General features: G+C 37.6%; 4 protein-coding genes across 10 annotated transcripts; 1 reads left to right on the top strand and 3 right to left on the bottom strand.

The window, feature by feature from the left end:
- Positions 1-28,580: 28,580 nt before the first annotated feature.
- On the bottom strand, positions 28,581-36,250 carry LOC113111665 (CMT1A duplicated region transcript 1 protein-like). 2 transcript variants are annotated; one of them, XM_026276636.1, is made up of 14 exons: positions 35,592-36,250; positions 35,053-35,232; positions 34,732-34,962; positions 33,944-34,071; positions 33,603-33,719; positions 33,388-33,500; positions 33,078-33,281; positions 32,877-32,998; positions 32,043-32,197; positions 31,708-31,850; positions 31,423-31,581; positions 31,091-31,314; positions 29,456-29,653; positions 28,581-29,335 (listed from the first exon to the last, which is right to left on the bottom strand). In XM_026276636.1, the coding sequence occupies exons 1-14, from the start codon at positions 36,118-36,120 to the stop codon at positions 28,662-28,664; spliced, it is 3,177 nt and encodes a 1,058-aa protein (XP_026132421.1). In that variant the 5' UTR covers positions 36,121-36,250; the 3' UTR covers positions 28,581-28,661. The 2 variants fall into 2 exon arrangements, with proteins under 2 accessions (XP_026132421.1, XP_026132422.1); XM_026276637.1 differs by having other exon boundaries at positions 35,053-35,220.
- A 2,345-nt stretch (positions 36,251-38,595) lies between these two features.
- On the top strand, positions 38,596-53,507 carry LOC113111663 (protein unc-13 homolog D-like). Its single transcript, XM_026276633.1, has 34 exons — positions 38,596-38,887; positions 39,906-39,950; positions 40,051-40,098; positions 40,190-40,246; positions 40,327-40,434; positions 40,562-40,621; positions 40,949-41,015; positions 41,220-41,397; positions 41,500-41,544; positions 41,647-41,718; positions 41,860-41,929; positions 42,029-42,133; positions 42,838-42,930; positions 43,124-43,224; positions 43,456-43,573; positions 44,409-44,530; positions 44,664-44,754; positions 44,951-45,007; positions 45,102-45,199; positions 45,886-45,937; positions 46,048-46,178; positions 46,814-46,934; positions 47,047-47,199; positions 47,277-47,372; positions 47,464-47,670; positions 48,167-48,241; positions 48,330-48,409; positions 48,511-48,616; positions 48,883-48,954; positions 49,043-49,126; positions 49,211-49,331; positions 49,529-49,652; positions 50,482-50,678; positions 53,271-53,507. Exons 1-34 carry the CDS (start codon positions 38,825-38,827, stop codon positions 53,372-53,374), a joined length of 3,321 nt encoding a protein of 1,106 aa, XP_026132418.1. The 5' UTR covers positions 38,596-38,824; the 3' UTR covers positions 53,375-53,507.
- Positions 53,508-53,528: 21 nt separating this feature from the next.
- On the bottom strand, positions 53,529-64,268 carry LOC113111664 (RING finger protein unkempt homolog). Its single transcript, XM_026276635.1, has 15 exons — positions 64,013-64,268; positions 63,260-63,469; positions 63,002-63,178; positions 62,239-62,369; positions 62,008-62,143; positions 61,717-61,834; positions 61,103-61,187; positions 60,723-60,946; positions 59,592-59,657; positions 59,331-59,499; positions 58,407-58,505; positions 58,092-58,277; positions 57,625-57,809; positions 56,962-57,222; positions 53,529-55,030 (listed from the first exon to the last, which is right to left on the bottom strand). The coding sequence occupies exons 1-15, from the start codon at positions 64,162-64,164 to the stop codon at positions 54,869-54,871; spliced, it is 2,361 nt and encodes a 786-aa protein (XP_026132420.1). The 5' UTR covers positions 64,165-64,268; the 3' UTR covers positions 53,529-54,868.
- Positions 64,269-65,372: 1,104 nt separating this feature from the next.
- LOC113111661 (uncharacterized) lies at positions 65,373-70,653 on the bottom strand. 6 transcript variants are annotated; one of them, XM_026276628.1, is made up of 16 exons: positions 70,401-70,653; positions 69,115-69,219; positions 68,689-68,764; positions 68,151-68,307; positions 68,034-68,079; positions 67,891-67,949; positions 67,752-67,787; positions 67,604-67,656; positions 67,289-67,421; positions 66,823-67,040; positions 66,677-66,722; positions 66,480-66,545; positions 66,314-66,373; positions 66,145-66,233; positions 65,751-65,845; positions 65,373-65,632 (listed from the first exon to the last, which is right to left on the bottom strand). In XM_026276628.1, exons 1-16 carry the CDS (start codon positions 70,435-70,437, stop codon positions 65,598-65,600), a joined length of 1,311 nt encoding a protein of 436 aa, XP_026132413.1. In that variant the 5' UTR covers positions 70,438-70,653; the 3' UTR covers positions 65,373-65,597. The 6 variants fall into 6 exon arrangements, 5 of the variants coding, with proteins under 5 accessions (XP_026132413.1, XP_026132414.1, XP_026132412.1 ...); XM_026276629.1 differs by having other exon boundaries at positions 69,115-69,192; XM_026276627.1 differs by lacking the exon at positions 70,401-70,653 and adding an exon at positions 69,304-70,394.
- Between the last annotated feature and the right edge of the window lie 1,436 nt (positions 70,654-72,089).

The following is a 72,089-nucleotide window of genomic DNA, read 5'->3' as shown; positions in this document are numbered from 1 at the left end:
ATTCTATTTATCAAAAGAATCGCAAAAAAAATGTATCGTGATTTTCACGAAAATATTCATAACAAAGCCGCACAACCCTTTAAACATTTATTATTAAAAAAAGTTTCAGCATATTAGAATGGTTTGTGACACTGACGACTGGATATTCAACTTTGGCGTTTTTTAATTGTAACAATATATCATGCCATTTTACTGTATTTAAGACATGAATTAATGTAGCCTTGGGGACTTAAATAAATATAAATAAAACAACAATTTTACACATTTCAAAATTTTAAATGGACTGTATATAAATTTTTTATACTTCTAAAAATTATCAATATAAAAAATATGTGTTATATATTACATTATAAGTTGCTAATACATTTATGCTTTTGTCAACAAAATGAAATAATTGTTGTTTTTTATGATTTTATGATTTGTGTGTGTGTGTGTGTGTGTTAATTCATTGATATATATATATATATATATATATATATATATATATATATATATATATATATATATATATATATATATACATACACACACACACACACAGACTTTGACTCTGAACATAAAAAAGAGGCAGATACTGTTTTTTTTTTTTTGGTGGCTCTATTAACAGATTAACTGCAGGCATAAAAAAGAGCATAGGTGCACGTGGGGTTAAATGGCTGAACAAAAAAGTTTGACTGTATTAATTATGAAAAGAAAGAATAGAGAAATAAAGAAAACCACTATGAAAGAAAATGAGAGACGGACCCAATTTCAAGACCCCCCCTCCTCCGGCGGAAAGATCAATCGTCTGAACCAGTCCTGAACCTTATCACTGTATGAACTGAAAGAGAATCACTTCATTAAGATTCCCAGCTCGTCTATCCCACTCGTCTCCTGCTGTTTATTAAGTCTAGCTCTATCGGCATGGCACTTATCTCTGTTTTCATGTCTGCAGAATGTTTATTGTCATTTCAAGCTTGTTTTCTGGGACTACAGGGAGATTGTATTGCCCTTGCTGTCATTATTAATCACAAGAGGAGGAACGCATGTGGAATTAAATCCACCAACACAATCACGGCAGCCATCCGTTCACAGTTCTTTTCAAAAGTGTGTTTTGCCTTTGTAATCAGACTGGTTCGTGAAACGCTTGACTTGTACAGTATGTGATTATTAACATGCTGTTCAGAAAACTATGATGTACCACCTTTGATAGGAATTTCACACATGAGTAAAACTGGCTCCAAACAATCTCATTTTTTCAAACTTTCGCACTGTTTATCCGTGTCTGGTTTATTTTCCAGATCCGTACACTGTGTGAAACCAATAATGAACTGACAAAACTGATGTCAACAGTTACACAATGCTGAACGCCTCACCTGTAGCTTGCAATGATATGAGACCTTGTGCTAAACCCAAATATTAGGGCTGAGCATTTCTCCCCCTTTTCCCATGATGTAGCCAGTGCTAACACCCTTTCCATCATTAGGCATGTTTACAAGTGCTATAGCTACAAGATCATCCCAAATCAGTTTGTACATGTCAAAAAAAATTAAAGACTAAATATTGTTTAAAGCAAAAAGCATTCTTTTTTTTCTCCATAGGGTTGTTTTTATGAATAAATGTAAACCTCTCTAGACAGACCTACATGAGCCCTAAGGTTAAGTGGTGATATATCCATGCTTTAAACATTGTATAACAATTGTTAAAAGAAAAAGAAGAATAAATTAAAACAGCAGCCCCATCCACTCCAATGAAACATTGTGAATCGCATAAACTTGCTAGTGTCACAAAAATATATTAGTACATATCTTTTTTGCATATATATATATAGACGCGCGCGCGGATATAAATGAGTGTGTGTAAAAAAAAAATTTAGGGACCGGAACATGAAAGACAGAAAGGAAGAATACGAACAGTAATTTAATCATTATTATATTATATCTCATATTTTAAATTTATTTATTTTAAAATTTTGAGGTCTGTATTTTTTTTTTCCTTTGCTTACCAAAGCTGCATTTATTTTATTTAAAATACAGTGATTTTACAGTATATATAGTATATTATAGTCAATATAAAGTGTTTATTTTTTTAATGTAATTTATTAGTGAGGTCTGGGGTTAAGAATTGTGCTATAGCCTAATACAACAATACCTAAATACAATATGCACTTAACACTTTAAAATATACATGGATGTAGATGTTTGTGAAAGATGTTTTCACAAACATCTGTTAAAGACTGTTAAAGTATACCATATTTATTGCAGCAACATTTGTTAATAACTTACTTAAGGTTAGGAGTATAAATGTGTCAGTTGTTTATTATTCATGTAACAATACATATTACTGTTCATTAATAAACATTGCTATATAGATGATAACTTTGTCTAGTCCTCTTATGAATGTTTTTAGTATGACGTTGTGAAAATGGAACTACTGAATGAAATAGAATAGACTTCTTCATGGCCAGTGTTTGCGTATTTAATTTCATTCTGTAACATAAAAACATATTTTATATAAATCATATATATTATATTCATTTACAAATAAAACAAATAAATAAACAAATAAACTGAAATTATTGCAAATAACATGAACATCGCTGATTCTAAACTGCAACTTCAAATTTAACTTTCTAAAGTGTCGAATTAGGTGGAAAGAACAAGTCCAAAAATGCTTAAAATAGCTGTATTTGGCAACATGAGGGAGGCTGCGTTCAGCATTATTAAGAGAACAAATATTTTTTTTCCGGACATGTGATGGCAAGAAAACGTTATAGAAAATAATTACTACCAGTATTCAGTGTCACATGACGTCACTTTCGATAAATACATTGAATAATTGAGAAATATAAGTATTAATTTCTTTAAAAAAAAAAGACTTGTTAAATACAAATATACTATAAATCAAATTTAAATATTAATATATAACCGGAAAACAATTATCTTCAAGCAACCAAACTTACAAAAGCATTTTGGGTAATAAACAATGGGGTCATTTCCACAGCGCAACTTTGTTCTGTCCACGAAACATGATGATAAAACTGTAATCATCAGTGACTTGCTATAGCTCTCTGCAGGTGAATGTCTATGAAATGTCTGCTATGTTGATCATGGAATGGATGGAGGATATTGGCAGCCACTACAATTCCTTCACAAAAGCTGTACAAATAAATGCAGACCTCTAGCTAATGTCAGCAGATATGAGAGGAAGTAGGCCTGGCAGGACATTCTGACACTCGTGGGGCATAAACAGAGAAAGAGCCTGAGAGGGGACATCAGACATGCTAACCGCTAGCCCATGGTATGTTATTGTTGCCTTGGGAGAAAAGGGCGTTAAAAAGTATGCAGAGAAATTTTACTCTCCCAACCAAGAAAAACATTCACGTTAGACCTTTACAGCTCCTGAGCATTGGGGTATTGTTATACTATAACAGTACGGCAGTGGGTTAGATATGTTAAAGCTACCATTGCCAAGAAACATGATTTTTGATAGATACTCTCCAGCTTGGGTAAATTCACACAACCGGAACAGCTGAAATATGAATATGGAGCATTAAAGATAGGCGAGTGGATGGAGGAACAGCCCTTGCGAATTCATTTCAACTGTATCATCTCGAATCTGATATCGAGCCAGTCATGCCAACTGTGCACATATGGAAAATATGTCTTTCTGAAAGGCTTTGGATTCATTCAAACGGCATTCGCAGCTCACTTACTGGAAAAGACTATTATTTAGGGCCCACTGACATGGCGCAATATCATCTGAGAAGGATCGGGCGAGAGTTTCCTTTTAAAGCGCACCGCTTGCCCTTGATGATGACAGATTTAATACAGGCATACAGACACAAGGCGGATCTGATATCAAACGTATCTCGTTATTTTATTCTTCTCCTCTGGAGTTATTTTCAGCCGCCCATGACAGTCGCGCAGGTCGCAAAATACCGACTGAAGCCTGACGTCGTGCAAAACCACAACGTTTTTGAGTTTTCGCTTCCAGAGGAGACCTGAATGTGGATGGCGAGTTGGAGCTGATTAGCCATGGAGATTATTCCCAGTTGGTTTTCATTTTCCCACCTTGTTTATAAAACATTACATTCCCCTAGAGTCCCAAAACAGCAGCTGAGGTTTCAGCAAGATTACACACTGTACACGGAGGGAACGGGGTATTTGTTACTTTAGACGAGGCTTTAGAGTACAATTGGGTAAGTCAAACATCCAATTAGTTTTACTGAAACATTTGCGGCCAGCCCGTACTGTAATGTTTTAATTGTGCAGTCTGTTGGCGACTGTTTCGTGCCCAAGCCCTCTCTGTGTTTTTACTGGCTGACAATAAGCTTGCAAAGTAGGTGATGAGTTAGAATGTAAACGTGTCACATATAAACCGCTCCTCTTTCCAATTCGATCGTGATGTATTGATGCCATTAGTGTGCTTGGTCTAAATGATAAGCAAACCTTGAAAGGTTAGTTTTGGCCCCCAGTGATGTCATTACACACATTATATCTGTATTGGTAGACCTCACTGTTTTATTCTGTCTGCTAAAGGTTATGCAAACATTTCCATAATGAGCAAATTAAATCATTTATCAACACATATTTTGAGGGTGATGCATTTCTTCTCTTGGCATCCATTAAGAACCTTTCAATTCCACCAAAGATTGTGTACAGTGAAAAGGTTCTTTAGAAGCTTCTAAAAACTACTTTACTCAAATATGCAAGAAAAAAAGAACTGTGTGTAAAGGTTCTTCGGGGAACCAAAATGTTTATTCTATGGCATTACTACGGAAACCCCCTTTTGGAACTTTTATGTTTAATAATGTAATATAATACACATTTTTACTTACTAGTATAGTACTATTTATTTATTTATTATTATTATTATTATTTCTTAAAGGCTTCTGTCTTTGACTACAATAGTAGTCTACTGCCCTACAAAGCAAAAAGGCAGTAACTGCATTTTTGGTCAAAAGCTAGTTATTGTAATTTTCATGGCATTCAAGGCATCCTTTGTTATGTGACAAAACATCTTATCTGAAATGTGTGACGTTTTGGAGAAAAATGGTAGCTGTTTGTACAGTAACTACTTAGGCTGGATGACAGGATAACTTTTAAGTAATTTTTTTCAGTTCTGCACTCTGCATAGTTACTGCCTTTTTGCTTTGTAGGGCAGTATAGACTACTAATAATTAAAAAAATTATTATGAAATTCCCAACAAGCTTATAAGCAAGTATGCAATACAGATGCATTATTTTATTTTGCTATATGCAATGATCCAGTATATCACTTAATGGCATGAAAAATCAAGGTGCAGTCTTAAAGTTAGAGTATCCAGTTACAGAGCACTGGCCCAGGATCTAAGGAACCTCAACAGGATGTGTTTTTATGATGCATCCTCAAATGTCTAACCCACTAGAGCTGTGGGTGACAGCCAGCAGTGTGCGTCATGCTGTAGCCACCAGAGGTTGGATGCTTTGCACTTTTTCCCCTTAAAGGGACATTTGCAAGAAGCCATAACCATTTGCTAACACTGTCCGCTTATACTTCTCTCACACACTGATTTTCATTTTTACAACTTGAAGAACTTGATGGAGGTTTGCTGCTTGCAAACATTCTCATAAAACAAGATATGATATCATTATGGCTTGACACATTAATGCAGTGTGGAAACCTGAGATATTGATTGTTTGTGATGTCATTTACATCTCAAAGTTGCACAAATGGAAATAAAACATTATTTGAGTATCATTGATATAACATTTTGTTATATTAGTTATTATTATTAATGTCGATGTAGTTTGTCCTAAGTTTTAGTTTTCAGTTTCAGCTTATCTATGTTTAATTATTTTAGTAAATCAACAAAAATGAGAAATGTGACCTTGGCACTGCAAGGTAACAGTTCATCTCCTCTAGATGGGAAAAAAAATGAATAAACAAAACTCCTAATTTTCTTAACATTTTCAGCAAATTTTCATTCCCCCAAACCTTTGAAAAAATTAAGGTAAAACTCTATTTTGATAGTCCACTTTAGACATTCTACTAGCAGTAAGTAACCTTCCAACTACATGTCAACTAGCAGTTAGTAGAGTATTAGTAGTCTGTCTGCTTAATATCTTCTAACACTTTCTTTGTCAACTTATTGTCAACTTATACTAAGCTTAAACCTACCCCTAACACTAACCCTAAACTTACCCTAACAGTCTACTCTGAGAGATAGAAGACATGTAGTTGAAAATTTCTGAGATTTAGTTGATATGTAGTTTTACATGTAGTTACAAAGTTACTTATAGTCAGTAGAATGTCTGAAGTGGACTATCGAAATAAAGTGTAACCAAAGTTAAAGATTAGGGGAATCCAGAATCCAGATCATGTCACATTTAATTTTGTCATTTATAAATAAATAAAACTCTTAATGTGCTCCAAAACATGTTGAGTTTTGTGTCCATCTGGAAAGTTAAACTGTGTGGCAATTTGTGGGCTTTTATGTGACCATGCAAAATTGGTCATTAAAGACTTTCATTACTTGCAGAATACAAATGGAAAAAAATACATATTTAACATGTAGACATATTTTCCAAGATAAGGATGCTAAACCCATATATCCTATGTCATAGTTTTCTTTTGAAATGAAAGGCTTAGTTTTATTTTGGAAGCTGGTTTAAGTTGTCATCTTAATGCTCTCACTCCTTCAAAAACACTTGCCATTCAAAGCCAACCAGAGCAATCAGACCATCAAACCACTCTTTCAAAAAAAAATAAAATAAAAAGAAATGTAATCATCCCCCGATATGCACAAATCCCAAGATATCCATTATTTCTGGAGGAATTCTGATATGGAATATATTGTCTTGGGCAGAAAACGGACTTTCAAAGATCATTTCTGACTTCTCCACATCAAATATGTCAGTGCACAAACCCCGACACATGTGGAAGTCTGACATATCTGACTTATCAAATCAGATCAGGTTACCGCTTCGGGGCACATTTTCTCAGGCTTCAACCGCATGACGCTCTTAGCAGAATTGTCAAGATCGAGGAACCCATTACCAGCCTATTCAGCAGATTGCAAGTGATATTTGTCAGCCGCTGTCGCTTTGCCCTCTATCGTGTTCCACTGGCAGTACTCCACTATTTGCCCTAGTTAACTTGTAGATAGGCTCTCTATCCATCTGGCAGTAAGTACTAAGATTAATGCCAAAAAGAGTTTGGTTAACACTTCAGTCACCCATTTATATGCCAAACGCAGCCAAGATGCTGAGGGATCAATTACTTTCCAATCTTGTGCAATTGTGGCCGCATAAACACTCCAAACAATGCTGTTTATATGAGCGCAAGGTGGCCAGCAATATTGTTTTATTATCTCTAGTTTTTCAGCCTCTTAATTAATTTCTGTGCAGCTGTTAACAGATGTTGCGAGGTGAAACCCTGAAATATGTTTCATTAGAATCGTTATAGGCGGCCGGGGAGAGTCCAATAAAACAGGCACGTCAGAGCAAACTGACAGCCAAACGGACGCAGCCGTGAAAACATTTGCTCAGGGCGAAGAAAACTGACGGAAAAGTCACAATTGATCTGTTGGTCCTGTGAAGGTTTTGCCCACTTCATGGCTTCAGAACCAAGATAAACAATGTTAAAGGAGATATGAATCTGTGAACAAGCTTTTAAAAGCATCAAGGGACAAAAATTGTGGTTTGTGTGTTTCTGAAATTTTCAAAGTGTAAAGAAAAAGACCGCATGAAATGTGTTGTTAAAAGTTTTAGAAACATCTTGAAGCTGTTTATCAGTCTAATCTATTGTATAAAATATGATTTTTTTTTTGTTAAAACAATTACATATTTCTATAAATATTCATAATCATTTTTATAATTATAATATGTATGTAGATTTTTTTATTAACCACATCTAAAGCTTAATTTCCTCCAATGAATACAGAAAAATCATATAATTTAACAAAGCAGTAGCAATAAAGAAAAGACTGCACATTGAAAATAACTCCACATAAACATAATATATAACTAAGATTAACAGCAGTTTGTGTTTATCGGCATTGCACATCAACTTTGAACAAAGCTCATTTAATCAGAATTTAGAGTCAGAAGTATCTAGATTTGTCCTTCGAGTGTATAGTCTGGAGCAGCTGTGGGAGACCTTAGCTGTAACTTACAAATGTGTCTGATATCTCCCTACATCTATGTTTTGTTGAAACAGGTAATGCTACAAAACAGGGCCAGTCCATATCAATGGAGAACGCAGGCATATACGAGCAACTGGAGTAGGAGTTTGTGTGTGAACACAAAGCAGGTGATGAGGCAGCGGGGAGTAAGAGGAGTTGAGCGAGGAGAGTTCATGATGCACTGCAGAATCTCTCTGGTGTCCCAGACACACCAAACTCTCACTAAACAAGAGTTAAAGAAGAAACGCCACAGAAAGAAATGGCCCACTTCCAATAGCCTCCAGAGCTGATTAAAAATTATAATAATATAAGTTAACAATCCAGATGATCAACTTATGTCTTGTGAAGCAAAGAGCTGTGTGTTTGTAAGAAACAAATCTATCAGTGAGGTGTTCTAACTTTAAATACAAATCACAAGCCATAATAAGCCTTACTGTTGTCCTCAAAATTCACCAACATATTTGTTTAGAACAGAATTTGATCAGTGATTTGATATTTTTCTCCTGATTCAGACGAGATGACTTTTTCACAAGTTTTAAATGGAAGAGTTTACAAATGCTTCATTTTTGGAGTAAACTATTCCTTTAAAACCTGAATAAAACATCATAATGTACTGGTTCTTTTTTACCATTCAATTATAATAAATGTGGAAAGGAGGTTTCAAGCTTCAAAAAAGGATAAAAAACACCAGGTAGTCTAAGTACAATAAAAGAAGTGCATATGACTGTTCAACATTTCTCTTATTTGTAAGTTGCATTCAATAAAAAAATGCTTATATGAGAAAAAGTAAATGTAAATTTTAAAGGAAAATGACAAGGTTCTCTAGATGTGCACAGCCAAAAACTTGAATGCACAAATGTGAACTCTCTTTCTCAAAGCTATAAATTAATGTCTTTTTGCTGCTATGGAATACAAAAAGTCCTTTCAAGGACCATATTTAAATCGTACTGTAGCAACTGACCTCCATTTTCTTTTCCAAACTATTTGGTTAGCACTGAGAAAATCAAAGCAACCTACATTCCATGTTTACCTTCCCACAGACTCCATTAAAAGAATTGTGTTCGCATGACACAAACACCCAAACTTACTGACATGAGTAACACGTACAAACTGCAGAATGAAGTGGATCTGGATGTTCCCACATCAAAGGCAGCTGGTTAACAAGGCTCCTCAGATGGTCAGAGATGAGTGGACTAAAGCACATTTTACAGAATGTCAAAAGACTAAGATGGCCGAGTGTGTGTTTGCAGCTGTGCAGAGTTGTGTTAAAAGTCTGGTCGGGCTCTATTGTATGGTCAACATGACAAATGCTGGTTGTTGTTATGTGTGGGAACATCATCATTCTGGTTTTGGCCTGCTCGTAGGACAGTTTACAATTTTTGTATTTTATTTTTACAACAATGGAGACCAGTTTTCTGGATCACGAGAATGAAAATGTCATGAACATCCAACAATCTCTTTAAATGATCCATCAAACCAGATCCCGCCCGTAAGGCTCCGTCTTAAAACGTTGTCAAATGTTTATTGCTAATTTAAAGTATCTGATTGAGAGGGAAATAAAATGAATAAATAATAGATGAACTTATGTGGCCCATTTTCAGATGAAGCAATATGTTTTTCATTAGAGTTGTCGCTTATGTTGTCTGATTTTACTTCACGAGCCAAAAGCATATTTTCTTTTAAATTCATTTATTTAAAAATGCATTTCTTTAAGCAGAACAGATTTTATTCTTGTTTAGGGGAAAAAAAAGTATCAGACTATATATAGTCTGATATATATATCTGATATGTATATATATATATATATATATATATATATATATATATATATATATATATATATATATATATATATATATATATATATCTGATATATATATATATATATATATATATATATATATATATATATATATATATATATATATATATATATATATGTATGTATGTATATATATATATATATATATATATATATATATATATATATATATATATATATATATATATATATATATATATATATATAGACTTCTTTGTAATTATAAAAATTACTAGCAAATTCTGAGTACATTTTTTACCTTAGCTTTTTTAGTTTTAGCTTTTTGTAGTTATGAACGTACTGTGGCATTATCAAATTGTTTAGTTTTTTTGTTTAAAAATGTGTATTTATTTATTTAGATTTTTTTTTATTAGTGTTAGAAAAAAAAATTGTTTCATCTGCAATAATTGCTGGAAATTTTACATAATTTTATTTTTAATGTTTTAGTGACCTGAATGTTTTAGTGACCTTCTTGAATATAAAAATACATAATTTTTAAAAAAATAAACAATAATAGCTCCAGGTCACTAAAACATAAAAAATATAAAAAAATGTAAAATTTCCAGCAATTATTGCAGATGAAACAATTTTTTTTTTCTAACACTAATAAAAAATACAAAAATCTAAATAAATAAATACACATTTTTAAACAAAAAACAATTTGATAATGTCAAAGTACTTTCATAACTACAAAAAGCTCAAACTAAAAAAGCTGAGGTAGAAAAAATTCCCTAGTAAATTTGCTAGTAATTTTTATAATTACAAAGAAATTGCAAATTTCTGAAATAGTACTTTTTTGGAAAAGTACTCTAATAATCTGTTTCATTTACTGTATTAATTATTGTATTCATAACCGATTTTCAACAGAGATAAGATACCATTACCTTGAAGACAATTACATCAACAGAACTTTGCAACAACACCATTCAAAACCCCACAGAAAACCAAATATATACATTTACAAGGCATAAAAACAATGTTAGCATACTTGAGCAGTTTTATGTTACTCTATCATGACGGTAACAAGGCCAAGGCAAGGGTTTGATTCCCCCCAAAAATGCATGAACTGGATAAACACCTTTAATTCAATGTCACTTTAGATAAAAGTGTCAGTATTTAGTAAGCACTGACCGTCTATCCTTTCCTATGCGGCTCATCAAGCCCACATTTTTGAACGGATTGGAAGCTTTATTCAATACCTATTCTGTCATCCACAAATCTCTACATCGTTAAGTTTTTATAAGACAGACTGTTTACATTTTTCACAAAGCTGCCACAAACGGTTTCAATGTGTTTCATGTAGTCACTCTCAAAGAATTTTCCAGAATTTCAGCAGGAGTATCTCAAAGCCTCAGCACCTAACGCGGCTCGGAGCGTGCTCTATTTTCAACCGCCCCAGTGGAGGTGTCTGTTACACGTCACTAGGGACGAACTGAAAACACCTGATGAACAGGGCGGATTATTACAGCGAAGGCTGTGAATACCGCAGCTGAGAGGAATGTCAGTAGTCGAAGAAATCCATGCCAGTCACCGCAGCTCCCTAACAGACCTGACTCATTCCACTTGGCACCTTTAGCTCCACACGGAAACAATCATCAGCCTAATTTTGAAAGTTTTAACAGCTGACTTGCTGAGTGCATCTGTATGTGTGCGCTTTAAGGGGTGTTTGTGACTGGGAAGATGACAAGCACAATACCCATCATGCCACATGTCAGTGCCCAGCTCTCGGAGCTGTCGACTCAGGGTCACTGCTCAGAGAACAGTGCCGGGGTTCATTTTCTCACACTTTAGCCTTAATAGTGGATTCAGCTTCACTGTGTGTGTGTGTGTGTGTGTGTCCAGGAGTTTAGTCCTGGGAAAATAAAACCTTTTGCTAACCGCATGTTTCTATCCACAATGAGAAAGCCAATGGATTTTTTAAAATTTCAAAACCGACTGCATTAAATTTGTTTATAAAAGTGCAGTAATGAAAAATGACTTATATGGTTCTCCTTCTCCTCAAGCCACATAACTAATGGACTTCATGGTGAGTGGCTGAGTTACTAAAGCAGGAAAACCTCAGGAAGCTTCTTAAATGCAAGGCAATAATGGACATTTTTCTGATCTGTGAGCACAACTATCACAAAAACTAGGTAACAATGCCAGGAACAATAACGTTGGCACTTAAGACCAAATGCTTTTGTTGTTGCAATTGACTCTTTAATAAAACCTTCCCTTAAATTGTTAGTTGTGTCTGCTTTTTCTCAAACAAAGTTTTTGTTCTATAAAATAATAATAATAAATAAATAAAAAGGTTTTTAACATGCATTTTGTCTAATTTTCCAGTTAAAATAATTGCAACTCTTTTAAACAAGATAAATTTACTTGACAAGCAATATTGAATACAATTTGTTTTTATTGAAAAACAACTTTTCTTTTTTCTTTTTTGGGAACAGTTACATTTCTGTAAAAGTTTGGGGTAGGTATGATTTTTTTTTTTTTTTCCATATTTTTGAAAGTCGTCTCTTATATTCATGAAGTCTCTATTTATTTGATCAGAAATAACTAAAAACAGTAACCGTGTAAAATAACCCTTTTGTATTTTAAAGTTTCAAATTATTTTATGTAATTTATTTCTGTGACGCAAAGCTGAATTATCAGCCGTCATTACTCCAGTCACACGATCCTTCACAAATCATCGTAGTATGCTGATTTGGTGGTCAAGAACCATTTCTTATTATTATCAACTACTTAATATATTTGTAGAAACCATAATACATTTATTTTAGGATTATCTAATGAAAATAAAGTTCAGAAGAACACCATTTATGGAATGTAATTATTTTGTAACATTATAAAATCGTCTTATCACATCAGTTCAATGCATTCTTACTCAATTAAAGTACAAAAAAATATATTATCACCATTTCCGAATCCTGCGCATTCTCTAAAATGTTTGGCTCCACAACCTCAATGCATTGGCTTACTTGACACCATTCTCTACATAAGAAACAGTACCCTCTACTTGAACTGTGACACCTTAAAATCTCTCAGATTGGTGGACGCGATCACAAAACGGGCTTTCGGACATCTGGTCCTGGAATATAGGTTGTTTCCTACATTGCAACAATCGACAATAGAGTTCTTGTAATAACTTAATTCAAAACACAAATCACTCTCATGGTCCATTTTTGATGTGGCGCTTGAGTTTATGTGAAAAGGATCGCTGGTGAACAGTGAAGTCAGTCAAAGAGAACAATGGGCGCCTGTGTGGAGAGGCCATTGAAGTTGTGACTTAACATTAAACAGTGTCACATCAGGGAACGGCGTCACGGACAGGGTAACCGATTCTGAAAAAATTAACAACAAGTTAACTGACATTTAGATTAAACGATGAAATCATTCATCAATGACTTCCTCGATCCAGCCAGAACATTAATAACCTCAACATAATTGATCTTCTGAACCGTGAAACATATTTGAGTAATGGAAAGAAATGTAATTGATATAACCATTATAGTGTGTTGAAGTTTCACTCAATGTTTATATGAAACTATAATGAAATATGTATCTATTTTAAGTTTGTTCTTAAAGCTGATTGCGTTTTAATGGGGTCAAGTTTCAGATTTTAGCACTTCATATATTTCAGCATTGACTATAGCTCTACTGAACTCAAGCCAAATCTTACAGCCTGCAATCCCTCTTGTACCAGGTTAAATCCAGTTAAACTCACAGCTTGAATTTAAATCTGACAGCCCCTGAGACAAAAAAGAAAAAAACAGTGAGCTAATGTAACTCGCTTTCCTGATGTAAATCACTAAAATTAGCTAAAATGATCATTTTGGAGCTCTGAAAACTGTGTATGTGCATTTATGAGTCTTTCTAAATGACATATCACATGTTGTTCTTCTGTTTCCTGTGCCTTTAAGGACCGAGAAAGAGTAACATCTCTGGCAAGCGTGCAGTAATGTCTAAGAGTTTGTTAAAGCAGGACGACGTTCTGGAGTCGGCCCTTAGGATGTCTCTAATAGCGTTCTTCATTAACTGATCTGGTTAGTGACTGCTTTGCCTGTGTTAGCGGACTAAACCCACCAATTACCAACACTTACAAAAACAGCCCTGATAGTGTAACGGGACAGAAAGTCAGGGCAACCTCCTGTTCTTAAGGTGCTCTCTCTCTCTCTCTCTCTCTCTCTCTCTCTCTCTCTATATATATATATATATATATATATATATATATATATATATATATATATATATATAGGCATTGTACAAACACACATTATGTACAGAATTCAACATTTGAAGGGAAAAAAGATTCAAGTTGTCCTGAGACAAGAATTCATTTTGTTTTTAGGTTTTTAAGACAACTTTGATGAATGGTTTTGATCAGCTTCAAATGTTGACTACTGTATTTATGAGCTAATTATTAACATTTTTCTTAAGTCCTATAGATATATTCACAATAAATCCCAATGTTACTGTTTAAGTCTAGGGGATACTGGTTCTGCTTGGACAGAGAGAGAAAGAGTGAAAACAAGGCACAGAATTCATACAGCAATAGAACCATACGGCTCTGAATAAAACATGCAGAATGATTCATATATCTATTTGTTTTTATAAAATTATAATATTTTTTCTAAATAAAATCAGTGAATTTAGGTATCCAGACTTTTTACAGAACTACTTTTATGCAAAGATTGTTTGTGAATATTTAATACTTTTGTCATTTAGTCACATTTTACACAAACCTAAAGAAAGAAAATTCTTTAATTATATATAAAAAAATAGATTTCTTTAATTTCTCCATTGTTTCTCCGCTAGAACAATGAGATACACTGCCTCTACACTAAACTACCTTTTTTTTTTAAGAAGTCTCTTATGCTAACCAAGGCTGTATTTTTCTAAATCTAAATGTAAGTAAAAATGTTAATATTGTAAAATATTGTTACAGTTTAAAACAGTAAAAAACCAACTAAATTTATAATATGCTGATTTGGTGCTCAACAAGCATTTTTTTTTCATTAACTAATAGTTTAATATTTTTGCGGAAACCATGATGCATTTTTTTTTCAGTATTCTTCACTAAATAGAAAGTTCAAAACAACAGCATTTATTTAAAACTTAATTTTTTCCTGGCACTTTTAATCCTTTAATGAATCTTTGCTAAATAGTTTTAGTACTTAAAAAAAAAAAACACTTTTGAATAGTAATGTGACACTTTTGAATAGTAAAGTTGAGACTTTTCTTAAGTCTTGTGCAATTTATATTTTTCTCCTGAGAAATGATCCCAGTGTGCCCTTTCACTGTGCTCAGATTTGCCACTATTAAAAGTTAGTTTTTAGTATGATCTCATCAGAAACTTTCAAACTGTATGACAACAATTGCCCAGTTTGTACTGTATCTGTTTCTAATTGTTCCACAGGAATGTAGAGAAACATCTAAAACAAACTTTGATAGTGTATTAAAATCTAATCATGGATTCACTGCCCAACATAGACCACATAAATAATCTCAAATCATCTCCACATGACAACAGCAATTCAAATACATTAAAAGAATAGCACAAGATCACATAGAGAACATAGAATCAAATCCTGAGCAACGAAAGACCATTCTTTCCTCTGCGTTGCTTGTGAGTAGGCCTTGATTGGTCAAACGAACCTAAATTCATGGAAGCTGTGCATAAACCTCTTAATGCAGCACTATTGGACTAAACATTTGGTAAATAACTGGAAATGTCCTGAATACACAAATTCCAGAACACTCATCAACTAACCTGTAGCTTAGACTGACAGACGGAGCCTGCTCGAATTAGGCTGCCATTCATTTCAGCTTGGCGGTAAAAGTCGGAAAAAACAGTAAAGCTCGCTTATGGAAATCTTTCCTGTGTGAATCGGCTACTTGTCTGAGGCTGCCTCCCTCCATTGCCCCCCTCTGATCAGGAAGTTTTACGCAGTTCACCTTTGACTTTCACGTCTCCGTATTTATGCCTTTGAAAACAGGCAAATTATAACAATCATCACTTTCGGCTCTACACGTCTGGGTCACTATGGTTGACCAGGACTGAGAGCCTTTTAAAACTCCAAAGTCTCCTTTGAGAATAAAACCAATAATATTATCTTCTTGAATAGGGCGCTTGTCTTAAACACATGGGCTGCTACAAACGTAGCCTTAGTATCTGCAGCTGCCATGAAATGTACTACTTAGTGTATTCTGACATTTTTTAAGATTTATTTTATTATATTTTTAATATGCTAATATTACATTATCATACTTTTAGGTGTAACCCAAACAATTACCGAACAACCCCCCAAAAAATGATTTCCGGTAGCCACTGACTTCTTTCATTTTGCTACTGGCAAATATTTAGTTACTGATAATATTATTCAACAAAAGAAATAAACTCCTGGAATAACTTGAGTGAGTAAATGATGACAGAAAATTCATTTTTAGGTGAACTATACCTTTTAGAGGAAACTGGAATTCAAATGGCAGAATAAATGTCAAGTGGCATAGTAGGGTTACTAAATTGACAGGGAGCTGCCAAAGTAAAATGCCGTATTTATGTGGAAATAATGACATGCTGTTGCATGAGGCTGGTAAATCATTTCTAACCAGCAGCAGCAGCAGCAATGCAATGTGTAGATCAACGGCACCATCTACAGGTGATTCCTTGCTTGCATATAAACACCAAACTTTCAGGTCTGTCATAAGTTGGTAACCTGAGCCCTGCAGGGAGGCATCACCGAAAACAACAACTGACACTTGAAAATAACAATCTGTCAACTTGAAGAAATCAGCACCCTATCCACCAGCACTCCACTCTTTGATCCACACTTTTCTTTCCACCAGGGTGACCTAATCAAGGTCTCTTTGAACCAGTTAAAGTTACCAAAACCACACAATGTCTGCTATTGATAAAAAACAATCAATGAGCAATCAGGTTCACTGTATGAATGAGCTGGAAGGGAATTAGTCCAATAGCACAGCTCGGAATTAGAAGCAATTGCCCACCCAAGTCCAGCTTATGTTTTCAATCCTTATCAGCAAAGCTAATTAATGCAGCTTCCATCTTCTATCTGCTTTTTCTAGAAACGTGACCTACTGTAAGAGAAAGTTCCCAGTTGGGTTGCTTCAGAGAACCCACAGATCTTCAGATATTATTGTACTCAGATACATTAAGGCTCTTTTTAAAAACCTAGTGAGCTGCCTGTATGCGTATGCAGCAATTTAAGTCATTATAGGGTATTTGTAGATGTATGCTGCTTTCTGAGATATGTGAGCTCGGTGACAGTATTATTTATAAATATTATTTTGAGTCTTTATTGAGGATTTTAGCTTTAGTTTTAACTATAAAAACACTACTCAAGTTTATTATTCTTACTTTTCTTTTTTTTCACCAAGATAAATCTTCACAAATGTATACAGCTTTTTTAGAATTCTGAAGCCTAAAAACAATCATCAGAAAAAGAAAACAGCAAAAATGAGGATAACACACTGCATCCCAATTGCATGACTACCACTAACTCTTTATTTTAAATCTGCGTAAATGTTGAGTCAACCTCTTGTGCACTTTGTGCTCGTGTAACTCCCGGATCACCCTCTTGTGAAGTTTCGATTCTTAAAAGACTGCATACGCAGCCAGTAGACAGCAAGGCAGTTCACTAGGCTTAATAAAAGAAAAGCTGTGGCTTCCACGTTCCACTGTTTTTGTATTTAAGTGATGTCATCAGGTTTAGATCGAGTTACAACATCACGCTCCTGACAGGATATTTAGTCAACGACTAAAGTATTTACTTCAGCCACTGGATATTTAGCTTCAGATTTCTCTCCATAGAAAATATTATTAGGAAATAAAGAGAAACACAGTTTTGACAAAGAAAACCAAACCATCTGTTTCTACTGTGTTTCCTTTCAAATCACATTCTGGTCAAGAATTACACACACTCTAGCTTAGCTGCTCGATATAATGCCGATTCTTTTGTTGTGACGCTGCGGCTTGACGTTATGGCACAAGCACTTCTGGATGGAGAACTAACATCGGACTGCACTATGAATCATTTCAAACTTTTTAAAGAAATCTTAACTATATGTCAATCTTCTTGGCAGAAATGTTCTTACCAAAGAGACTTGCTGGCAGTATATATATAAGCAGGCCCACACAGAATATGTGGTAACAGAACTGTCCAAATGCTTTATCCTATGATGAACTACACCTGACCTTTTCATATTTATCTAATATTTGCCAAATGATAATACTTTCATCAGCTGACAGCTCCTGTAGAATAAACACAATGGTGATTGATTGCAACAACATAATGGACTTAATTCCAAATTAACAAAATGTACACTTGATATGAGTTTTACATGGCAGCGTTAAATTGTTTCTTCAATTTAAGGATGCATTAAATTGATCAAAAGTGACATCAAATTCAAGATTTGTATTTCAAGTAAATGCTTTTCTTTTAAACTTTCTATGTATCAAAGAAAACCTGAAAAGAGTGTTTCCATGAAAATATCAAGCAGTACAACCATGTTCAACATTTCTTTTTTTTTTTAAGTAAATTAGCATATCAGAATGACCATTTGACACTCAAGACTGGAATAACTGCTGACTAAAATTTGCCATCACAGGAAATTTTACTTTTTAAAAAAATATTAAGAAAAAAAAAACATCTTTTAAATTGTGAAAATATTCCATACGGTTACAATTTTTACTGTATTTTTGATCAAACAAATGCAGCCTTGATGAAATTAAAAAAATCCTAGAAATCGACCTCAAACTGAATGGTATCGTTTGGTTTCGTTTTCCTCATTTAAAAGCTAAGCATAAACTAGTCATTCATATCTTTCCAAAATGAGGCCTAATTAAAGTAGTTCCTCTGTATACCCTCATTCTGTCATGTCTACCCAGCCTGGGGACAGTTCCGTCAAATGTCAACATGCCATGCAAATAAACTGTGGTTTAGAAATTAAAATATGAGCCAGAGGGACCGTTAACCAACAGCCTGCCATGTGCTTCCAACTGCCACCTCCATCTATGCAGCAATGTGATTTGACAGACCGTCATGACTAAATCCCTCTCGCTCCCAGTCAAATGGAGATCACAAGCCCTTCTGGCCATTCATATGCACCGATTCCGCTTTATTGTTCAGGTTTTCAACTCACATCTGAGCTGCTTTATGCAAAGCGGAGACTTTTTTTTAAGGAAACTCCTTTCCTACATTGCATCCAGCCCCCTCACCCCAACGAACAGCCTCAATACATCCCACCCCAGGTCTCAGAGAGGAACAGGAGGCTTGTGCGCACTCCTGCATGAAGCCTGTCTGTTGTTCACCTTTGCTTTGATTTCATGCTCGTTATTGTCGGAAAATACCCCTCTACACACTAACAGTATCCCAGGAACTAGAGCCAAACAGATATTTTAGAAACCTTAAAATCCAATTTATTCCTTATAATTCACACACTAAAACTAAGACAGATTTTGCCACAATGAATAAATACACAGTTTTCTACAAATAAAATAAGATCTGTTCCCAAACAACAGCTAGCCAGATTGCTCTTCAAGCTGGCCGTTTAAGTCAACCCGCGCCGGGGGAGGAGAAGGGAGGGCGTGGCGACAGCGAGACACAGGGGTTCCCTGGAGGCGTGGCCGAATGCAGACGCGTTAGAGCGGGGAATCCCGGAAACGTCTTCACCACCGGCAACGTATCTTCTCCGACCCAAACAAGGAGTAATATGGCAAATCAATAAAAGACAGAACCGCAACAGAGCTCAAACTCTCATTCCTGGACGAGTGCAGAAAAACTACTTTCCTGTCCAGGATGGGAATGACGCCTTCCACTCCTTTGCGCTGTCGAGCAGGCGGCCTGTCTCTAGTGTGGCTTGGCAACTTTCTGTCCTATAAAGAATCAGCAAAAAGGAAGTCCTCAGCAAAGCAACCACAGCGAGCGCTAGACCATCGGCATCAAGCAATGGATTTCGAAAGGAAAAAAAAGAACGTCCCTTTATAGGAATACTTGCGTGCGTTGTTTACTCGTATCTTCGATCAATCGTGTTGTCTGCCAGCCGAGGAGCACCCGCATAGGAAAGATAGATCAGCGTCCGGACTCCCCTGCTCCATCGTAAGTTTCCGTCCCTCTTATAGAGCTATAAGTTTATGATTATAATGATAAGGAGGTGTGGCAGCCATTCAGTCAATGGGGATCACCTGTAGTAGTCCATTACACACCCACAGTAGGCTTCCAACAAAACAACGTTAACACACGTGCTCATGATAAACACACATCACACGTGCTCAATATCTTTACACACTGACACTGCACACTACAATCAAATTAAAACACACCCATTACAAGGGAGCCATACTATCCCTCAACCCACTTTACATTTTCCCCATCTGACAGCTACCCCCCCACTTTAACATAAGTCGTCCCGACTATGTCACCACTTGGTACCTCAATGGCCGGGTGCCCTGTGTAGATCGCTGGGAGCGACGTGGCCCTAGAGACTCTTCTGCAGGGGCTTCTGATGGTGGACATTCCATCTCTGTGGGACCATCATGTACCTGAAGGGCTGTACTGGGCCTCCCTTGAGAGTCAGGGTCGCTGCTAGTGGCCTCCACCTCCTCTAATTGAGGTAATTCCAAGTGTGGTGGAGGGTCTGGAACAGTTACCTCCGGTGCTGGTGGGGGCCGAGTGCTCCAGAATACCAGGGGTCTGTATCCACGGTGGTTACTACCCCCCTGTGGCCAAGATATTCCTTCCTCCTGGATGGATTGCGCCGGTTCATTGGCTGGCAGCTGTGGAAAAGACACTGGGCACACTCGCAAGTTATTCCTATGAGCAGTACGAATAGGACCTTCCTCACCTTCTGGACGAATCAGGTATACCGGTCGGCCTGGGCGCAGTTGGGAAACTACCACAAAGGGTGTTGGTCGCCATCGAGGTGCCAGCTTTCCATGGGCTCGCCGACGGAAGTGCCTAAGGAGAACACGCTCCCCAACTAGGAGGTCCAATGCCCTGGCTCTCTGATCCCGGCAAGCTTTATCATTTTGCTGCCTCTGCCAGGTATGTTGTTGGACTACTTTGTACGCCTGGCTAAGTACCTGGTTGTGGGACTGGACCCACCCATTAAGGGTCTGTCGCTTGGTCACCGGCCCAGCCTCATGAATCCAATCTACTGGGAGCCTTGCATGTCTTCCAAAAACAACATAGTAAGGAGTGAGTCCAGTGGTACCATGTGGAGTGTTATTGTACGCCTGAAGAAGGGCAGGTAATCTCGATGGCCACTGGAACTGTGCCTCTTCTGTTAAGGTTCCCAGCAGCTTCAGGAGTGTCTGGTTAAATCTCTCACAGGCTCCGTTACCCTGCGGATGGTACGCCGTAGTACGCTTCATCCGGCATCCATACAAGAGACAAAGCTGCTGAAATAAATCTGAAGTAAAAGCCGCTCCGCGGTCCGAGAGGATATACTCCGGGCTCCCATACACCTGGAACAGGTTCTTCCATACTGCCTTAGCAGTAGTGGCAGCGGTTTGATCCTTTGTGGGCACTGCAAGAGCGTATTTTGAAAACAAATCGGTCATTACCAGAATATAGGGATGCGCGTCTCCTGGACGACCCAATGACAAAAAGTCAATGCCTACCATCTGAAATGGATATGAAGTCTCTATGGGCACCAAAGGTGCTCTTACCTCGGGGCCTGCTTTGTACACCACACACCTAGGGCATTCAGCAGCCCACCCAATCGAGTCCCGTCTCATCCCATGCCAGAAAAAGCGCTTCTTCAGCAGGGAGAGTGTTCTCTCCGCACTAGGATGGCCACCTTCTATGTGGTATTCCTGCCACAGAGTTTTCGTTTGGGCACTGGGAACCAAGATCTGGTTATAGGACTCACCCATATGCCCCTCGGTTCTGGTTATTCTCCGCAGGGCATCCTGGCCTACTTCAATCTGGTCCCACTCCCGTAAGAGCTGCTGGAGTCCCACACTTAGTCCAACCTGTTCTTCTACAGGAGGGGGTCGACCCTGTTGTTTCCAGGAGAGCAACTGACTTAAGTCAGGATCTTCACGTTGTCGTTTGTACCACACAGATTGTTCTGTAAAATCCCTCCCCTCAGTGGACTTTGCTCCCACCAGCCAGGTCATAACCTCTTGTTGTTCCCCTGGAAGTCTAGATAGCACATCAGCATTACGGTTAGCAGTCCCCGGACGGTATCGGATTGTATACTTAAAATTGGCTAGCTGGGCTGCCCACCGTTGTTCTACTGCGCCAAGCTTCGCTGTCTCCAAGTGCACGAGTGGATTATTGTCGGTAAAGACTTCTACCTCCATTCCCCACAAATAGTCTTTGAACTTGTCGGTCAGTGCCCACTTAAGGGCCAGTAGTTCTAACTTGAACGAGCTGTAATTCTGGTCATTCCTTTCCGTAGGGTGGAGACTTCGACTGGCATAGGCAATGACACGTTCTTTTCCATCCTGAACCTGGGCCAACACTGCACCCAGACCCTCCAGGCTCGCATCAGTATATAAACGGAAAGGTAGGTTGAAGTCGGCATAAGCTAAAATGGGAGGACTCACCAAAACTTCCTTCAGCTGTTGAAATGCCTGTTCACACTCTGTGGTCCAATGGATGGGTGCAGTCTTGTGGGCGGTTGCCATGCCGCGTAACAGGCCATGGAGGGGAGCAGCAATCTTTGCGAACCCAGGAATATACCGACGGTAATATCCCACCAATCCAAGAAAGGACCGGACCTGGCGGACATTCTGCGGGGCAGTCCAGGCCTGGATGACTGCAGTCTTCTCAGGGTCAGTGGCTACCCCTTCTGAGCTTACTATATGTCCCAAATAGGTCACTTGTTTCTTGAATAATCGACACTTTCTGGGCTGGAGTTTTAAGCCATGGCCACTGAGTCGCTCAAACACTCTGTCCAAGTCCTGAAGGTGCTGATTAAAGCTTGATGAATACACAATGACATCATCAAGGTATATTAATAGTGATTCATTCAAAAATTCACCAAGACAGCGCTGCATGAGTCTTTGGAACGTTGCTGGTGCGTTACAAAGCCCAAAGGGCATACGCTCAAACTCATATAGCCCTTGAGGGCTGGTAAAGGCAGTCTTCTCCCTGTCCCGCTCGTCCACCTCGACTTGCCAGTAGCCACTGGCCAGATCCAATGTCGAGTACCATTGGGCACCTTTGAGACTAGTCAGAGACTCCTCGATGCGGGGGAGGGGGTAAGCATCTTTATGCGTGGCAGAGTTCAACTTCCGGTAATCTACACAGAATCGCCAGGACCCATCCTTCTTTTTTACGAGTACGATGGGTGCAGCCCACGGGCTAGAACTCTCCCTGATGACCCCACCATCCAGCATATTCTTCAACAAGCTCTTTAATTCAGGATATAATGAGGGTGGGACTGGTCTGTATCGCTCACGGCTAGGAGGGGCAACCCCGGTGTTGATCTGGTGTTTCACAATATTAGTGTGGCCAAAGTCCTCATCATGCGCCGCAAAGATGGAACGCCATTTCACCAACAACTCCTGTAGGCGTTGGCGCTGCTCCTGGTTCAATGCAGCACCCTCTTGTTCCAGGCCAGATGGTAAGGTGGGGGGATCGGCACAGACAGTGCTGACCCCAACTTCAACCACTCCAGGGCTGCCCGGTGTCAGTATAAGCTCCCTCTGTCCTACGATGTGTTCGGGGGGCAGTGGGGTAATCTCTGCAAGTGGACGACGCTGGGGGACCTCTACAGGGAACATAGTTGGATTGCAGAGCCTCAAAGGTAGGCGGCCATCATGCACTACAGCAATAGTGCGTGCTGTACGCCAACTTGACTCCTCCTCTGCCATTGGTTCAATCAGCACTGTACAGTTGTCTCTAGGCACTTCATCACTCGTTCGACACCACAGCACCATCTCTGTCTGAGGAGGAATAACAACAGAAGGCTGCTTAGTTAGCTTTGCCACCCCCTGTCCCAATGCTGTTAACCCCTTCTGCTGTATTCGTCGACACACTGCAAAGGCCTTCTCCCATAAATTACCTTCAGTTGGCGCCACAGCAGCCCGGAAAGCCACCACCCCTGGATGGATACCCTGCATGAGTTCTTTCCAGCATTCGGTTATCACATTCATTCCCAAGACTGCCCTGTCACTGCCCAAACACTGGTCTTCAACAATTATCACACCCTTGTTAGTAATGTATACCCCTCCTACCTTAAAGTCCATCATGGCATAACCTATGTAAGGTATTTGTAGTCCATTGGCTGCCTTCAGTGTCAACAAGTTAGATTCATCTATCGTATTAAGGACGGTCTCCTGGAGTTGGCTCTTAAACAGGGTCTCACTAAAGAGGGTCACTTGAGAACCTGTATCCAAAAGACACTTAATTCGTTTACCATTAACTTCAACTTCTACTCCAGGACACGTACCTATTAAAGCAGGTTTTGACAACGGACCACCCTCTGTCGCATTCACCCCCGCCACTCCTTCCCCTGTGACGGGGGTCGCTAAAAACCCTTTGATTGTCCTCGCCTTGGGCAGTATCTTTGTGTATGACCTGCTTCACCACAATCCAGACAGATTGGCCGGCCATGTACGTCCCACTGATAATTCATGGTGGATGGAGGCGGACGTTGACGTCGCACTGGAGGAGGAGCCTGCCGGGTCCCAGGAATGGCTGATTGGCTAACTACCGGAGCCACATAGGGAGATTGATTCCGCAGTTCTTCTACCAATTTGCTACTAAGGGTTTTTAATTGTGCTGCCAGCTCATCCCGCAGCTCGGACCTCAGGGTCTCTCGGAGGTCATCCAGGTCAGACTTACGTCCACCCCTTGCATCAGAAGAAACTACTTGGGTACGAATAGTATGAGCCTCTGCTTCAGCAGGGGGGCTGTCTAACTCCCTTTCCAATACACGAGCTTCTTTCAGGACGGCCTGAAATGTTAGCCTCTCATCTCTTCGCAAAAGTCGCTGTAACTCATGTCTCACTGGTCCTGTCCGAAGGCCCAACACCAATTGGTCGCGTAATAGGGCATCTTCGTCCATGGCAGCATTTCGTTCGGTGGCGCACCACCTAGCATAGCATTCTCGTAGCCTCAAGCCAAATAGACTGACGCCTTCATCTGAACCCTGGTGACATTTATAGAACTCTGCACGTCGCTGTGCATGGGTGGCTGTATCCCCAAAAATTCTTCCTAAGGCCTCTATGACTTTCTCACCATCGGCACGGTCCGCATCCGGTAGAAGGGCTGCTTCCCGTCGGACTTCTCCATCCAGTGTACTAAAGACAAAATCTACCTGTTGTTGGCCATTCAGGGGTTGGGCACGCAGCATGGCTCTCATCTGGGTCTGCCATTCCCCAAACCTGTGTCGCTCCCCAGCGAACTTAGGGGCCCAGGACGCACTAAAAAACCAGGGCATAATTAGTGGCGACATAGGTGGAACTGTTATATTACTACCTGACTGCCCGTCATCATTCTGTTGGCTCATGTTGCTGGGACCCTGCCGACTACGCCAAAAATGTCGGAAAATACCCCTCTACACACTAACAGTATCCCAGGAACTAGAGCCAAACAGATATTTTAGAAACCTTAAAATCCAATTTATTCCTTATAATTCACACACTAAAACTAAGACAGATTTTGCCACAATGAATAAATACACAGTTTTCTACAAATAAAATAAGATCTGTTCCCAAACAACAGCTAGCCAGATTGCTCTTCAAGCTGGCCGTTTAAGTCAACCCGCGCCGGGGGAGGAGAAGGGAGGGCGTGGCGACAGCGAGACACAGGGGTTCCTTGGAGGCGTGGCCGAATGCAGACGCGTTAGAGCGGGGAATCCCGGAAACGTCTTCACCACCGGCAACGTATCTTCTCCGACCCAAACAAGGAGTAATATGGCAAATCAATAAAAGACAGAACCGCAACAGAGCTCAAACTCTCATTCCTGGACGAGTGCAGAAAAACTACTTTCCTGTCCAGGATGGGAATGACGCCTTCCACTCCTTTGCGCTGTCGAGCAGGCGGCCTGTCTCTAGTGTGGCTTGGCAACTTTCTGTCCTATAAAGAATCAGCAAAAAGGAAGTCCTCAGCAAAGCAACCACAGCGAGCGCTAGACCATCGGCATCAAGCAATGGATTTCGAAAGGAAAAAAAAGAACGTCCTTTTATAGGAATACTTGCGTGCGTTGTTTACTCGTATCTTCGATCAATCGTGTTGTCTGCCAGCCGAGGAGCACCCGCATAGGAAAGATAGATCAGCGTCCGGACTCCCCTGCTCCATCGTAAGTTTCCGTCCCTCTTATAGAGCTATAAGTTTATGATTATAATGATAAGGAGGTGTGGCAGCCATTCAGTCAATGGGGATCACCTGTAGTAGTCCATTACACACCCACAGTAGGCTTCCAACAAAACAACGTTAACACACGTGCTCATGATAAACACACATCACACGTGCTCAATATCTTTACACACTGACACTGCACACTACACTGCAATCAAATTAAAACACACCCATTACAAGGGAGCCATACTATCCCTCAACCCACTTTACATTTTCCCCATCTGACATTATCTCACCATGGAGCCGGTGACCCCAGACAACAAGGCCGCTACCTGGGGGAACAATGCTGGGTTTTCAGGTCTTCGGTGTCCACTGAGAAGGCTTTTAGGAGTGTGTTCTCCTCCCCCCGATTTCAGACACAGTCACTGGATGGAAAGAAAAGGGGGTTACGGTGAAGCTCAATTTTCTGCAGATTAAATCAAATTAGCACAAGAGAGCTCCTGAGAGAGTGGACGTCAGGGGTGAGGGGTGATTGCTCTTACTGCGGCCCACCCCTCACTCTCCACTGCTTTCACTTGCTTTCGTTTGCTTCCTCTGCTGCACCGCTGCACAGCTGTTGAATGCTTCAATGGACCCTCCCTATAACAGAACCTCATCCACATCCTTTAGTAATGCCTTGAAGGCAATGGCGGGCAGCAGGATGGGTCACCAACAGCTGGTGGACACAAAACCAATGGCATCAATGATCCAAATTTGAGAAGTATCATATGACTCATTTCTGTTCCAGATCACTTTGTAGTGAACACATTTGTTTTGAATAAGTGAATCAAAGAAAAAAACACTCACCAGCAAGTATTGTGCCCAGATGTATCCAATCCATGCTTACCAAAAAACACATTGTCTGTGTTGCAGTGGTGGCTAAACATGATTTCTGAAGCAATAGTTTTATGAAACCTTGAGATACCTGATCTTGATTTCCATGTTCAGTTCATTTTCTCAAGGGAGAGTGATAGTTAAACAGAGATGACAGAATGAAAGAAGCACTGAAAGCATCAACAGTATGACTGCTAACAGCACAAATTGTCTTTAACTTTATGGCTGCTGTATGTTTCCAATGACCAATCAGAAGTCATTTTATTTAAATTGGCTTTTAGCTTTTACGTTAAATTCAGAATGAAATGGCAGTGATGTTTTTTTTTCATATTGTGAGTTTAACTAATTATTGAAAATGGAAAAAAAATGAAAGGTGTTTCTATCCATTGGCTTTTAACTAGATGGAGACAATTGGCTGAATGTGAGGTTGCAGTCAATTGTAAGAAGGTGCAGTATTTAGTAAAAATGCAAAATGAAGATTACTGGATGCAACTCACATTAACATTCAAATGTTACAATCCTTTCTTTGGAATTAGAAGACCTCAACAGATGATGTGAAATTGGTGAACATCATTTAAAGCAGACAGCTTTACATTGCCTGCCACATAATCTACTTTCAGCAATAATAAAACCCCATCTCACAATAATTTTTCCATCTCAATCTTTAAATCAAAACAGCTCCCTAATAAGAATCAGAAGAGACATAAAATAACAGTTCTGACGGAGATATAAACAGTTTCTTCAAAGATCTCTTTACTCACAGTGTGTGGCAAATCTCATTTATTTTGTCTCTCTAACATCAGCAAAATATGTGTACACTTCTTGTCAGCATCTCTCATTAATTAGGTAAAAGTCACAGTGTTTGTATATGCATGCAGAACTGGTGATGAACTGTCTGAAATAACCAGACACACAATCTTAAATGAGCAAATGCATAAAGATTACAGTGTAATGCAAAATATACTTAAAAATGTAAAGATTTAAAACTACTTCAAATAATATCCATTAATAAATGTACCACCCTGACATTAATATTTACATGGGACGTTTGAATTACATGGGACATTTTAACTTGTACTTTGCTGCCCCCTAGCAAACATGTCCAAGCATACAAAAAGGCCACAAAAGAAAATGTCAATAAAAAGCTCAAATTGCATATATATATATATATTTATATATATATATAAAATGCTACATCCATTAATTTAGCTTTGTTTTCGGAACATGGTTTTTACCTGGTTATTAGTAGAACATCCACCATGTTTCAAAAAACAGCTTAAAAACCTGGTAGATGGTTTGTTGCTGGTTCCACATGGTCAAGCTAATAATGACCAGCTTGGACCAGTTGCTACTGTATGTTCTAAACCGAGTTAACCTCTTAAACTACATTTTCAACCAAATGCAACTGAAGTTAGCAAATGCAAAATACAATTTTAAATATTGTATTACGTTATTTTATATATTTATACCTATATAGAGTTTAAAAATTTTAACTGAGAAATCAGTATGGCTTGTTAGCTATGACAAAAGTGTCATGTCTTTAGATTTTAATACTTTACTGCTGACAATGACTGCGCTTCCAAATAGTTTTACCTTGGTCATCACCACTGCTATGTTTGTGAATCTGCTGAATGTAAGCCTCCAGTTGAGTGTCCGTCCTCAGCTGAAAGTCTCCACGCTCCCTGAAGGGGTTTAGTGGGACGTGATATGAACTGGACTTGTTGGTCGTTTCCAAATCTTCATTGCAATGTGTGGGCATGGAGGTGCGCCTCATAAACAATCGCTGTGGTGTGTTGCCATCTTCAGGGGATGTCGTATTCAGTAGGACAATCTTGTTTGTTCTAGGCCTAACTACTTTGAATGACCTCTGGGATTGTTTGGGAAAGGAGTGGGGTGTGAAGCAGGTCTGTCTGGACTGGGAGGAGCTCTGAGGGCTGAGGTCAACGCTATGGGTAGTGAATGGGGAATGGATTTCAGAGGTTTTTTTGGTGGTGATTTGAAACGATGGCTCTTTGGAGGAATCAGGTCCCCAGGCATCTCGTACCCTGGCATTCAGCTCCATGTTGGACCTTGCCAGGTCACTGCACTGGCCCTGCTGGGCGCTGCTGGTCCTTAGTAGAATTAGGTCTTGGGTGATTGGGTGGTGAGGACCTCGCTTTCTCACCCTGTCTCGGGCTGCCCTCTCACTCTGGCTGAGTACTGAGCGTTTGTTGTCAAAAGTCTTCTTATCTTTAAATATAGAATCTACTCTTACATTTCATGCATGAACATTCTACTTTAATGTCTAAATAATGTTCTATAAAGCTTTTAGAGACATATCAAATCATTTTAATTTGGTTGATTTCTTACCCAAGCTGCTGGTGGAAGTGCTTTGTGTCTGGCTGACTCTGTTTTGAAAGTCCTTGTATCCACTGACAGACCTGCCTGCTGAAAGAGCAGATCGAGGCCTGGCGTGGGACTCAGACTGCGGGCTGATGGAGGCCCTGCTGTGACGACAAGCCTGGAGTTGACTCCTGGTCGCCGCCCTTGTGGACTCCTGCTGAGCACCTAAAGGTACAAAACAGCAATGTTAAAGTCGGCATTAAAAAAAGGAAATCTATGTTCTAAATATATGTTAAGGGTTAAATGACACATGTATCATATCTTTTTGCAGTTTTGACCTGATAATGTTTAACAAAAATATTACTTTCTGATCATGTGATGAAATGACAGACTTCTCTCTGGTGACATACTGGAATTATACAAAACTTAACTTTTCTTACCGTAGAGTGTGAGCTACACATTGCATCCATCCAATAAAAAACGGTGGATTGAAACAAATCACCATCCAACATTTTTTCCTTTTCAATACTGAGAAAATCTATTTGGACCCCCACACACCCAGCCCCGCCCTTACGAAAGGAAAATATATTTACCAATATATTTCTTAAAATATATTGTGATATATTGTAATATATTATTTTCCCTTTTTATTTTTCTAATATTTTATATATTTGAATACATTTAATAATATATTGATGATACATATATAATACATTGGAAAATATACGAATGATTGCCACTTTCAATATATTGCAATATATTGGAAAAAAATAAATATATATAAGAATATATGCCTAATATATTACATGATATTTTCCAATATACTGCAATATATTTTTGTTTCATAAGGGCCCTCTCTTCGAACTGTTGACTTCTGGTCGGTGCTCCAGAACAGCCAGGCACAAAACGTTTTTTTTCTCTCAAATAGCATCTGCACACTTGTAAATAATATACAGTATCTGTACATTCAACAGTAGGGGAAGGAGTGTTAACAATACATCAGTATGTCAGCGAACTAACTTATAAACAGGAGTGTCTTGAAAACCTGTTTGAAAACAGTCATTATTTTTGTCATTAATTATTTTTGGTGATGTTAGTAGTGCAGAAATTACAAATTTCCACTGTAGGTATGAGGAATGTCAGCCACATTAGTTCATTCTGTAGCAAGACATGGCAAACTATTTAATAAACAATCATTAATATAATTATTGATTTTAATAGCATAAATAATTGTTGCTTATTGTAGTTCATAAACCACTGTAAGCAAAGATCATAAATAATGTTCTGTATATAGATTTGTTTATAATCTATTTAAAATAGGGGTGCTCCGATCATGATCGTCTGATCCTTAATGCGCATCTCGTCAGTAAAGCCGGTTCTCTAATCAGCGGTTAATTCCATCAGGTGCGTGATTTCACATAGAGCAGCTGTTACTACACAGAGCCGTTGTTAACTGAGAAGATGCGCCAAAAAAAACGCAGAAAATGAAGTGGATTTGCGCATCTTCTCTATTAACAACGGCTCTGTGTAGTAACAGCTGCTCTATGTGAAATCACGCACCTGATGGAATTAACCGCTGATTAGAGAACCGGCTTTACTGACGAGATGCGCATAACGATCGGCCGATCGTGATCGGAGCACCCCTAATTTCAAAGGTTGTACCTTGTGCACGCTGCAAACTGGGGGCTGAGAGGCTCTTAAAATGGTGGGACCGACTTTTTAGTCTGGATGAGCTCCCTCGAGTCAACCGTTCAGCACTCCGAAGCACATTTTCAGGGGAGACGTGGGACGGCTCGAGAAAATTTCTCACAGCACTGGCAGAGTAGTCCCAGTGAACCTCCGCAAACTGAAGCATCAGAACACTGCTTCTGTTGTTTACAACCACACTGAAAGCATGACAGAAAACAGCAATCAAACCTTATTACAATTACATAACATAAGAAAGAACAGCATTGCAAAATTGTGTTATACGTCCGGCTGTAGGGTACACTCACGTGTTGTGATGCGTGTACAGAGAAAGGACAGGGCATTGCTTCATGTTTGTCTTAATAACTCTCAGGCAGTGTCCAGTTAAGAAGTTGAAGATCCGGATCTTGCCATCCATGCAGCCGGTAATGATCCGCAGGAACAGGAAAGACATGGTCAACACCTCTCTAAAGATTATAATGGAAAATAGGCAAGAGAGCAAATCATTTATGACAGTGCACAGTTATGGCATTAAAGGTTATTAATGAGGATGTCCAACTGTAAGGTCACTGATGACAAAACTGTTTAGATACTTCGGATGCTGGAAGATTCTAAGGCACTTCTTGAAGCTAGAGTTGGTGCTCCATGCCTTGACCACCCCATCTGAACCCCCAGAGAGGATATGCCACTGATTGATGCACAGACACAGCACTGCCCCCTGGTGGCCACTGATTTGCTGTAATGAAAGAATTTACAAGTGAGGGAGAAGATCTAGCATTTAACTATTCAGTAGCAGTTTCATAAAGAACATGTTGCTGAGGTCAGGAACGCCAATGTTTTTATTCTTTTTATTTTTTCTAAATCAAAGCTTTTCTAAGGTTTAAAACACATGCTTCTGTGCTCTGGAAAAGATCATGAAGCATCTCACCCTTATAAGTGATGCTGTCTCCATGCTCCATATTCTGATCTGACCTCCAGCACAGCTGCTGATCACCAGTGTTTCATTAATCTTCACACACGTGATAGGTTTAAGGTGTTTAAACTTCAGACTCTCAACACATTTCCCCGTCAGTAGGTTCCACACTGTGATGATTGTACACAAACAGATATACATATTGTCAGTGCAGACATTATACTAATGACAGCACATTTGATCATTCCAGAATGGCAATTGTGCATCATTGTGGCCAGGACAACACACATTTACTAATAGGAGTACAAGAATGTAACGACATGGATTAAATGTATACTACTGTTCAAACAGTTTTGCAAAATCGCAGACAAATGCCCGAAATCAGAAGAATTTTGGTGCTCGTTCATGTGATTGCATCCATGCAGTGTAAATGACCAAAGGCGTGATATAAGAGAAATGCAGTGAAATATTGGGCTTGCTAAATATCTGGACCTGTCGGCAATTCAAAATCCTGCTTTGTGAAAGTAATTCTGGCTGAAAAATACATCAGTGATGAGCTACAGCCAATGAGGCAGTGGAAATTTCATGGAGTAATTATATGAAACAAAGTTTGTGGACCAGACAGAGTTGTCAGCGATTCTTTCTATTGTAAAGTTATGCAGTGTGTAACCTCCTGTCGCCAATCCATTCTGCAACGTGAACACAAGCATGACCAGATAGTCATGCAGTTTGAAGATAACAGTGATCTGATGACTTTGAAAAACGTGCAGTGTGAACTCGGCATTAATGGCATAGTGACATTATACAGAATTGTGTTGTTATAGTTATATACAGGTCACAACTGCCTACCTTTAACTCTACAGTCTTTGGCTCCAGACACCAATTTATCTTCATACAAATCCAGGCAGTTTATAGTGCCGAAATGTCCATGAAAAATTATCCTACATTCACCTGTCTTCAGATTCCAGCACCTTTGGGTGGAGTACAGAAATCAAGCACTGTTGTCTCTGTTCTTACTTTGTTTAACAACCACAGTAATGTTTGACTAACCTGATACTGAGGTCATAGCTGGCGCTGATAACTAGGTCTCTCTCTTCACAAACCAGGACTGCTCTTATACTACCTGCATGTCCTTGGATCACTGGAGGAATCTCTTTTAGTGATGGGACATGCAGCAACCTGATTATACGGTCCTTGGAGCCAACCGCCACTAACTGCCCCCCAGCATAATGCATCACTCTACTCGGATCTTCTCTAAAACGAGCAACAACAACAACAAAAAAGTGACAGAAAGTATTAAAACTATGATGCATCTACATATTTAACACGTTTCTTAAGTATATTCTTACATGTTTTCTACCTTTCGAACAGGACTGATATATTATACACTCCACAGTACACGTTGCGTTCTTCCAACTGGACTGTCTTGGTTTTAAAGCCTTTGTAGATAGAATCCAAATCTTGCTCTTGTAACTAAAAACACAGGAATTGTTAATAGTATACAACGTCTAAACTGAAGATATAAAAAAATGCGTTTAAGTTTTTATTCAGAGTACAAAAGGTGGCTTTTTGTACTGGCTTATGTTTGGGGAAAGATTCTCCATGCTGAAAGTGCTTGTCCTTCTCACTGACTGGCACTACAACTTCACAGATCTTTGCATAATCAGGGTTGACCTTAGACGCTGAGTTACCCTGAAAATGCATACAAAATTGGTGTGTTTTAAATTTATCCTAAGCAACACATTGTGCATTGAAGATAAGGATTAACAGTAGGTATGTTTCCTGGGAATCAAATCCATGAACTTGCTATTACTAACACAACGTTCTACTAACGTTGACCTGCAGGTTACATTGATACTGTATTTTTGATATCCATGAGATGTCACATAGATATTGTGCATTTTGTTATGTATTACCTGCAGAATCATGGCCTGTTTCTCAATACTCTTCTTTACTTCCAATTCGGTTAAGACCTCCTCCGTTAGCCATTGCCAGTGCATGGACACACGCTTGCAGCTGTACAGTGAGACTTTGTCCAAAAGCCCTGAGTGTCAATAGCAAAAAAAATATGAAAATATGTAAAAAAAAAAAACAAAAAAAAAAAAAAGGAGCAAACGATTAGATTGATATTATGTCTAAATAACTGCTATGTGATGCTTTACCTTTATCTTTAGGATGAAAGATTAATAATTGCATAAAGATCATTTAATAAAAATGCATAAATATAATTTAATATTATATGTTAAAATATATGGCATCTAAAGCTCAGATACAAGAATTTCTGATAATAGTCATTTCAGAAAAAAATAGTTCTCTTAGATTTAGAGCTCTTGGAAAAATATTTGACATTAGTGTGGTTTAAGTTTAGTTGCTAAGTATTTTACACTCTAGGTAAAAAGAGTAGCTTTAGAGTCAACCTAACCTTCTTGTCCACAGGCAATAGAATTGTTTCTATAGCAGCACACATCTAGACTAATTCATAGGTCTGAAAAGAACAATGTGACGAAAACAAAGGACATGCACTTAGCATGCACTCATATATCAACCCATTAAAATAAAGCATCTAAATTTATAACATCTGAGAATATGAAAAGTGACAGCATTATAGAGAATTAAAAATAAATCTGTTTATACTTAATTCTGACAGTGAGTCTGAAAAGTCAATCTCTAAATAGCTTCATGTGTGCAAAAAAACTAGACTAACCTAAAATCCTCTTTGCAATGTCGACTGGCAGGCTTCGAATAAAATCTCTATGACGGTTGACCCCCGACAGTGATTTTGATGACCTGGGGACAACAGTGAGGGCAGGATCTGGATCATCCCAACAGTCAGAATCTGAATCTTGGCCTTTCGTTCTTCTGTTCCAGGGATCAACATTCTGAACGTCGAGCTCAACCACATCACAGATACTCTTGAGAGATTTGGAGTCATTCACTGTATAATAAAAGGGGTAACTTGAATAGACCCACAACTTATAAATATACTTACTACTTACTAATTATACTTACTAATACTACTACTTACAGTGTTCTGAAAGCTCCTGTTTTAAGACTGTTTGACTGTCCTGGTGAACTTCCTGAGGGAGGTCAGCTGGCTCATATACAGTACATGCTTGGATGAGAAGATCTAGATCTGTGTGGTCAGATTCTGAATGGTAGGAGACTCGTGACTCTGTAGAGATCTCTGAGAGATCTGCATAAAAATCTATAATCAGACAAGATACTCTCTTAAGCTATATAAAACAACCATGTTTAAAAGCTTTCAATGTATATGTAAAAAAAAAAAAAAAAAATGCTTATAGAAGAACTGGAGTATTGTGGCACTTCAAGCATTGATATATATGGATATACTTTGGTGAAACATGCTGAACTTATACTATATTTACATATTGTATATTTCAAGATCTACCTTTTGATTTTGGCACTTACAATTTACTAGAAATCATATAGTCTCATGCCATTTCCTAAAATCATTTTTGTGAATTTCTATTTGCTAATATGTAATGCTTTTTTATTATTTTTTCATAATCATTGTACAGTTGGCAGTGTTATGTGCAATCTTACCGGGACTGTTGAAGTTTAGAAATTTGTGTTTCTCCCAAACAATCAGGATATGCACCAGATTTCCTAACATGTGCAAAAGAGAGGTGTCACATAAAGACAAGAGCCCCAGCACATACTTGGACTTGATCCAGTCTGGGCTCTTCCTAAACCATTCCCAAGTTTCCAACGTGTCCATTCCTTTCAGTTTTGTGTCCAGAGCTCCATACATTGTGCACATGGAGTCCTGGGGTCGGTTGAGCTGGCCTCTGGACCTGGCATATGTGAAATCCTTGCCTGATGTGACTTGTAAAACACTCTGAAGATTCTCCAGGATTTGAAGATTGTGGCAGCGCACCAGAATGCCAGTGAGAAACCTCCTCTGGGATGCTCCTCCAGTCTTTTTCATCCATTGGGTGGAGTGGTGCAGTTTCTCAGCGAGGACACACGACTGACAGCGTCCACAAATACTGAACTCCTCATCCTCTCCTTTACAAGACCATTCGAGCACCGAACCACCAGATTCTCCCCTCAAACACTTCACTTCAGTCATGTTAATGATCTAGAAATGTGCAGATCCATTCAAGTGTGCTGTTTTTAAAAAACGAATAAATAACAGAAATAATTCGATTCAATGATAGACTTCAGTTCATGAAGTCTCAAACTTTTCAGTTAACGTTACACCCTCCTAGAGACTTTACACAAACGCATGAGCTTGTTGCCAAGCAACAACAGAAGCGCTTCAGTTCACAAAAAGACATCTCACAAGCTGCCTTCGCTTATTACACATATTCATTTAGCAGGCGTTTTTATCTTCTACATACAAAGACATGTATACTAGTAAGGCAGTGACATTAGCCAAAACCCAACAGTAGTACACCGAGCCTACTGTTAACGTTAGTTGTTTACTTTAGTTTCCATGGAGAAAATATTTGTCCATGGCTGTGGATTAAGTGTTCACATAAGCCTGTGTCTGTAAATAAAAGACCATTTGCTTGGATTCCTTCAAGCGAATCTTTTTCCCTTCATTAAAAGGATTCATTCAGGAATACGCCAGTTGGTGAGTGATTCGTTGAATCTTTCACTCAATCGAAACACTCGATTCATTGAATCTTTCACTCAATCGATCAAATCAAATTCGTTTTTTAAAAAGCTTTATGGGAACCGGCGTTTCTTTATATAATTCGCAAATAAAATGTAACTATTAATTGTATATTATTATCGGTGTTTTATTTTTATTTTTATTTATTTTTTTGTTTTTGTTTTTTTGCTGTTTGACACCTTTGAAGGCAATCGATCAAAAGTCAGTAAGTTTACAGTGAACGAGAAAAACAGCTGTTGTTTAATAACCTGTAAAACAATCCTGTATAATCAATGTCATTAAATGCTGAGTGAAGAAAAAGATGTTAAAGTGACTAGCCTTGATAACAGTATTTTGAAATGGTGATGTTAATATGTTCAACTGGTGCTTTTTGATTATATTAGAAGAGTCGAACGACATTCAGTGAATTACAATTAATCAACGCTTTCTCATTGTTAATGTTTCTGCTTCATTTTGAGAGGTTTAATATATTGTGCACCAAGCGGGAATCGAACCTGTATCACAAGAATGGGCCTCTTGCGTGATACCACAACACCAGCGACGCGTGCTGACGAAAAGGGTTATTTTGAAGGACACAAAGCTGCTCCTTTCCCTGTGAGTCCACATTTTATTAGCATTCAGGAATAGGACTTGTAGCACAACAAACAATATGAATTTCAGCACGGCGAACGTTACAACAAAACAATACAGCACAACACAATGCCACTAATGGGTCACACACCCAGGATGGAAAATATAAGCATTATTATTATGATTTTAAGTCAAATATTTACCAAAGATTAAGCCAACTGTAGATAAATTGTACGGTTCTGCGCTGATTTAATCTTTAACTGTGTTTTGCATATTCGCATCTTTTTCAACACCAGAAGTTCTTCATAATGACCACGTGATGGCGCTTTTACGCTTCACATAGCAGTGGGAACTACAAATAGTTTGGAAGTATTATATTATATTATATTATATTATATTATATTATATTATATTATATTATATTATATCATATTATATTATATTATATTCAACAGCCCCCTTGGAAGTTTACAGCTCTAAATATAGAGGGGAAAATGTGATTTATGGGGATTTCCAATTTACAAATCAAATATGCAATTACATGTTGGAGGGATCAAACATAATTTGAATGACTAAGACTTTCCAAACACTAGCGTCATAACCTTTGCTGTAGGATACTGATTCAGCAACCCAACAGAAATGGCATGCTCTCTGCATGGAAAAAAATTATGAAATCATGCCTCTGTACAAAGTACAGCATTTTTTCTTTTAGAAGAGAATACAAGTGGTCCTTGGTGTATTCATGTTTTTTGTTTCCAGTTATTAATTTCAGTAGAAAATCAGTAGACTTTATTTTACAGCTGCTTTTAAGATTTAATCCCACGTCCAGTCTTGCCAATATCTTTAGATTAATGATCTCTGTAATAGTTCATCTTTTATTATAAGAAACACAGTCTCCCATTGATTCTTCCCAAGAGAGACTTTGGGAACTGTTAGATTCAACACAACTGATGCTTTGCGGTCTAAAGCTTTTTCCTTTCCTAATGCAAATCAGTGATGTTCTCCGTTATTACTGAATGTTATCTGCTGATATTCACCACAATGGATAACACACTGCAAGGACCAGCAACTTTAAATGGTGCAAACAAAGTTAGTGTGCTACAGCTACAGACAGGTGACATACATTGTCAAACCATGGAAACTATGAGAGCAGAGCATCCTGTTTGATAAGAAGCTAGCAAGACTACGCCGTGCTTGTCTAAATAGACTCTAACATCAAGAAAAAGAGTGAGTGGCATAGAGTGGTGCATCGAGAGAGAGGAAGGAAGATGGAGTGAACGAACAACTGGAGGAGACGACGTGGTAGCAGTTTCTGCTGTGTGAAGAAACAGTTCAGTTGCAGGTCCGACCTTTAACAGGAAATGGCAACTTCCGCACCATAAATGAAATGCTGCGCTCATAAACATGAGACGTTTCTGAAGACTCAACACTTGTGTCCACTGTCCATTTAGGCGGTTGACTATTTGATAAAAAAAAAAAAAAAACCAGAAAGATAAAGCTGTGAGCATCTGTCACTTACTCACGTTGCTTGTGTGTTAGAGAGCTGAATAATCGGGTTTTGGTGCTTGGAGTACAGCTGTAAAATATGGTTCCAGTTCAAGATGGGGCATCTACGCAAGGGGAAAATCTACTTCTTCCTCCTAAAGAGGTTAGTAAAATACAAGACTTTTTGACAATCTTTATCTTTCTGGAGTCAAAGCAATATAATTATCATTCCGTTTACTTACCTCATAATGATCGAGCAACAACATTTATACTTAAAAAAGTTTTGATGTAAAAAATAAATAAAAGTTAATATAAAAAATAAAAAAACTGGTCTCTGTTACAGGGGACATATGTTGACATTTATTCCGTTTATGAAATGTTTTCACATGTTTTTCAGTAAGAACAAGGTGCATTTAGTTTCTGCACACTCACTAGCAACATCCAAAACCCATGATGGTGGGTCACTGTGATAAAGTTTCCTTAATAATAAGGAAGTGCTGCAGAGAAGATAGGCCAACAACATTTGCATGGGCATGTTCCATGTGGAGCCCGACACTTGATAACTGATTACAAAAGGGTTTATGAGATATTGTTTTATAAATGATTCCATTTCTGCCGAATATTTTATAACAATAAAAACAGGAATATCAGGAATTAGAATAGACGACGTTATGACGTAATGATATTGTATGTTATGATCTAATGACTCTATGCATGCATTTTTGTCTCTGAATTGTGTCTGAAAAGTGCTGATTAATCAAAATTAATCGCATTCAAAATTTAAGTTTTACATAATAAATGTACGTGTACTGTGTTTACTTATTATATATATATATATATATATATATATATATATATATATATATATATATATATATATATATATATATACACTTACAGTACATATTTAGAAAATATTTATATATAAACAGCATTTTTCTTAAATATATAAATGCATGTGTTTGTATTTATATATACATGATAAATATACACAGTACACTCTCATTAATGGATGCATAATTTGGATGTGATTAATCGTTTAACAGCACTAGTCTGAATACTTGTTAGCAAACAAGGTATTTTCATGTGCTTTCTACTGTATATCAGTTTGATGATTGCAGAAGTGTTGCAGGTTGTACATTTATGATCAAGTACTCTGTTTTATTTGTTTATGTCTGTAGACCCACGTTGAAAGTACAGGGTCCAGTCGGATCCGACAGAGACAGGTACTGAATAATTAATAATGCTTTCTGAATATCTTTCAAAATTTCAGCAATTTTCTCTCCAGATTTCTGAATTTAAATGCAACTCTTCTTTCTCTCTCAGTCCTCCCCTGCACGGAGAATGGGCATGACCAGAAAACTGAACAGAAAGGTAAGGAATTGTTCGAGTTTTCACTTTAAAGAAGGGCAATGTATTATGTTAACAAATTATTACATTTGCTACAATATAATTTAACCATCAGGATTTCAAAGACTCTGAGAACCCGGAGGAGAGTGAAAAGAGACATAAAGAGAAGGAGGTAATGATTCATCAGAGACGAATAACTTCAAGTATTTTCCTGTGAGCTTTGTGGAATAATGACTATCATTGTCCCCCCAGCTCAAACCGCTGTACAGGGAGCTTCTGTACACAATCGCTCATATGTTAGGAAAACCACACACAAAAGAGCAATACAGTGCCAAGCTGTTACAAGACTATATCAAAGAGGTAACCCACCTTTCTGGATTTGTTTGTAGTCTCATACTGCATATTTTACAGTATTGTTGTTATTGATTTTATTGTTGCATTTTGTATTTATTTTTGTAATGTGTCATAAAAACTCATTCTCTGACAGGCATTCTCCATGACAGAAGATGAACATAAAACCTCAAGTGAAAAAGTCCAGAGTATGCTGGTAAGAATAATGTCATAAAAAATATGATCATGTGTAATATAGTCAACATGTATATAATATATAAGTCCTATACCGCATGTAAAAAGCCTTTAAAGCCGTTGGCTGCCCACTGCTCTAGGTGTGTGTTCACAGTGTGTGTGTGTGTTCACTATTGTGTGTGTGCGTGATTGGATGGATTAAATGCAGAGCACAAATTCTGAGTATGGGACACCATATCTGGCCACACGTCACTTCACTCACTCACTAAAAATATGCGATATTATTTTAGTCTGTGTATCATTATGTTGTTATTTACTGAATTACATAAGTAAATGTCTTCACGCACAGGCCCCGGTCTACTCCCTCATGGTTACAGTGAAACAAGCCAAGGGAATTCTGGGAAAGGACATTAGTGGTATGATTATATCTTCTTTTTTATCTTTTATCTTTTTTTTTTTTTTGGACCAAGGGTTGTTAATTTTACAGAATAGTATAAAAAACACATACAAAGAAACCTACAAAAACACAAACATGGGTATTACTGCATAAGGGATTTTCATGATTTTAAAATAACTACTGTCCAGACGGCCTCTACATGTATCTAAATATGTGACGACAGGATTCAGCGATCCATACTGCCTGCTGTCGATCCTTTCTGAAGACAAGGAGTCTCATGGTGGTGGATCATCCAGTAAACCTCAGAAAGCAGTAGTGCGGGATTCAGCTAAAGGACAAGTGTTGCAGACAACCATAAAGAAACAGACACTCAACCCCATCTGGGACGAGACCTTCAAACTGTGAGTAGGCATATATATCTTCTAGAGAGAAAATATTTGACCATCTGTTTTATAACACTTTCTGATTAATCGTTTTGTCTGAACTCTTTCTTTTGTTTACAGGGAATTTGAAGACATCTCTAATGCAAATTTCCACATTGAGATGTGGTGCGTGAAATGAACTTAAGAAATAAGAAATTAACTGTACTGTATATTTTGTAGTAGGCCTATGTTTTCATTCTAAGCACCACAGTGATGTTTGTTTTATAGGGACAAAGATGAAGAGGTGTCACTGGTGCAAAAATTTGATGAGTTTCGCACAAATATCCACGGACTGAAAAGGTTTAAAATCTTTAAATAATACAAACCATTTTAAATAAATGCATTTGAATAATTAGTATAAATGGTACTGGTAATCTGTCTAAATCTGTCTTAATACAGGATGTACTGGATGGTAATCTGTCTTAATCTGTCTCTTCACAGGATGATAAAAGATGCAAAAAAAGAGAAAGGACAGGATGATTTTTTGGGCAATGTTGTTCTGAAGCTGAAGGTATTATGCATAGCACTAGTCAATGCTCATTAATTAGATTTTCCAGTTTGATTTAGTTAGATGGCATGTGCTTCGTGTACTTATGTGTGTTGTGGACAGGAACTGCATTGCACAGAGGACACATGGTATAACCTGGAGCCCCGAACAGAGACATACCCAGACAGAGGACAGTGTCATCTTCAGCTTAAATTCATTCATAAAGAGGTGAATGCATGTTTTTTACTGTATTAGAAGGCCATCAAGTTGTCTTATACTTAAAAATTGTAAGTATTGTTCGGTGACTTGTAAAGATCACAAAGGGATATCCAAAGTGTTGCAACAAGTACTTTTTTTTTTTTTTTTTTTACTTTTTTTAAAGAAGTGTCGTTTTAAAATATCTTTTTAAAAAGTGAAGTGCAACTTTATGAATGACCAGACAATGTGGTCTTAGTTTCAGTTCAACTTGAACAATTTTTTTTTTTCAAACTGAACCTAAATATCTATGCATTAGAATGTGTGGCAGAGTTATTATCATTAACTAAAACTAAAACTAATAACACATTGTTAACTGAAATATAATGTGAGTATAAAATGTGAGTATTAGATAAAAACATGGATGGAGATACTAACCAGAAATAAATGAGAACTAATTCTGAAACTGAAAAAAAACCTATTAAATCTAAATGGTAATATTTGAGAAAAAACTAATACAAAGGACAAAAGCGCATAAAATGACATATGTTATTTAAAGTGAAAGACCCTTATGTCTGATTGTACACTGGTCTTTGCACCTTTGAAACAGACCAAACCAGCAATGAACATTGCAGACTGATTATTATACTTTTAGTATTCTTCAGATATTTTATTTCCTCAGTATTGACTGAATGACAGATCCTTAATTTGAATTCAATGTGATTCATTCATTCCAGAGAGACGAGACCCTGAGTGCTGGACGGAGTCCTTATGTGAACTACTGTGGCATCCTGCAGCAGTTCGTTCAAGCCCATATCTCCAAACAAAAGGTACATCTTTAACAGATCATTTTTTGAAAGCTTCTCTAGACATGATGAAATATCTTAAACAGCCACTGGTTGTGTAAGCATCAAAATCACTTCCTGCTGCGCAGTACTGATTAAAACTATAAAGTTTATACTTCGCTTTTCATTGTCTGCGTCTCTATCTGTTTTTCAATGCTACTCTCCTCTCGCCCCTCAGGACAGTAACCCGTGGAAGGGAGACTTGTGTGGGGAGGGGACGGCCCTGCTCGAGCACTACGCCAACCAGAATGACATTTCACCTTTTCTCCAAGACTTGGCGTAAGAGCTTGAAATACTGTACATAACACTGATCTGGAAGCAAGACTGATAAAATAAAAACAGCAGACCAGACAGTGTTGATTTGTGCTTTTTAGGGAAAGCTTTTAACTACATACCCAGTACGCTGAGCTCAACAGCGTCAGCGTGTTGTTTAAATGCAATGAACGGAGCACATGCTGATGGATTTAAATCTCTTTTGCATATGTGTCGGTTGTTTGTGGTGCTACACAGGAAGTGGGTGGCCTACAGCAAACTTTACCAAACCCTGGAGGTGGACTCAACTGTGCTTTTCCAGCAGTTAACCAGCATAGAGTATCACTGGGACCAACAGGAACTCCCCTACATGCAGGTTGGTGATTCTTGTGGGGTATGAAAACTGAAACACACAGCTTTCAGAGTGGGTGTCGATGTGCAGAATTAGAAAGTACTTTCCACACTGCATCACTAGCTAGGATGTTGCAACGGTGGCGTGTGATGTTTTAGCAGTTTATCACATAAATCATCAGTGTTGACGGCTGATATCAAGTCTCATCGTCATGCTGTGGTAAAGCCGAGCTGTTTTTGCCGTCGCTAGAAAGCCCAACATTTTTTACATGACAAACATTTCAAATACTTTTGTTGTAGTCGTTTTTGGGTTTTGTGACATATACTGTATTAATGTGCGTCTGTCGCTTTTATTAATTTCAAATGCTTTTATTTAGCAAGGATGCATTAAAGAGAGAGTTCACCCATACGTGATAATTCTGTTATTACTCCGCCTCAAGTTGTTCCAAACCTGCATGTATTTAAAAAGATATTTTGAAGAATGTCCGTAACCAGACAGTGGCTAATAGACATTGACTTCCATAGTATTTTTTTTTTTTTCACATACACACAACTATAGGGTGATTAAATGATGACATCATTTTCATTTTTGGGTGAAATATCTGTTTTGTACATGCTAGCTGAATAAAAGTAATCATATCTTTTGGAAAAAAAAATCTGCTTTTAAACTTATGAAGGATAATATATTTAAAAACAAATCTGCATATTAGAATGATTTTTGATGGATTGTGTGACACTGAAGCTTGAAGTAGTGGCTGAGACAAATTCAGCTAAGCTATCAGTGGAATAAGTTACATTTCAAAGTATATTCAAATAGAAAACATATTAAAAGCATGTTAATCTTGTATGCATGCTAACAGAAACAGGAGCTTGGTGACTCTCTACATGGGTTTCTGCAGTATGGACTCTGCTTAGTATCCAAATACAGGGACATCTATCCTCCAACCCCTAAAACAACACCACGGCTACAAACACTGCTCAGGTAACACACATTAGTTAGCAATCATTATTTTTTTTTATAAACTGAATAATTATATATTCAATTATATATACTGTACACATATTGTTTTTATGCAAAACTCTCAAATAGTATATATCTGTTTTGGTTTATGTAGAGTTCTTGTTCAGATTTGTAAAACCCGAGCATTCCAGAAGCTCAATCCTGCTCAGTTTGACTTACATGTCGAGGTCACAGATGCTGTTGTTGTGAGTAACACATTATTGTTAAAAACTATTCATTATAAATATCTTACATGGTACTGTTCATCACAGAAAAATATATTTTGCACACCTGTCCAAAATAATATTTTTCTGTGTGTATAAGAACAAACAGGCCAGTTTTGGGGCATTGTATGTGCGACTAGTCACCTAAGTCACCTAACCCATGTTTCTTTTCTCCCAGAATGGCACAGAAGAGTGGTTTAACATCAAAAAAGGTTTACATCAACCCATGACCAAGGTAAGAAGCCATGCAGATTACTGGCATTCATTCTATATGTGGATATTATTCCAGTAAGTTTAGATTCAGGTTCTTCATGCGTGCTCTTTGACAGGATCCGTTAGAGTTCATCAGCGCCCTCTCTCGGTTGATTGGAGAAGTGCAAGAGGACATTCGAGTCAGTAAAGACGTCTGGAATAAGGTGTTTGTCAGGTAAGAATAATGAACTGCATGTGTTAAAATGTAAATCTAGTTTGAGCGATGAATGGAGCTCAAGCCTAGTTCAGACAGACCTAACCACGTCATGCCTGCAGCATCAGCTGACGCTCAGATGATCGTAACCCCTCCCACTACAATTAATAAGATATATAAGTTAATCCAGACACATGATCATTTAACTGGTCGCCTACAGAGATATGTCATCCATCCAGCCCATTGCTAAATTTTCCAAATTTATCCACAGTACTGTATTACTCTACTTGGAATATGCAACTGTTGCATTTAAAAAATCTGCCAATTGCTTAGGCTTCCGGGGGTCTGGATCTGAACCCCTTCAAAGCAAAGCCTTCCCCCAAATATAAAATTCTAACTAATGTATATGTAATATAATCTATAAGGTTTAGTTTTTTTCATGTTGTAATTTGGTCAGTTAACTAACTGCTAAACATTGAATTTCTTCAGAATATCGGAGCTGAATAAACATGCTGCTCATTGGATATATTTTCATTGAGAAGGCTTAATCTGAACAGTTCTTGAACTTGTTTTTCGGCCATCTTGGTGCCACTAAAATTACTGGACAGTTAATTTGACAGCCATTCCTATCCATCATGTCACTGACGAGATGTAATGACTTTATAATTGTCTTTATAATAAAATAGGCCTTCTCTCTCTATTTCCAGTGCTGTGCAGTTGGATGTTTTCACCGTAGTTTACCTAAAACTGGACTCTCTGGTGAGAATCAAGAAATATAATATATAAAACTACTGTGCATTTATTTTCTTACCAGTCTTTTTCTATGGTTAGTATATCATTGGTTGTCTCTTATTTGTGTGTGTGAACAGCTGGCTGATGAGTTACGAGCTACCCTCTCTCAGTTGGAGAATCAAATGGATCAGCCGTTGGCAAACAGCCTGTTTCCTGTTTATCTCACCTTGCAAGCCATCCACAAAGACAAAGCCTTCTTACAAAAAAGGTCAGTCAGTCCTATAATCAGCTGTAGTTGTTACATACATTACACATTATTTTGTTGTGATGTACAGTACTCAAAATCTGTTAAAATCTCAACCCAGTGTACTGACTTCCTTAGCATCTAGGACAGTACACCCAAAACTTTAAATTTACTCACCCTCAGGCCATCCAAGATGTAGATGAGAGTAAAGATGGATCCACTGCAGTGAATGGGTGCCGTCAGAATGAGAGTTCAAACTGCTGATAAAAACATAACAATAATCCACAAATACGTGATCCCATTGATTAACATCATATGAAGTGAAATGCGTTTTAACTTTCAATTGGAGTAAATCATCAGCAGATTTTTATTTTTGGGTGAACTATTCCTTCATTCCTTTCTTCAAAACTGGAACACAAAAGAAAATATTGTCAACCAAATGGTTTTAGGTCCCACTAACTTTCACTGTATGGAAAAAATACTATGGTACAACCTGAAACTGCTTGGCTGCCGAAAACATTTTTCCAAAAATAATCTTTTGTGTTCCACAGAAGAACAAAAATCATACGGGAACAACATGTGAGGGAGTAAATGATGGCAGAATTTTCAGTTTGAGCGGACTCTCCTTTTTAAACATGAAGTTTGGATTTCTCTTTTAGGGGGAAGTTATTGCAGCTCACAAGTTTCCATGAGGACTTCAGAGATGCTCTTCCATACTGGTTAAACAAAGCCTTTAGCACCACAATGGAGAGGGTGGAAAAAGCTGTGCAAGTGGATCAGGTATTATACTCTAAAACACTTTTTTTGTAAAAACAGTTTTTGTTTCTACTCCTGCAAACATTTCAAAGAGCTGAAGGGAGCTAAACACTCACATTCTCTGTCTCTTTTCTAGTTGCAGCCGCTGCAGACCGGAGGAGTTCCCATCAAGCACAGCTCTTCTGCAGTGGACATTGCAGCATGTTTGCATCCTGTGGCTCAGCTCTGGGAGCAGTTGAGCTGGCCTGACCCGGAGGAGGCCTTCATGCTTATGGTCAAACTCACAGAGGTACACGCATACAGTTCACACAAATGCTTGGATTGAATTGAATTGTAGGATGTATAAATATCCATTGTTTGTTACAGGATGTGTGTAAGATTGCATCAACGTACTGTCAGATGCTGAAGACTCATGTGAAGGAACTCTCTGTAGATTCGGATAGAGAAAGTGCTATAAAAATGGTGAGCTGATGATGAAGTGGCGCTGAATGTGGTGTGTGGCTTGATCATCTGCATGTTTAACCCTAACTTTTCATGGTTTATGTATATTTAGCTGTGCGTGGTGGTGAATGATCTAGAGCATCTGCACACCGTTTTGACACGTCTACCGCAGCAGCTAAACTGGGCGGGGCTCCGGGAGCGCACGCGACACGTGATTGGAGATACTCAGTTCCAGAACACTCTTCCATCACAGCTGCAACACACGCAGTCCGCCCTGAACCGAGAGATCCGCTCTGCAGTTGAAACACTCGGGAAAAAGGTAGCACAACTGTGATTACAGCATCCATAGCGTCAGTTAAAGATTCCTGTAGTTTAGATGATATCACTATTGGGAGTAGGTGTCTCTAAACTGGTATACTGTTCTCAAAGTATGATGTGAATAGAGCAACAGGTAGTTATAACCTCTCTCTCGTAGTCTCACATTTACATGAGCTCTTCCTGAGAAGGTGACACTTTCACAACAACCATAACACATATATTACCATGTTTCTTGCGGTTACAGTTTATTTTGATAGTCACCTTTTGACATTCTGCTTACTGTAAGTAACTTTGCAACTCAACTAAAGGTCATTAGAGTATCGTTAGAGTGTCTGCTTAATATCTAAGTACACTTTATTTGATATTTTATATGTGACATTGCAAGTACATGTCATCTTATTGTAACTGTAAGCTTAACCTAACAGTCTACTTATACTGTAATGAGAGTTAGAGTGGACTTGAAATCAAGTGTAACTGTTTCTTACGTCTCTTTTTAGTTAAACACAGACATTGAAACACATGTTCGCAACATGGCTTCACGTCATAGGCTTCCCTCCAGATCTACAGAAGACGTAAGAGAAATGTTTTATCAGCATGAATCATGAACTGACATTTTTCGAGACCATTGCGACACTGAGTGTCTGGCTCTCTTATCTCCAGGCCGTGATTCCTTTGATGAAATATCTCGAGAAAGAACTGCAGTACATGAATGAGAATTTGGTTCAGGAGAATTTTAATAGGTAGTTATACGTTTTTTTTCAACCTGCCTGTATCTGCATATTTTGGTTGTTTTTACTTTAGTTGATCAGCCTTAATGATCTGTTTTAATTGTCTCTTTCAGTCTTCTTACTCCATTGTGGACGAACTCGGTTAAGATTCTGCATCAGATTTCTCTGCAGGAGGACAGTAACCTGGTTTACTTTCAGAGATTACTGTACGCACTGCAGGTTCGTTTTTTAGCCTAATGCTAAATATTACACTTTAGCATGTAGCTGGATTCAAATATAGTTTGTGAAAGAGACACAAGCGATACTACAGAGTCTGGTTTGTATCTAAACTGTCAGACTTAGAATCCACCCTAAACACATAACATCATATTAAAACACTAAGTGTTACGTCCCACTAGTGTCCCACAATGCCTTGGCAACCACCTAATATTTCATATTTTCTTCAAAAAAGTACTTTTATTTATTGTTTTTATTTCCTCTGGCAGTGCTTAGAACAGTGTTTTCATGCTGAAGGGAATGGACTTTCTCTTGAAACACTACATACTGAGGAATATAAGGTCAGTGTTGTTATTTGATGCTCTTCACGCGTTGTTTCTTCCCTTTTGTTCCAATTCAGATATGAGTGTTTGGTTTTTGTTTCCTCAGACGCTACGGGCAAACCTGATACAAAACTCTTTGAGCTGTAATCAGCTGATAGAGAAGTTCTTTGAGCGAAAAGTGTGGGAACAGGTGAGGATATCATCCAGATCAGGAAATCATCCATAAGACCCAACAAAGTGGTTACTGACCTGGATTTGTTTACCTTTCCTACAGAAAGTGTTTAATGGAGAGAAATACGGAGCTGTTACTCTCATCACCTCGTACAAACGCTCCGAGAACAAACTGCATGTAGAGGTTCTCAACGCAGTCAATCTAATTCCTCTCGACTCAAATGGTGAGAAGACAAACACATTTTATACTATACCGGGATCTTTAGAAGAAATTGATCAATCAAGAGCCAGTAGGTCTTGTATGAGTGGTGCTCTGACACTGCCAATACTTGAAATGATCTGAATGTCATTGCTTCAGATGAATATCAGAATTGGCCGCTTTGTGCCTCTGATCGCTGAAACTGCATTTTGTCCATTACAGGTTCCAGTGACCCTTTTGTTCAGCTGTCTCTAGAACCAAAGCACATGTTCCCTCAAGTAGAACCGCGATCCACCAAAATCAAGAACTGCGATCTCAACCCGTTGTTCGAAGAGTCCTTCGAATTGTATGTAAACATTTCACTTCATTTTTAGAATCCAAAGTCGATAAATTAAGGTTATTTCACAATTCTGTCTTTTCTCGCAATTAACTTGCAATTTTGAAATATAAATAAGCAAGTCTAAGAATAAATGTGAGAACTGTGCGATACAAAATTGCAATTGTGGGGTAAAAGTCAAAATGGTTTGAAAATTGGACTTTTTATTTTAGTTATTTTTTATTCAGTGGCATTAAAAAAAAAGAGTTCAAAAACAAAATTACAAGATGTTAAGTCAGAATTCTGAGAAAAAGTGAGAATAGCAAGAAATAAACTCTCAATTTGAAGGGACATTTTTATATATATATATAAAAAGGTCCAATGAAGGAAAAAAGTCCTTCTCCCTCTTATTCTTAAAGCTGCTGTATTTAGGATTTTTTTTTTTTTTTTTTTACCCAGCCCCTCCTCCTCATAATTGACCCACACAGGTGGCCAGGAGTGCGTTTCCTAAAAGCATAGTTGCTAACCTGTTAGCAACTTAGTTGGTTGGCAATGGGAAATATTATTGCAACCAACAAAGTTGCTAACTTAGTTAGTGGGAAGGTTTCACAAACCAATACAAAGATTGACATTTCTGCCCAGAGGCACATTTTCAAAGGAGAATAACTGACTGTAGCATTGTTTTTCAGAAAAATAATAATAACTTAGCACGTTTCTTAAATATCTTCAAATGTATTATGGTATTTTTATGCTTTAGTAGTTTTTAATTCCTTAAAAAACACATAACATTTACATTTCCATTTTGTGGAAAGCCCAAAATTGAGGATTGTAATGCAGTTTCTGTCCTCTGGGGGCACAGTATTGTTTCATTAGATCAGTGCCAGTCTCCTGGAGCATGTCTGATGGTGACAGTGCTGGACCATGACACTTTGAGGAGCGATGACTTTGAAGGAGAAGCTTTCCTCTCTCTTAAAGCGGTGCCAGGAGTCGGAGGAGGACAGAACAATCCCCCTCCCGCACAGATCCGCTTACCTTTGATGCACCCCAAACCCAACAGTATGTCACTTCCTGTTATACGCACAACATTCAGTGCATCAAGAAACCAATTGCCTGTATAGTTTATGTGGAATCTTGTTAGATCATGTATCACAAAAAAAATATTGTGAAGTTGGAATAACAAAAAAAGTCAACAAGGACACATTCAATTGATTAAAACAGACAGTAACAATGTTGTAACTAAAAAAAATATTCCATACAACTGCTGTTTTTAAATTTCTATTCATCAAAGAAATTTAAAAAAATCATGTTTTCTCAAAAATATTGATAATAATAATAATAATACATGTTTTTTAAGCACCAAATCAACATATTAGAATCATTTCTGAAAGATCATGTGACACTGAAGACTGTTGAAAATTCAGCATTGCATCACAGTAATAAATTACAATTCAATGTATTAATTTGTTTTTCAATATACACATCCATAGACGCTACTTTAAAAAAACATTTGACAGTAGTGTCTATATATGTATATACATATACACACACATATATAATATATATATATATATGTGTGTGTGTGTGTGTGTGTGTGTGTGTGTGTATATACATATATACATATATATATATATATATATATATATATATATATATATACAGTCTTGTTCAAAATAATAGCAGTACAATGTGACTAACCAGAATAATCAAGGTTTTTCTTATATTTTTTTATTGCTACGTGGCAAACAAGTTACCAGTAGGTTCAGTAGATTCTCAGAAAACAAATGAGACCCAGCATTCATGATATGCACGCTCTTAAGGCTGTGCAATTGGGCAATTAGTTGAATTAGTTGAAAGGGGTGTGTTCAAAAAAATAGCAGTGTGGCATTCAATCACTGAGGTCATCAATTTTGTGAAGAAACGGGTGTGAATCAGGTGGCCCCTATTTAAGGATGAAGCCAACACTTGTTGAACATGCATTTGAAAGCTGAGGAAAATGGGTCTTTCAAGACATTGTTCAGAAGAACAGCGTACTTTGATTAAAAAGTTGATTAGAGAGGGGAAAACCTATAAAGAGGTGCAAAAAATGATAGGCTGTTCAGCTAAAATGATCTCCAATGCCTTAAAATGGAGAGCAAAACCAGAGAGACGTGGAAGAAAACGGAAGACAACCATCAAAATGGATAGAAGAATAACCAGAATGGCAAAGGCTCAGCCAATGATCACCTCCAGGATGATCAAAGACAGTCTGGAGTTACCTGTAAGTACTGTGACAGTTAGAAGACGTCTGTGTGAAGCTAATCTATTTTCAAGAATCCCCCGCAAAGTCCCTCTGTTAAAAAAAAGGCATGTGCAGAAGAGGTGACAATTTGCCAAAGAACACATCAACTGGCCTAAAGAGAAATGGTAAATGGTAAATGGACTGCATTTATATAGCGCTTTCAACAGACCACATGGCCATCCAAAGCGCTTTACAATTTGCCTCACATTCACCCATTCACACACACATTCACACACCGACGGCGGTGTCTGCCATACAAGGCGCCATCCAGCTCGTCGGGAGCAGCTGGGGTTAGGTGTCTTGCTCAAGGACACCTCGACACTTGGTCAGGTGGAGCCGGGGATTGAACCACCAACCTTCCGGTTTGTAGACAACCTACATGAACCACTGAGCCACTGCCGCCCCATAATGGAGGAACATTTTGTGGACTGATGAGAGTAAAATTGTTCTTTTTGGGTCCAACGGCCACAGGCAGTTTGTGAGACGACCCCCAAACTCTGAATTCAAGCCACAGTACACAGTGAAGACAGTGAAGCATGGAGGTGCAAGCATCATGATATGGGCATGTTTCTCCTACTATGGTGTTGGGCCTATTTATCGCATACCAGGGATCATGGATCAGTTTGCATATGTTAAAATACTTGAAGAGGTCATGTTGCCCTATGCTGAAGAGGACATGCCCTTGAAATGGTTGTTTCAACAAGACAATGACCCAAAACACACTAGTAAACGGGCAAAGTCTTGGTTCCAAACCAACAAAATTAATGTTATGGAGTGGCCAGCCCAATCTCCAGACCTTAATCCAATTGAGAACTTGTGGGGTGATATCAAAAATGCTGTTTCTGAAGCAAAACCAAGAAATGTGAATGAATTGTGGAATGTTGTTAAAGAATCATGGAGTGGAATAACAGCTGAGAGGTGCCACAAGTTGGTTGACTCCATGCCACACAGATGTCAAGCAGTTTTAAAAAACTGTGGTCGTACAACTAAATATTAGTTTAGTGATTCACAGGATTGCTAAATCCCAGAAAAAAAAATGTTTGTACAAAATAGTTTTGAGTTTGTACAGTCAAAGGTAGACACTGCTATTTTTTTGAACACACCCCTTTCAACTAATTGCCCAATTGCACAGCCTTAAGAGCGTGCATATCATGAATGCTGGGTCTTGTTTGTTTTCTGACAATCTACTGAACCTACTGGTAACTTGTTTGCCACGTAGCAATAAAAAATATACTAAAAACCTTGATTATTCTGGTTAGTCACATTGTACTGCTATTATTTTGAACAAGACTGTATATATATATATATATATATATTACATGTCTTATGTAGAAATTCAATCTGACCTCATGCTGTCTCTGTTTTTGTAGGTGAAAATACCTTGAAGTTACTTGAGGCCAGGAAAGGCGAGAGAGAAGCTCAGGCCTTTGTTAAATTACGCAGACAAAGAGAAAAGAAGTCTCAAGAAACCTAAGGACAAAAAGATGAAAGCATCCAAGTTAACATTGTGTTTCCCTTTTCTATTATTTGTTATTAAAATATTATTTAATGTAGAGTCTTTTAATTATTGTAAGGAAGTGCAACAATGATATTGTCATTATTTGATATTAAAAATTAAACGTACAACATTTTCATCCAAAAATATACATTTGTTTATTGTCTTTTACAAAATCAGACTGAAACACTGTATATGAACAAAACTGAGCAGGTGATTTCTGAATTCACAGTGAAGCTCTGTTTCAAAGGAAGTCATCTGTTGAGCATCCCATATAACTGTGCCTTCAAACTGAATTCATTTTAAATCATCAAAAGAAATTGAAACACTGAAGTCAGGCCCTCGTCGACAGCCGTAGCTTATGCTCTCATGTTTGCTAATAGTGCACATGAATTATTGTCTTCACTGTTGTTGGACATGTGTTCAAATAAAATGCATCTACATGAATGGAAAGCTGCAGTTGGGTACGTAATATTGATTATTCAATCAATGCTTTAAATAAAATATGCACATTATAGGAATTACATTAAAAAGAGTGTCTGCCTTCTTGCTCTTGCACTCCTAAAAAAAAAAAAAAAAAAAAACCTGAGAGCGAAAAGCTGTGAAACCGTATTTATTTTCCATTTTGCTGTATAGCAGTTCCCTGGAATTTCTCCTTAAAAAAATCCTATGCATGTAATTGTAAATTTCCTATATAGCTACTAACTATCCTAAAATCTGTATTAATTATGAAATTTCCCCATCTGAAAACAAAAAACAAAAATCATTTCAGCTGCACTGAAGATGCACAAACTGCATTTCTACTGTAAACATATCAGAATGTTCTGGAAAGACATTCTGCATTTCAATTTAAACGTGTTTTTAAAAGAAAGAATAGGATTGTCTTACTATATATATATATGTGTGTGTGTGTATGTGTTATGCTTCTATATAATGCATATAGGGAATATGGGATTTTGGTATCATGAGCTTCACTTAAAATCTCTAAATGTGTTTTGTGTCACGTAAGCAAGAACTAAATTATTAGTGCTAGACCAGATCTGAATACTAATACAAGTTATATTTGCTCATGTTATAAGACATGGAAAATGATTACAATGTGACATACACGTATTATTATACTGTATCCATGATGTTGTGTCCCCACAATAAATCTGAAAATATCACAAACTGCTGATGTATGTCAGTTTCTCTAGTAATTTTCTTTCTTTTTGAAAATATAATGGTCCCATTGAGGTCTAGAACAGACTGCAGGCTAATGTAAAGGATATGGCATGTCTTATTGATATGGTCAATATTAACCAATGTAGATCATATTTATCAATTAAGTCTCAGCTTTTAGCTAAGATAAGGCTTTGGGCTCTGTAGGATACATTTAGTCGTAGTTGTAATGTGAATTTTGAGTGAACTGTGAATGAGATCCAGTGAGGGGTCAGGGTTTGTGTCTAGTGTGTGGATGATAGCAGATCAGGATTATGACTGTGGGATGTTCATGCTCTGCTGGTGTTCGGTGCACAGCGGGCATTCGGTTGACGCTGCGCATCGTTCGCAGTGCAGGCCATGTTGGCATGGCAATGTGACTGATCCCATCTCATCGCAAGATACACAACATAATCTCTGCTTCCTGAACACAGCCTGAAAGAAGAGAGAAGAGCGATTCAATGCAATCCAACATGCCTTATTATTAATCTAACTGGGTTCTACTGGTACATCAATTTACTAGGTGAACCTCAAAGAAATGTCAAGGTCATATTTTACCAAAATAGAAAAGGGAAAATAGAAAGAAATTGCATTTTTATTAGCAAATGAACCCTATTTTTTTTTTTTAGAATGTAATATTTTCATTACAATGAAGCACATTTCCCCTCTTTCATTAAAAATAATTTACATTTAATCTTAAGCAATTATTTCATTTTAAAGCACAATTTCAAGTAAATATGATAATTTGATAAATTAATTATACTCAAGTTATACATTTTTATACATTTATTTCTTATTTGAAAATAAATTTAAATTTGACCACCCACTATAATTTTTTTTTACATTTAATTACTAATATTATAAAGCACAATTGTTTTTATATATAAGAAATTGTAATTATATAAATATGATATTTAATATAAATTGTAATATTGTGGGTAACACTTTAGTTATCATTAATGCATTAACTAATATTAAATAATGGGACTTTACTGGAATGTTACCATATAATGCAATATAATTAGGGCTGGTAAGCGATTAAAATGTGTAATCTAATTAATTACATGATGTGGTGATTAATTAATCAAATTAATTGCACATCAAATATGTAGAAATTACTCCCAAAAGATAATTTAAAGTCATTGTTGTGTAAAGCATCAAACAGCCATTACAAAAAGTAGGTTCAGCAAGAAATACTTTGTTTGATAAAATTAATTACATATAGGCTACTCTTTTGGATCATGTGAGTAAATGATGACAAGATTTTCATTTTTGGTTGTGTGATGTATACCTTTAATAATTTATTTTGTTAATTTTATTATGATTACTATGAAAATATGAAATTATTTCTTTAATGAAATGATACTTTAAATAAAACTAAAACTGCCAATAGGTTATGGTAAATGTCTTAATTATTAAGTCGTGGAGTCATTTATACATTCACTTGATTCATTCAGATGACTCATTCAGGAGTGAAGTAAATGGTTCTTTATGAATGGTTCATTGAATCATTAGGCTTGTTTGACTTGAAGCGGATCATCACCATCAGACTGATCGGTGTGTGACATCAAAGAACCGCAAGAGCAGACGACTCCGTGGTTTTGAATCGTTCTCGCGGTACTTTGATGTCATACATTGATCGGTCTGTGCAGCGCCACTTCAAAGCCAACACATATGCCAATGGTTCAACGTGCCAAATTGTTCACCAGATTCGTTCAAAATGTGGATTAAGAAATTAAATGCCGCTGTGGGTTGCTCGGAGAATAACAGTTCAGCTTTGTCTTTATCTTCTGGTTGGCAAAATTTAGCAAAACAGACAACATTGTGTCTAAAATAACACCGTAACTTCTTAATGAACTGTTGTATAAGATGAGTATCACATTTGCAGTAGTGTGATATTGCACTTAGCCTACTTCTCGTGTGATATTTTTTAATTATGTGATGTAAACATGAGACACAATCTCAAAACAGGTGTTTTGCCCCATATCCTGAATTTTAGGGACAATTTCTAGGCTCCATCCCACAGTAAGTTATTGCCCTACCTTATATTATTCATCAATCGACGGTATGAAATGGCAGATGATCCACATAGGTCCGAGGCGGGGCAAGTGCATTAAATGCATTAATAATTTTAACGTGTTATTTTTCTCCATAATTAAACTAATTAACGCGTTAAATTACCAGCCCTAAATATAATACAATAATGCTTTTATATTAAATATTCTAAATAATAAGCATGAAAGTTTCAATCTCTTAATGATATAAATATCAATTAAAATTTTACTTCATTTGATTTTTGAATGAAATAGAAACCAGATATTTCATGACAGTTTGATCGGGAGATTTATCAGTTGTGTGCGCGTTACCTGTTCTACAGTGCGCAAGCAGGAGCAGACCTGTGCCTGCAGGCTGCAGATGGAGCTCAGTGGAAGTCTGTGCAGTAACTGTAGCTGGTGAAGCTGGAGATGTGGGTTTTCTGCGTGCCGTAGGCTCTCTAGCGCCTCCTCCAGGAAAGCGGCTTGCTGTTGCGCCTCCACTTCAGCCCGCCGTGCACGCTCCGCCTCCACACCCAGCTGCCCTGCCAAGAGACGAGTGTCCTCTGCATCTGCTTTTAAAACCGCCAATGACTGCAGCAGGTAATAGAAAACATACAGTCAAAACACTAACCATACTACAGCTCAACAAATCATATGATTGAATTTATTAGTAACTATATGTTATGAGTGAATTCTGTCCTAGGGAATTTACAATTGAAATAACAAATAGAAATTTTAAGTTTCATTTCTCCTGACCCTGAGCAGACACATATTTAGATGACCTTTACATTGGATGTGTTCCAAAACATAATGCAATACAATATCAAGAAATAGTGCTGACGAAAAAATAACAAAATAATGATAATACAAATATTATGTTTTATATATATATATATATATATATATAGTAAAAGTGTGAAATGTGTTTCTGGATGTACACAGTTTCTCACTGCTTTCACATAAACACACGCGCAAACACAGATGGAGTCTGACCTGAGTCATCTGTCTCCAGCTGTGGTCCCAGTGTTTCAGCACCCTGTGTGCCTCCTCCACTTCCTGTTTAAGACGTGACGCCTCAGTGTACATGCTCCCTGTGGAAAGCAGGGCAGGAGGGGTACCTGGCGAACTTTGGCCTGTCGGAAAATGTTCCCAAATACTGCTGCTCATGCCATTTAAGCCTACAAAAACAAAAAGCTATCAAGTTTGACTGGATCTGCCACACAATCGACCCAGTTCATTACAGCAAAAACAAAACTGCTTTGCATTGAAAAGACAACTGGTAATTGCACTTGTAAACAAGAATGTTGACCTAGATATGTCACAGAAGCTATAAACTCATTCTGATAGAGGCTACATAACAGTGAAAAGTGGAAAGAAATATTACACACTATTTGCCAACGCAAACACTCATTTGGCGCTAAAATACAGCTGTGATTAAAATTAATGACAATAACACAAACCTAAAGAACCATGGGAGGTCCCCAAAAAGCTACTCTCTGATTGGCTGGGTTGTGGCAACTGTGCAGAGAGGAATGGAGAGTGGTGGGCTCTGATTGGTGGAGAAGGTGAGGGCGATCTGAAAGGGGAGGAGCCACTGAGGGAGCCAGGGATGTTCACAGGTGCTGAACTCTGTAACTGACTGCCTCCTGAGGAAAACGATCACAAAAACAGAACGGAAGACAAAATTTGACATTTAATGTCAATGCTGAATTTTATGACACTACAGTTTACAGATTTTTTTTATTTTTTTATATGACTTTAAACTCGTCACCAACCTAACATGAGGCCCATGCTGGGTAAAGCAGAACTCTCTAGACTCTTCTCAAGAGCCGAGACTCCAAAGTCATTCAGGTCTAGATCATCCAATGCAGACTCTAGTCAAAAAAAGAAACAGACGCCGTTTTAAAAAATACAGAAATCTTATGTCATTCTATTTAACAGTGAAGCTCAATTATGTCGATTTTTACACAATTATAAACAAATGAATAATAAATAATAGTAATTTTATAATAACATATATAGGGCCAGATTTACTCTCAGCTTGTGCTGGTGTCAGGATTTACTAAAGACATGCAGTGGGAAATAAGCGCTGAAACGGTGTGATTATTTTTATAGTCATTTTTTTGTGACTTTCCTTATTGAATATACATTTGTAGGAGTTTCCCTTTCGATTTGTAAATTTAGGGGAGGAGAGTAATTAAATGAATCCTGCAACGCGGTTTACTAAGATTTGCACTCGTCAGTCCACTGGTATTTATGGCATTATTTAAAGCTGTCAGTAATTTGCGATGCTCTTGGTAGATTGTGCTGGTCATTATGGAGATGAGATGTTGCGCCTGTGTTCTTTAAATGTGCACCTTGTCAGTAAATCACATTTCCCTCCCATTGGTGCTACATAAATGTAGAATGTGTAAATGCTGTGTATAGTGTATAATGTGTAGTGCTAACTGTATGTCTAATAGTTCACTATGTGTACTGACTATATGCATGTGCATATTGCACATTTTCACCTATGGAAGTATGTATGGTTATATGTTAATTGTTTCTGCAATTTCTGGAGCATGCTCCCAAGAATTTCATTCACAAAGGCACGTGCTGTGGTGATGACTTGACTTGAATGAAATTGTGCTCTACTGATAATTTGACCTGTTAGGTAAATCTGGCCCAAAACAACAATGGGATGAACTATCTCCACTCACCCACTACAGACTCCACCGTGTCACTTGTAGGGTAGAAGGGAAGTGCGTTGGCGTTCATGCCTGAAGACAGGCCGGGGGGTGCAGGGCTGGGTGGGGTGGCTGCCAGACTGGAAGGTATGCTGGAGGACATACTGAGAGGACTGCCAACGGGCAGAAACACCAACAAATCCTGAAAAAACACACAACAGGGAACAATGCAAAAGGTGCTTGGACTACTTGTGATTTTCATTCGTGTCTGTCTTGAATCAGTAGCTTCAGTACCTGTTTGCTGTGCATGGATGAAAAGTCTCTGCTGCGCTGCTCCATTGAAAAACTTCTATACCTGGCCTGTATAAAAAATATGTTTTATTTTCATTTTATGGATATTTTTGGGGCATATGTTCATTTGTATGTCAGCTATCAATCTTTGGTCCAGGAATCCAAGTTTTACTTTATAAAGAGATTCACTAATGTTTAAAAAGTTTGGGGTCATTTGATTTGTTTTTAATTAATTAATACTCAGCAGGGATGCATTAAACTGATCAAAATGACACTAAAATAGTTAGTGTTGCAGACGATTGCAAATAAAAGCTGTTCATTTGAACCTTTTGAAAAAAAAAAAACTAAGTCTCCACAAAAATATTGAACAGAACAACATTGAACATGTTTTTTTTTTTAGCATCAAATCTGCATATTAAAATGATTTCTGAGGGATTGTGCGACACTGAAGACTGGAGTATTGCTTCTCCAAATTCAGCTTTGACATTACAGGAATAAATTACCTTTTTAAATATATTTAAATAGAAAATTGTTATAATGTTTCACAATATTATTATTTTTGCAGCCTTTGAACTAAACTGCATGTTAATGCTATCCAATTAGATATTTTTGAGTCGAGAGAAAAAAAACGTATCTTTATAGACTTAAAGATTATTACCGTATTTTTCGGACTATAAGTCGCACCTGAGTATAAGTCGCATCAGTCCAAAAATACGTCATGATTAGGAAAAAAACATAAGTAGCACTGGACTATAAGCCACATTTATTTAGAACCAATCACCAAGAGAAAACATTACTGTCTACAGCCGCGAGAGGGCGCTCTATGTTTTCAGTGTAGGCAACAGCGCCCTCTCGTGGCTGGAGACGGTAATGTTTTCTATTGGTTTATTTCTCTTGGTTCATTTCTCTGGGTTCGTCAAATTAATTTTGATAAATAAGTCGCACCTGACTATAAGTTCCAGGACCAGCCAAACTATGAAAAAAAGTGTGACTAATAGTCTGGAAAATACGGTAATTTGTATGACTTTTCCCTAGCCTGGAATCATAAAATTCCCAGGTTTTGTATGAAAATTATCTCAAAAACACTTACCACCACCTTTCAATAAATGCATTAATAAAGTGTTATTGCTATACCTGGTCTTCCCTCTCAAACCCAGGGGCTTTCCCATAACCCCCCTCTCCTCCAGGACTGGCATCAAGACTGGAGGACTCCTCAAACAGAACCCTTCCCAGCAGCCCTTCCTCTGTGCTGACATTCGGCCCACTCTGATTGAAGTCTTCTAAGGAAGCGGAGCAGGAAGATTCAAAAGGAGGTGAACTGCATTGTGCGGCCAGCTGCTCATCACTGACAGTCCCTTCTGAGAAACAAAACAGAAAGCACACACAATCAGCACATTTACAATCAACTGGCCTCTACTGGATAAGTTACCATGAAAGATTGGAGAACATCCAATACAATGCAGTCTAAATAGCATCATCACATGATAACTTTGCATAACAAAATGTAAGCTTACTTTCTAAATGAGCGAAAGCACAGAACGGCCCTCTCGGACAGTTGCCACTCTGCTGAATGTCATTGCATTTGGTGGATTTGTAGATCTGCGGGGGAAAACGTTTATAATTAGATAAAATAAGAAAATATTAGTGGTGCTTGATTTTACAAAAGCGCACAAAAAATATCAGGATGTCTTCTAAGAGGGCTCAAGATCATTTAACCCTGAAGAACCTTCAGCTCCTAAAATATAAATGTAATTATTTTAATGTTGTTTTATTTTGCTTTTTTTTTTTTTAATCTAAGAGTCTTTAATTTACCGATCCCTATACAGGATAAAGCTCAGTTTGCTTTTTTTCTGTATGTTTTATCCTTCGCCCGATGAAAATCTTATCATCAGGAGTAATGACACAGCTATGACTAACATTAACACCATTAAACAGACACCATCTAAAAAAAAAAAGACACTTACGCCAAAGGGCCGAAAAAAATAGCAACCCTAATGAGCATCACAAGCACAACATGATCCAACAGTCGCTATTTTATCATATTACATCCAATTGCCATGCAAGATAACAGATGCCCTTGTTCTTACAGTAAAAGCAGTCGGTTAGCATTAGATTGAGTGTGAAATACCTCCGGGTGGAACTGCTGTTCTGTCCGCGTGTGGCAGTACGGACAGCTTTCTCCGCTCTCACATTTACTCGGGTCCCCCCACTCATCACTGTGCTTCACCGAGGGACACGGCAGGGCTCTTCAGGAACAAAACACAGCACCATTTAAATCAGAGAACACGCAAAAATTATAGAAATATTAACCCTTTGCTAAATATTAAAGAGGTTAGGTTAATGAGATTCTGCTGAGCAAACGATTAAACTTTTTCAGTTTGTGTTCTACTGAAAGAACACAAGTATTTGTTATACAGACCTGTATTTGTGTTTGTGAGGGCTCCGCCGGCGGTCTTTGCTGTTGTGATAGTAGGGACATGCATAGCCCTGACGGCACAACCGCGGAGGTTTTTTGCAAAGCTCAGTCTTGTAGTGAGAGAGCACGAAACTGTTGTCTGCATGAGGAGAAATGAGCACAGAACGGCATGAAGAATGACATATGAATGTAGTTTAGGTTCATTTTAATGTCATGTGGAGAGGCTGCTTTCACCTTGCCAGCGTGGATCTTCACTCAGGATCTTCTCTATGAGTGCAGTGCTGGCCACGACTCCTGACTGTCCTTCTCCAGATGTTCCCTCAACCGATCCACTAGAAGACTGGGCTTCTAACACCTGAACCTCTCTTAACAAGACATTCAAAATACAAGTGTCAGTCCCAAGGAAAAATATCCACAATGAACACCACTGTCCCAAATTTTGAGGTCAGTATGATTGCTTTTATTAAACGAATATATTTATGTAGCAAAGATGCAAAAAATTGATCAGTAAAGACATTAATAATGTTACAAAGTAAATAATTAGCTTTTTAGCATTTCATTCATCAAAGAATTCTAAAAAAAAAAGCACAGTTTTTTACATAAGCATTTAGACACAAAACTGTTTTCTATTTGTTTTCTTGAGCAGTAAATCAGCATATTGTAAGGATTTCTGAAGGATCATGTAACACTGAAGACTGGAGTAATGATCCTGAAAATTCTGCTTTGCATCATATTTGAAAATATACTCAAATAGAAAACAGTTATTTTAAATCATTATAGTATTTCACAGTATTACTGTATTTTTGCTCAAATAAATGCAGCCTAGGTGAGCATTAGAGGTTCTTTCAAAAAACAATACAAAAATCTTATCTACTCTAAACTACTGAACATTTGTGAATTGTGATGATAAATGCAATTTAATAAATCATTTTAATTAAAAATGCATATTTTGTGTCCTAAAGAAAAGAAAGTATCTGTAAGTTTTAAAATGTCCTACCTGATGTCATAGACGGGGCTACGGAGGTCATGGGAGCCGTGAGCAAAGGCACAGTGAGGGCCGTTCTTACTGCAGTGGCCCTTCCCATCAGTCTCGTGGATACAGGAACCAGTCTTAAAGTACCGCAGGTGATACCGCCTCTCTGTGTCCCCAGCCGTCCGGTGCAGAAATGGACACCTGGCGGTACATAAATACAGAAAGTCATTAGCATAAATTCAGACAATGTGACTTTAAACAGGAGTTTGTGCTGGCTCTTACTCATCTCCGTCGGGACAGATCCCTGTGCCCTCGTCATATTTAACACAGTACACATCAGGGCTGTAATTAAACGTTCCATCTCGTCTGCGAATCGGCCTCCGTCGTCTCTGGTTCAGGAAGTGCCAGTGGAAGCAGGTGAAGGGCCGGTGCTGAGTGCACTTGTGCTGCACAAATAAGGGACACTGCTCTGTCCTAAACTCTTTCAGATACCTGAACACAGATATATAGAAGGGAAGAGTGATGAAGAGTAAATGGGTTAGTTGCAAAACTAACAAAACAGGTGCCCAAACTGTCCTGCAAAGCTCAGCTTCAGCCCTGATCAGTCAAGTTTTTTTTAATTTTTTTTTAGAAGAATCACTATAAAATATTTGTCTTAGATCCTTATACAGCAATGAACGACTAGACAAAGGCAAATCCATTGATCAAAAAGTGTGGCACGCAGTTCCGTGGTGCTTCATGAGAGATCTTGGTAGATGTAACAATGATTTCACGATTACATTTTAGACTAATGAAGCACTGTGTAGTTTGTATTCTTTATTTTGTTTACTTGCCAGGATGCTCAAGTGCATCTTTCAAAACATCATATCAATGCAACATACAAACAATCGCACTAGTAGGCCTCTAAAACAAAGCTCTTGATCCAGCTCATAACAACCATAAAAACTCATCAGAGGCGTGTAAAATTGCTGATGCATGAAATATATGTGATTTGCATGAGTGATCAGGTGGGTGTTAAGGTGTTTCGTTACGTACGTGTAGTGCTGGGGTTTCTCGGGCTGTGCGTGCAGCACGTTAGCGGGGGACGTCGTGCCGCCTGCCGAGGGTGAGGAGCAGGAGGAGGACGGTGAAGGTCCCAGGTTGGCCGCGGCACCCGAAGAACCGGCCTGAGATGGTGCTTTCGACATGATTTATCAAATTATGGCCATCAAACAATTTAATATTGGGAGAGCTGCAAAGTCCGCATTCTTTTTCGATATGCGCATGCGCCAGATCTGGCAAAGAGGAAATTCCGGGCCATTGTGATGACGTCGCAGTAGTGAGAGAATCGGTTCTTTTGAACAGTTCGATTCGAACGCCGCTCGAACCATTTCAGTTCTATGCTTGCACCACTTGTTGCGTGGACTGATTCAACTGATTCATTAAAAAGAATCAAGTTAAAATAAAGACTCGTTCACTACATGAACCTTGCTACGTCATACGAGAGTGAAGTTAGAGATAACTAACAGAGCTAAATCCCCCATTTAAGAGCGAGATGTGCTTCAAATTCAAAGTCGCGCCTCTCAGATAAAGGTCTCCTAACCTGATAGTGATTTATTAATGATAAAAACTCCATAACACTTGAGGATGTTTGTCCCTGCCCTGCTTTTTAAATTTACACTTCATTATTTGAAAATATTCTTAAGAAGATTTTGTGTACAATGAAAGCAAGAACATCTGTCCTTTTGTATATTTGAGTTTACCTGCTCAATACATAATCATATTTGACCCTGGACAACAAAACCAGTCATAAGGGTCCATTTTTGAAATTGAGATTTATACACCATATAATAAATAAGCTGATATATGGTTTGTTAGGATAGGACAATATTTGGCTGAGATACTATTTGAAGATTTAGATAAATTAAGTTTTGATATATTTATGCTAGGAAATTTACTAAATATTATCATGGAATATGATTTGTACTTAATATCCTAGTGATTTTTGGCATAAAAGAAAAATCAATCATTTTGACCCATACAAAGTATTGTTGGCTATTGCTACAAATATACACCAGAGATGTAAGACTGGTTTTGTGATCCAAGGTCACATATAGTATTTGTTTAGAGACTAATAGTAGTGGAGACATTTTTATTTATTTATTATTATTTTAAGAGTAGTGGAGAATGGTGAATTTATTGATTTCATTCTATTTTTTCTTCCTTTATTGTGCTTATAAAACGGTTTAAATCCTTATACATTTACAAGTTTAAATGCAAAAATAAATAAATCAAAATTACAACACATTTGGACTCCAGTGTGTCCATATAATTTAATGTTGATTTCAATTTCTTGTTTGTTTTAAACGTTTCATAATATTTGTGTATTATTTTTTTTTAATAAAAGCATAAAATCTTTTAACAAAAAGAGACTCAGTATTTAATATATTTCTATCAAAACAACAATGCACAAATACAGGATATTACAATAAGGTTTTATCGATCATATACAATATACTATTAATACAAATGATAAACTATATTGTAAATATAGAATATATAACAATGCAATACATGTATTGTGCTCAAAAACACCTGATGCACACGCAGAAGATGTTCCATCCACTCAAGATCTGAATTTTCAGACAAACCATTCTGTATGTTTGAACCCAGCGGCTGTGGCGATAAAAAAAAAAAAAAATGTAATAAAAAACATAAGCGATATTCATTATCAGCACTTGACATAATTCTTTCATTAAATCAACAATGTGAATTTAAGTGGTTTCACACTCACCTATACGGTTAACTATCTCTTCACACTCACTACTTGTGGCAGCCTGTAGGACCACACAACAGAAGCCGGACTGTTTGCCTGCTTGCGGTGAATCTCTGAAACCAATTACATGGTTAGTACTGAAAACAAAAAGCCTTAAAGAAACGTCGCTTATAAGCAAATGGAATGCAGATAGACCAGTCTCATAACCAGTCTGCCATTTATTCAAACTCCAACACCATATTGAATACTGAAAGCTAGTAATTATCTGATTTTTAACTGAAAGAGAGTTTCATATCTGAGAGAAACATTGGACATTTCAAGAAAGAAAGCTTAGCATAAAACAGCATGCCATGCATTTAATTTTAATGACTTGAATCAACATCCATCTACAACATTTTTTCTAAATACTTACAGTACACAAAAAGCAAAAATGGTTAAATCCGGTTGGCTTCCAAACCTCCCAACACATGATATCTCAGGGAAATGATGTTGAAACAGCTCCTGATCAAAAGAGGCAACTTTGACTTAAAATTACTAGCCTTTAACCAAAGTTATTTGTAATTACATTGAAAAACACAAACCTGCTTATTTGACTTATCTATGCAGGTAAGATGAGTCTCCTTTACATCCAGCAGCACTTCCTAAATGACGAAATCAAAAAGCATGCATGATATATTAAAGGCCTGGTCTTAAAATTAGCTTACATATCTTTCTACATAAAACTCACTTGCTCAATTGTAGATATACCTTTCTTGCCTGACTGCTCTGCAGGACCACAGGAATGGCATGCTGCAGGACCTCCTTATCTCCATGCTTAAACAAAAATAACATTCATATTCAATAATCACATGCTTTAGGATCACATATTGACTCAAAAATACACATGCATGGATTAAAGTGAAACAAGAGCACCAGAAAGAGAGGTGTTTACATGACTACTGTACCATTCCTATGTTTGCTTTTCCTAAGAGGTGCACGCCATACAGGATCCTGTTAATGAAACATGATCAAACAGTTACAGGCTGAGGCTGTATATGGTATTTGTGACTAATACAATTGCAAACATACATGAAATCTTTATTGAGTGTACCTGCCGTCTTTCACACACTGTGTCTGCCCTCTCTTCTGACCCGAAGTTTTGTCCTGCTGAGAGGCTGGTTTTGGGCCAAACTGAAGTGAGGGTTTTTCCTGTTTGAGCTGCCGTAAGTGTTTGACCAGTGGCTGATAGATAGACCCATCTTCTCCTCTCCAACGTATCAAGTGAATGGAAAGGGGCTGACCCTTCAGCTTAGACAGAACCACACCTGCCTTTGGATGGAAAAAGTGTGTGAACTTAGTCAAAAACTGAGCTGTGCATTTATTTGATCATCCGCTTTGTAGAAAACAGCAGCTTTTTTCCATCCTTTTGTTATGAATAAGCAAGCACAATGAAGCTTATCATGATTATATTATCAATTCAGGCACAGCATATCCCAGAGTACACAGATATAAAGCTGTCTCTGAGATTAATTTATGATGATATGTTGGGTCATGCAGAACGAAAGATTACTTCTGACCTGCCCATTGCTAGCATTCCTCAGTGATATCCCATTCATTTCATCAATGATGTCACCAGGCTCGGCAAACATATCCACCTGTGCTTGACTACCCTGAAGCAGGTCCAGTACAAAGACGCGTCCATCTAGGTACCTTTAAAAAGAAAGATAATTAAAATATGTGATATGAATAGAAATACTGATTTGGAATTATAAAATCAAAAGTGTGCAATGTGTATTTGACAGCAAAAAGGTGATGCACAAATAATAATTTAGAAAAAAAAGCCCTGGACAAGTGCAGCATTCAGAATTGAAAAGACATGCCAACGTGCCAACCTGAGGGCCATCCCCAGCTCTCGACAGGGAACAGCTTCGTAGATTTGACGCACCTAAAACACAAGCAAGGTTTGCAACATGCAATTCGGCATGACCTGTTCATGCACATACAGGTAAATCAAATACAATAAGAACATTCAGATCGTACCGGAAGCAGCCAGCTTTCATCCAAGAAGCTGCAGTTCTGAGATTAATGTCACAAATAGAAAGTTTCTAGTAAGAAATTAAGATCTCAAACTTAGCACAATGATGCATAACGCAAAATGAAGGGGACAAGCAGTTCATACCTCAATATTGATATTAAAGTTCATTTCTGACAGCACCATAGACAGCGAAAGAAACGGTTCTGTTTGGAGACATTTGAGAGAGTAATTACAGCAAAACAACCAGTATGTAACTGCTGAAGTATCTTGACCAAATAAAAACTCACCAACAAACTCCTCATTTGTGAGAATAGCAACATTAGGGCAATACCACTGTGAAGAAAAGAAATGATGTTGATTGTCTGTAAAAACAATTTTCAATCATCACTTGAGCATCTACTAACCTCGATGACTCTGTTTGTGTGCAGCAGGTGTTTTAAGACATTTCCCAGGGTTCTCCGCATCAGCATGAGCCGTATGAAGAAGCGTCCTCGGCCTTGAGAGGTGAGGAGCTTGCTGCAGGCTGTGGTCTGCTGCACGGCCAAAGAAACTGAACTCAACCTTCAGGAGCACACAGAGCATTCTGATCAGACTGACCACATTTAGATGCATTCTCTGTTCCATTTTCAGCAAATCTGTGGCTGTGATTAATCAAAAGAAGTTATTTTTCAAATATAAAAACAAGGAAACATACATTATGAGTGTGAAAATGCATTTGGCATTTTTATAATTTAATATATAGTATTAGTGTAATTACCAGCATAACAATTAGGGAATGACAAAAATAACTATTTCCAAGATTAACTATTTTTTTTTATTTTATTTATATTATAACAATAATGTATCGTTCGTTTTCATTCTTTGTCTTATGTTTAAGTTAGACTTTTAAACCTACGTTATGTTATGCTAAAAATGAGAAGCAATAAGTGCATAATGACTCACCTGCCACATGTGTCGTGATGCAGAAGCTGTTCAAAACAATTCCAGTAATCTCTATGTGCCAAACTGAGAACAGGCTCTAAAAACATTAATGATTAAATTCATTGTGTTATAAACATAGCATCACATGCATACACTTTAATTTGCTTGCATACTAAAATTTGTACTAATATTAAAATGAAGAAGAAATAAAAACTGTACTGTTTCAAAATATTAATAAAAACAATCTCAGTGATACTAAAATAACTTACTTCCTGCTTCTCCTTTGCTATCTTGTCCAACTAACACTTTAGGTTTGTAAAGAAATGCTTACACTGATAGTTTATGTTTGTGTACACTGAATCATTGCATGCATAAAATCATGAGAAACATAAATGTGATGATGTGCAGGTGTACAGGAGAGAGTGTGTGTTGGTGTGTGGAGCTCACGCTGTAGTCCCTTTCGCAGTATAAGTTCCAGGAGCTCACAGCAGGATGTCAGGTGTGGGTTGGAGTCAGTTATAGTTCCTGCAGATTTCAAATTCAGAATGCACACTGGGAATAAACAGGGATGACGATGGTTAATGGTTAGTTTTCGGTTTTAATCACAAGATATTATGTAATGTATGTGAAACAGACCTTGCTTCATTAACCCAGACCAAAACAGCACACACTGGCATACTCGGTTGCCCTGGAGCTCACAGCTTTGTGTCTTTTGTTTACCCCAGGAATATAGCGGGCCGTTCCTTCTGAGCTTCCTTTTAATATTCAGTAAATGTGCACATGTATCAAGCAGATGCATTTTGCTGTTGCATCATGTCTCACTTGTTTTTTAGTGTGCAACACCATGAGCATCACATTTACACATATAAAGGTGTGGTCGCATTAGCAAAAAAGGTCTATTATCAACTGTGCATTGACATTTGGACAACTGCACAGTCACACTAAAACCAATAAGCAGCTTTCTTTTGGTGAATGCACAAATTAGCTGGAACGACAAGCAAAATCTGCATGAGGATTTTTCGCCGTCATTTAAAACTCCAGATTGCTTGGATTTCTATTACAATTTGCACATAAAATGTCACAGAGATGTTAAAAAAAGAGTTAGACTTCATAGTATTTGGATGACCTAAGCCCTAAGGTCAATGATTTTTTATTTATTTTTTTCCTAATGGTTTCCTTCAAGTGGAAATAGAAAACCTGAAATGTAGCTGGAGTGTACTGACTATAAAACGTTTTTGTTTCAGACCGGTTTTTGGGTTAATTGGTTCAGAGAAATGTTAATTATTGTTATTTGTTTATAGAACTGTTGTATAAAAGGTATTACATAGCGACAGTTCTATTACATTTTTATACTGCTGTGGCCTCGTGCTGGTTAAAATCCTCATTTATTACCATGACAAAATAGTCAAATGTGTTTTTATTAAATAAAATGTAAGTTTAGCATATTTGGTTCGCGTGATTTACACAAACACACAAAATGTTGCAAATGAGCCTGTCTATTCTACATAGAGCAGCAATTTAAAAATCGCGTCCAATCATCAAAACGACTAACGTTAGTCTGAGTGCGTAAACAAGTATGCTAGCTATCTACATTATCTAGCAGCACCACTGCTAACCGAGCAGCGAGCAGAAGCCCGTCATCTTCAGACCAGAACAACGAATCATCAGTAAAACAGCACATCGAAGGTCAGGTGCAACCTAAAGTGTATGATAACATATAGGATGTGACGTACCTTTAAGTGTTTCGATAAGCGGGTCTTTTGCAGGCATTATTGTGAACGCGCATATTCCACGACTTACATCCAGTTTCACTGAAAGCAAACACTAATAACCTGTCATCAAAGGTTTGTTTTCCCAAGGTTGGTTCATGAAGGAAATGTGAATCACATTCAGTGGTAACACCTGTCATAAATGCACATTAGTCAGTCACTACCGCCCCTTTGGGAACCCATATGGTATGATGGTGATGAAGAGGATGGTGATGAAGAGGATGGTGGCGCCCTTTCTATTAATTCAATATATCAACAGATACTGTAAGTTCTGGTTGCTCCCAAAAGGCTTCAAAACATTACTCAAACTATGGAGGAATTTAAAGTATACAAATAAAGAAATAACAACTAAACCACAATATATCCTACTGTAGTATACTATATAATAAAGTATTTATTTCTTTTTTTACTTGTCTAATAATATCAACTAGTCTAGCTATATAAATACATTTTCCATCACATCTTATTAAGTAGCCTATTGAATTCAGAAATGTTATATTGTAGACTTGAATAAATGAAATGGCAAGCTCCACAGTCCATATTGTCTTCTTATTTTGGAAATGATGCACAAATAAAACATTCTGTTTACAAATTTACCATTATTATTATTATTATTATTATTATTATGTATGCCTGCAGGAAACTGGAAACCTCTAACACTATGGTGTTTTATATATATATATATATATATATATATATATATATATATATATATATATATATATATATATATATATAAAACACCATAGTGTTAGAGGTTTCCAGTTTCCTGCAGGCATACATAATAATAATAATAATAATAATAATAATGGTATATATATATATACACACACACACACACACACACACACACACACACACACACACAGACACCATGTCTGGTCAGCTATCCTTGTGGGGACTCTCCATAAGCGTAATGGTTTTTATACAGAGCGTATTTTCTATGGCCCCACACCAACCCTACACCTAACCCTAACCCCTTACAGGAAACTAGCTTTCATTTCATTAAAATGGTGGTGTCATTGTGAATCAATGTGTATACACACAGCACATCTACAGAAGACTGCATTTCTTATTGATTCACTGCATGAGGGAATTAAAATCCTATGATCATCAGCCCATAGTAGCCACTGGTTGTGATAAGTGCTTTCTTTTTCAGAATCACCACTCACTCAATAAGTTTAAAGCTCATGTCTAGTTAGTTTACCTGAAAATGAAGATTTGCTGAAAATGTTCTCTCCCTCAGGCAATCCAAAACAGATTTAGAAAAATATAGCATTACATCACTTGCTCACCAATGGATCCTCTGCAGTGAATGGGTGCCATCAGAATGAGACTTCAAACTGCTGATAAAAACATCACAGAAATTCAAGTAATCCACATTACTCCCATCACTAAATTTCTTGTAAACTGTAAAAAAAAAAAAAAAACAAAAAAAAAACATGATGCATCTTTGTAAGAAAACAAATCCATCATTATGGCATTTTAAGTTTAAACTGTCACTTTTAGCCAAAATATGAGTCCATAATTCATAATAACGCTGAAAACGCCCTTTCCCTGTTGCCCTCTCAAATCAAAATAGTCTAATTGTTTAGAAATGTTTGATATATTTGGCCAAAATGGTTTTCCCTTGTAAACACCGCTTGCATATTT

The sequence above is a fragment of the Carassius auratus genome, chromosome 12, assembly GCF_003368295.1.
Source record: "Carassius auratus strain Wakin chromosome 12, ASM336829v1, whole genome shotgun sequence".
NCBI classification, from domain to species: Eukaryota; Metazoa; Chordata; class Actinopteri; order Cypriniformes; family Cyprinidae; genus Carassius; species Carassius auratus.
Note: the sequence above shows the minus strand (reverse complement) of the source record. Positions and strands in the feature narration are given on the sequence as shown.

Coding starts and splice junctions, on each gene's coding strand:
- LOC113111665 (XM_026276636.1), bottom strand. CDS start 36,120: ATGACTGAAGTGAAGTGTTTGAGGGGAGAATCTGGTGGTTCGGTGCTC. Junction 32,198..32,876: donor CAAAGACTGTAGAGTTAAAG/GTAGGCAGTTGT, acceptor CAATCATCACAG/TGTGGAACCTACTGACGGGG. Junction 31,315..31,422: donor CTGTACACGCATCACAACAC/GTGAGTGTACCC, acceptor TCATGCTTTCAG/TGTGGTTGTAAACAACAGAA.
- LOC113111663 (XM_026276633.1), top strand. CDS start 38,825: ATGGTTCCAGTTCAAGATGGGGCATCTACGCAAGGGGAAAATCTACTT. Junction 40,622..40,948: donor AAAAAGTCCAGAGTATGCTG/GTAAGAATAATG, acceptor CTTCACGCACAG/GCCCCGGTCTACTCCCTCAT. Junction 45,008..45,101: donor TACATCAACCCATGACCAAG/GTAAGAAGCCAT, acceptor GCTCTTTGACAG/GATCCGTTAGAGTTCATCAG.
- LOC113111664 (XM_026276635.1), bottom strand. CDS start 64,164: ATGTCGAAAGCACCATCTCAGGCCGGTTCTTCGGGTGCCGCGGCCAAC. Junction 63,470..64,012: donor GAGAAACCCCAGCACTACAC/GTACGTAACGAA, acceptor ATCTGTGTTCAG/GTATCTGAAAGAGTTTAGGA. Junction 59,500..59,591: donor CATCCATGCACAGCAAACAG/GTACTGAAGCTA, acceptor GTGTTTTTTCAG/GATTTGTTGGTGTTTCTGCC.
- LOC113111661 (XM_026276627.1), bottom strand. CDS start 69,466: ATGCATCTGCTTGATACATGTGCACATTTACTGAATATTAAAAGGAAG. Junction 66,723..66,822: donor CAGTGTGTGAAAGACGGCAG/GTACACTCAATA, acceptor TTTCATTAACAG/GATCCTGTATGGCGTGCACC. Junction 66,374..66,479: donor AGAGCAGTCAGGCAAGAAAG/GTATATCTACAA, acceptor TTCGTCATTTAG/GAAGTGCTGCTGGATGTAAA.